We start from the raw sequence: 53768 nt of genomic DNA, 5'->3' as shown, positions 1-53768 counted from the left end.
ACAGTTTATACAAACCTATGCTCTTTGTAAGCGTTAGTTTAACAACGAAACCTATAAAATATTTATTACTGAAATCGGCCAGGTCGTTTGAAGCCGTACTGTTAACAGCTTCGTAAATAAGTAGCACCCATTCCACGACAATAGAAGCGGCTGGCATCAATAAATCACACAAGTTAATGATTCGCCTAAAATCACACTAATAACTGGATTCATCGGCCTGGCTATTCAATGATAACCAGGGCTTTAGGTTGGAATAACGGTCATCTTTTGTGAACTTATAAGTCTAGTTGGTTGCTAACAAAATAACAATTTTTTAGCCAATGGAAATTTATTAAATTGCAAGCTAAATATTAAATTTACAACTTATAATAAAACTGCTAGGTGAATATTACATTTTTAATGTGAATCTAAATACTTCTGTTAAAATATCCAAATTGCTTTAACAGTATCGGAATTGACAGCAAATTAACGATGTACAAACAGTTAATCAATGAAATCAAAATACCAGACCTACTAGTTTTTTACAAATTAAAATCCCACCAAATTTTAACTATGGGCGCCTTTCAATAAGACTTTTCTGCCATAAAAATACAGCTCTCAGGACAATTTGTGTCGTGAAGTAACACAATACATTCCAATTATTCAAATCTTAGACCCTGATACTACGTCCATGTATACACACATATATATATATATATAACTGCGTTACGGATCATTAAACCTTTTTATTGCAAATGTCTATATATAAGTTTTTCACTTGCTTCTTTTGTCAAGTCTTTGATTGTAGTGCTGAGTAAATTTCGTCTGACTTTTATTGAACCAGATTCATGATCTCTCGGTAAATATTCGCTTTTGATCTTACAGCCTTAAACAGTTTACAACAAGACTTATAACATCGTGAATTGCCGAGTGTACGATGCTGTTCTTATCTTACAACGCGTGATGTACCGCAAATATTATCACAATACTGGTGCCTTTAGGAAAGCTACTATACACAAAATCAGTCGGCCTTGACGGTTAAACATAATGTAACAATGGTTCAAGGTAATAATAACATAAATATGGAATGCTGTAACTTTGCCAGCTCGATAAAACAACTATAGTAACTTCTGGTATTTGTAACTTCAAATGTAACTCGTTTCATTGTACAGCTTTCAACTGATAACTACCGAAATATGAAATCAATTACACTTTACTGTATTCACGATATTCAGTAACAGCCAGTATTCCACACCTACTGCTAAGTGCTGGTATGGGGCACACCGCTAAATAACCTTTCAGCCTGTATTTGCTTTGTCGGAAAGGCGCAACGCTTGTGGGTAAACTCCATCACAAAACGTGGACATGGTTTGAACGCCTTTATTTGCCCAAGTTCGGCGCGGGGCAATTTCTGTTCAACTAGTAGGGTTAAGAGCAGATTTGGTACAGTATATGCCTGTTTTGTACGCGGAAATCGGTGCAGGGCTTTTCCGAATTTTGAAGAACTGTACCGGGTTTACCTGTTTGAGTATATATACTCGGAAAAATGGTACAAAATTTTATCGCGCAAACTGGTTGAAAAGCCAGCCCAGTGTTGTAATGAATTAAGTTAATGTTTTCAAATAACCTAACTTAACTTAAGTATTTCGAGCAAAATGGCTTTCGAGCAAAATGGCTATAAAATGATTTTTATTTAACATTTTTGCTTAAAAATTAGGTTATTTTTCTCCATTTGTGAACGTAAAATATTAACTTACAATATATTCAACGTTTTCGTTATTTACAACATAAATCGTACAAGTTAGCCAATTATAATAAATTTACGGTTTAACTGTAAATTGTGTCAAGGACTCGACTTGGAACTGTTATTTAGTCAAAATATTGTTGGAGTTAGGTTGTTTTTAAATGACTAGTTAACAACAGTCTTAAAAGAAACAAAAAAATATTACCTTCGGAAAAACATTCTTCCTGAAAATTTTCTGTTTTTACAAGCTTGTTAAATTCCAACAAAAAGATTCCGGTGTTTCAGTTTATTTCGTTGAACAAAAACAGTTTCTTTTTTCCTAAAATTGCACCGAGCTAACGCGAGAAGAAAAAAATTCACCAGAGAGATGTGGCCTTTGCCAACAAGACGAGAGAAAATAAAAAAGGGCTCTGTAGCAATGTTAAAAACAAATGGCAAATAAAGTTGAATAAAGTCGCAAGAAAAGATGTGGAAAATAAAAGTTATACTAACCTGAAAAGTTGAAAATTTGCAGAATATGTGTGGAATATATTGGTTATACTGTACTAACCTTAAAAGTTTAAAATTTGCAAAAACTGTTTGCAGTATAAAAGTTATATTAACCTTAAAATTTAAAAGTTTGCAAAAATGTGTGATGTATAAGTTATACTAACCTTAGCGTCAAAATTATGCCTTTTAGCGTTTGAATACAAACTAATCACGCTCTAGCTACACACAAACAAACGAACAACCATAGCGAAACGGCTACACTTCTAAAAAAACATTTCTAAAGATGGTTTTAAGCGAAAACTGGTGAAAAACGTCCGATAGATTGCATGTTGTTTCACGCTATAAGATGAGAGTATGTATGTATGTACACTTGAAACGTTGACTGGTAGCATTTATGGCGATAAGACGCGTGTTACTAATTATTTCGCACGGCAAGGGGCATATTTACTAGTTAAGTGACCCTGAAAAATTCGATTTTTGACACTGTATTGTAGCAAAAGTGAAGACACTGGGGATATATATATATATATGGAGCAGTTTGAAATAAAAGCAAGACGAAGATGTATATATGCGGACCGCTTATTAATATTAACATTGATACAAAACGCAAATCACAGTTGTCATTTATCGCCTGTTTTCTGTATACTGGGAAATAATACCATTCGCTAAAGATAAAACCCGTAAGAAGTTGAGTAAAACATCCGTAGAGTCATTGTATTGTGAGAACAATGCACGTCCAGCTTGAAAGTCCAGGCGAATAAAGGCTTTTGTCAAAAAAGGGTGCGATGGTCTAGAATCTTACCACATTTTCGTGAGGAGGTTTATATTGCTAACATTATTTGGTTTACACTGTAAAATTTGCACCTTGGGATGGAAATTTGTAAAAAAAAATGCTGGTAAATTTCAACATCATGTGGAAAAAGTTGGGAATTAAAACTCCTAAGCGTGTAAATTGCTACCGATAGCATGAGATTTAAGGGATGAAAGTATCCGTAGGGGGCGCGTATGGGGTTGGGTTGGTCAAGTATTATTATCATATTTATTCACCCATATTTATTTTCTTTTAATTTTTATTTTGACAAGTCGTTTCGTTGCTGTAAAAAAGGTACGATTCTAGACCAGCGTCAAAAAAGTGTGTACTATGAAATAGCGTGCAAAACGGTCTAAGACCCGTCGAGGGCCAAATTACAGAATAAAAATATAAATCAATGACGTCAGACGCGCTTTATGATGTCATAACTGTCACAGTGAGGTGTTTTTTTTTTTATCGTGGTGGGGGACAAAATAATAAATAGTAATAAAATAGGTGCGCAGCCGTTTTATCGTTGCTTAGTATATATATATATATCGTTTCACAGTGGGGTTTTTGCAGGTCAAATAAGAAAAATTAAAACTAAATCTCGACGCTATAGTTAAGCTTTAAGTGAATAGTTTTTTTTTAGCCGTTTTGCGCAAAGAGTACGCTTGTAGAAAATGGATAAAAGGCGTTTTCTTGGGGCGCTTGATATATAAGCCAGAGTTTCTTAACCAATTGGTTGCCGACTGCAGTAGTTCGCAAGGTTAGATGTACTCAAAATAGTTCTGAGCAAGATTTGTCCAAAACTGGAAAAAAATGTGAAAGGAATGCGAAGACATGGCTAATATTGAATAAATTGCAACATGTTAATTTTAATGTCTTATGCTTGGTTTGCTTACAAAAGTTTAGCGGAAAGTAATTGGGTCGCCAGAGAATCGCTGTTATATACTTACGCTTAGCATTTAGGTCATACAAAGTTTAGGAACACTGGTGTAAGACAGCAACTCTATGTCTAACATAGGTTTAACATTCTGACGTACTTGAACACAAGTTGAAAATACTATAAGCACGCAGTTTTAGCTTTAAACCGTATGCCTTACTACTTTCCTTCAACGTGAAACCATTATACGCCTGTTAACGTGATATTTTCAGGCGTATTATAGTTAATCGCCTTTTGAAGTGGTTTATTTTATCAAGGCGCTTTAAACTTTAGGAAAAGGTCTGAACAAGGTAGAGTTTAATAAAAATTACATAGTGGGGATTTTAAAAAAACGCATGTACAACAGGATACGCTGTTTTGAATATAAAAGGGGTAAAACGGTTGTAAAATTAAACAAAAACGTTGGCCTTTATCGTCTGGACAACTGGACGCGCACTGTTACGTCACAATAGAAAAGGTGTTTGACGTCATAGAAGGCGTGGAAGAAATGCAAAAAAAGAAGTGTTTGATCTTTCAAGATTGATATGAAAATAAAACTGCGTGAAGGGGGATTGCAACAGATTAGGGAAACAAGTGTAAATAAATATGACAGAGATTGCGCGTCAGTGTTAATAAATCAAACTTGTCTTTCATTTGATCTACACCTTCAATCGTCCAAAAAAATCTTTTTTTTTCTTTGAAATTTTTTTTTCTTGAATTCGCCGAGTATAAGAATTTTTGCGCTTCATATTTACAAACGAGCCAAGATAATCGGTGTTTTTTTCTGCGCAAAACAATTTTTCTACTTTTATCAATTGCGATAGTTGCGGTGTGCGTGCTTTTGACAATTTTGGGGAGGCGTTAACACTGATAAGAAAAAAAGAGAATAATTAATTTACTTGAATGCAAAACTGGTGGATACCGAACGTTAAAATAGGGATAGAAAGAAATATGTGGGCGACGTAGTTATGCAAGCTAATTTTAAACTATAAAAACAGCAAAACTGTATATACAAGAAAAAATTAGTATTACTTGGCTTTAACGGCGAGTACAATAACTAAACGTTAACCTTGATATAATTAAAAGCAAGTTTTTGTTAATTGACGACCGACAGATTGTTTTTGCATATAACTTGGGTTGACGACATTGAGACGACACGAAATTTTACAGAGCGGAATTTTTTTGACGCTTAAATATTTTGCACCAGAAATATTTCGGTTGCCAAAGCGTGCTTTCAATTGCGAACAGGATACTAGAGAGTTTGCTCAATAAGGACATTTTTGTGCGCTACGTAATTTCGAAGTTTAAACTTGGGATGTCCGATACTCATTTATCCCGATACCGATACCCGATATTTTCACGCAAATTATCGCGATCCGATACCAAATGACGTCACTACTATAACCAAACAAGCGGAAAAGGCAATTTTAGACAGGGGTTCTAAAACTGGGGTCCGTGGAATCTTTGCGGCTATGTAGACTAGTTTTAGGGGGCCCATTAACGCCCAATAGAAGTATTGGTGTGAAATTTGAAAAACAAAAAATAATTTATTAAAATAAAATATTTATATTCAAAACAACGCTTTGCCTTGAATGGACTTAAACTCCATTACAGTTTTTAATTTATTAGACTTAATACAGTAAGTTACTGAAGTATACTTGTTTCATGACGCAAATTTATGACGTCATCTCGTAAAAATTCCATGTCGACCCTGGTCCACCCAAACTAGAAAAACATTTTAAGGGTCCGCGTCAAAAAACGTTTAAGAACTATTGCTCTGAAAACTAAGTTTCCCGAATCTATCCGACAGTAAATGACGCCATTACACACTATGCCCAAATAAGCAAGATAGACGAAATTAAAACGCTTAACAGATTTTATATGTTTTGGACCGAAATTGGAGTTAGGGTTTGGGGGTTTAGCTACACCTCAAGTAATTACCTTGAAATGTTTTTTGATAAATTTACCTTTCAACGAAAAATTCGTTGGAACGCAAATCATGCCGGAAATTTGCTTATTAATTTGATATCGGATCGGCACCGATACCAGCCTAGTATCGGACGAGTAGCGATACCAGCACTTAACATCGGGTAACTGAAATTATGGGACACCCCTAGTTTTATTTTGTGTATTTCAAGTATTTCATTTACAAGATTGCCCTGCTGTTTAAAATATTATTTGATAAATTTAGACGTCAAGGTAGAATCGGTGCGTTGGAATACTGATCATGGTTAAAATTCCCTATTTTAATTTTAATTTCCCTATTTTACACCCTAGTAATGTAAAAAGTTTTTTCGTGAAAGAATTTTCATTTGCAAGATTGCACTGCTGTTTGATCAAAGGGGCAGTTCTGGCGAAAAAAAATCAGTGATGAGATGCATATGAATAGGAACACGGACTTTTGGGGGCTACACTTTAGGAGCGCCCTTTAAAAATCGAGGTATGAATTTTTTAAAACGGAAAAGTTAGAACTGCGAACTGAGATATGCGGAAGGCACGATTTTTTTTCGTTTCAAATTTGCGCGAGAAGTTTTGCGGTAAGAAGAAAAATAATGCCGGTGTTGAGGTCCACAGTGTCATTTATGAGGAAATAAAGGAGCCTTATATAGTGTCTTGGTAAAAAGAAATAGTGTCTTTATTTGACAGATTTTAAAACAGCCTTTGTTGTACCAGGGCTGCGGAGTCGGACTTGGGTAAGACGAGGTAAGACTGCCAAAGTCCCGAGTACGACGTGCGCATGCGCAGTACCAGATTTTTTAAGACGTGCGCATGCGCAATACTAGATTTTAGGCCACAAACTGTTGGAAAGGCGGAATAGCATGTTCTTACATATTTTCTAACCATGTATTATGGGTGGATGAGTTGTATGACACCCTTGAGTGTATTGCGGAATATCCACCTTATTTTAGGTATGTAAATGTGTGGTGTACCGGCTGTTAGGGTGAAATCTGGACTCTGGAGTCAGACTCTAACCGACTCCGCAGCCCTGGTTTATACCCCGCGTTTGTAAACCTTTGTAACAGCGAGAAAACTGCTAAAAAAGTCGGCTGTTTTAAAGCGACCAAGCTAAATCGCTTAAGGAGTGAATATGGTCAAAAAAGAGGCTCTAAACTTTTATAAATGATTTTTAACCGACCTTTTGTGACTTAGTGCATAGAAGAGGATGATTTTCAGTCGGCGGCTCGATTTTTTTCTCATAGCTAAAACAACAGTTTAAAAGATTAACTTAAATAGGGGCAAAACAACAATATTGTCTGACAAAGATTTAAAAACGAAAAAGGCGGTGCATTATTTGTTGATAACGCCGGAAACGGTTAGAGGTAATGATGCATGACAATTACGTCATCGCTTAGTGACGTAACCAGAAAAAAATCGGAAGAATTTCGTCGCTTAGGTATGTTTTTTAAAATGAGACCGCGGTTATTTCACCAAGCCTAAAGGACTATGTACATAAAACGGGGCGACGTATTTACAGAAAAACTGGGCAAAAAATCCTTTATTCTCGGCACTTTCGTAGCTTTAGCGGCTAGTTGTGATTCCGAATCCTTCTGGGTTTTAACAAATCCGAGTTCTTGAGCAGAAAAATCCCGAAAAAACGGGGTTTTCTTCTTTCTTTTTATGCGTAGCTTTTGAGAGCTGACGGAGGGCAGGTGTTTGTGGGCGGGGCCGCCCGGTTTGGGGCGTGGCGGCTGCTTTTGTTGTGTATATACGCTAGGATACTCACGCACAAGACACACACGACATTAGAAGAACTGCTTATATGTACAAGGAATGAGACTCCTGCGAAAAACAAAAACAAAAAAACGCTGTCAATTTCTTGAAACATACTGTATTAAGGTTTGAAGCACAATGGCTGGAGGTTGTAGTAAGACGTAGTAGGAATATCAAATCCCATACAGAAGTGCGTTGTATTTTTGAATGTTTTAAATAATATTAGTTGGATGTTGTAGTTAGACGTAGAATAAATATCGAAGACCATACACAAGTATAGGTGGCATTTTATAAACATTTCGAATAAATTTTAACATAATAATGGTTGGAGGTTGTAGTTAGACGTAGTAGGAATTTTAAAGCTCATATAATGGTATAGGTAACGTTTTTACCATATCTTTATTTATTTTTGCCATTGGTGAAATAAATAGGTGTGCTAACCAACTTCAATTTGCCCTTTTCCTGAAAACCTTATCAACTAACAAATCGGCCGTAGAATGAATATCAAAGCCCATGCACAAGTAGGTAACATTTTTTAATGTTTTGACTAATCTTAGGGTAATAGTTGGAGGTTGTCGCTAAACGCAGTAAAAATATTAAAGCCCATATAAAAGTATAGGTTTGTTACATTGTGAAAGTTTCTATTATATCTTTATTCATTTTTGCGATAGGTGAAATACATAGGTATGCTAACCCAATTAAAGTTGCCCTTTTTTCTAAAAACCTTATCAACCAACTTAAAATCGGACAACAAACATTCAAAATAACAAAGCCTGTACAAAAGTAGGTAGCATTTTTGAACGGAACTCTCTTTATTTAGTTTCAACGTAAAGATATATTTGAAACGTTTACTAACTGCTACCTACTTGTGTATGGCCTTTGATATTCTAGCAATTCGTGAACGTTTTGAATAAATATTAAGATAATGGCTGGATGTTGTAGTCCATACAATAGTAAGTAGCAGTATGTATGGGCTTTGATATTCATTCTACGTCCACCTACAAACTCCAGCCATTATCTTAAGATTTATTCAAAACGTGCAAAATACTACCGACTTTTGTATGGGTATTGATATTCATCCCACGTCTAACTACAACTTCCAGTCATTGTCTTAAGATTTATTAACGGTGGAGCGACAAGCAAAATTAAATTTATTTTCTCAAGAGTTGGGTTCAAGTTCATGTTTTTTAACCTTTTTTTTCGACCGTCCCGGTTTTAACTATCCATAACTGACCTGGCTAATCGTCCGAGTCCACCCAGCCACCAAACAATCCGTTCGAGTCCATCGAGAAGTTGTCGTCATCCTCTGACGTCATCGAATCGTCACCGAGCAGATAAATGAGGTCAAACAGGTCCATGTCGTCCTGCAGAAGGCTGAGCAATGTTTCCGGGTCGGCAACGTCACCGTCTCTCTCGTCTATGAACTCCCAGATTGTGCTCGGGTCGATCGACTGTGCAACGGATTAAGGGAAGATTAAGTGTTGTGATGACTTAAATTGAGTCCACTTCAGTCACTGTTAATAAATAGATGGACATTTAGCTCAAATCATTTCAACAAAGGTCTAATATGAGTGCACTTAAGAAATTGTTATTAAATGGGTAAATTCAACAAAGGACTTATATAAGTGCACTTAGGATATTGTTATTAAATGGGTAAACTTGAATTGGCTTAAGTCATTGAACGAATGACTTACTTGAGTGCACTTAAGTCAATGTGAGGAAGTTTTGACTCTTGAGCAATAGATTTGATTTGAGTGCACTTAAGCAATTGTTACTGAATGAATAGAGTTAATCTGGCTAAGTCATTTGAACGACTTTACTGGATAGGACTTAAGTTACTGTTATTAAATGGGTAAACTTGTAGTTTTTTTTAACCTGATGACTTGACTTGAGTGCACTTATGTCAATGTTATTAGGTTTTGACTTTTGAGCAATGGATTTGATTTGAGTGCACTTCAGCCTCGGGTAAAGTATTTTAAACGGATGACTTGACTGGAGTGAACTTTTTTGTTTTTGTTGTTAAATGGGTAGACTTAACTCGGATTTAAGTCATTTGAACAAATATCTTAGTTAAGTGCACTTAAGTCAATGTTATTACAGAAAGAGATTTAACTTGGGTTTAGTCATCAAACGACTTACTTACGAGCATTTAAGTCACTGTTATAAGTGACTTAACGTGACTTTTGAACAAATGATTTGATTTGAGTGCATTTGAGTCACTGTTATTAAAACGATAGATTTAAGTAATTTAAACAAACGACTTACTTTAACGGTTTAGTGCATTTAAGTCAAAAAAAAATAGGAAGATAAGCATGTTGCTAAAATTTCTCTCATTTAAAATATTGGCCCAGGACAACGAACTGTGTCCAACAATCGCAACTTTAAGTATTGAAATAAAGTTGTATTTTAAATTAACAATTTTTAGCTTTTTTTTCCGAGAAGCTGTATAGTTTGTTACCGTTGTTTTAAACTGTTTTCAAAACTAAAATGTGCTTGATTCAAGATGTCCCGTCATCACAGTGTTTTTATTTGTACGCCTTTTTTCACTTTCAATCAGTGTTGGAAAAAAGATATGTTTAAATATGCTTTCAAAAATAAAATCAACGGAATAACAAACTAGGTTTTCTATTGAGGCATATAACTTCACATTTGAACAGTTGTGCACACTATTGCACTGATTTGAGATATATAACCCTTTCCTCTAATTGTTTATTGTAAATAACCGGTGTTTAACCTCGAACAGCTGCCACCAATCATTACATAGGAAGTGCTAGAAGTAATAGCTATTCAGGGCAATACGTGTGCATAGAACGTGCAATCGCATTTAACAACTGTCGTTTCTATTAAATGTTTGTTTCATATATCCTGCCACTATGAGAAATGGTGAACTATTTTTTGGCAAAAGGGTGTAAGGAAGTGTTGTTGTAATGACTTGAATGCACTTAAGTAACTGTTTTCAAATGAATTGACATAAAGTCTGTTAGATAAATGACTTTGGTTGAAATTAGGTGTTTTCATTAGGCATTTTTTCCCTAAAATTGGGATTTATCCTAGTTTTTTACATAAAACACTTTTCTTGATGTATATTGTGTTTTTGGTATATATTAATCAGTCATTGCTCATAATCGCATGCATTTTTTAATAGCTTAATGTGTAATTTAGTGAAAAAAAGTCTTTATGCCAAGAACTTGACTTGAAATTGACTGGCTTTCGTGTTATTTTACATATGGCTTGGCTGGCACTTAATTAGGTCATTTCAAAATGACTTGTTTTTTTTTGCTAATATAATTTGAAAAAGAGTAAAAAAATGTGTTTTCTTAATGGCACTTACCTAACACATAACTTAAAGCTGCACACAAAATAAATTCAAACACTATTTAAAGACCCCTGTACGACTGAACGCACATAACAAAAGGTTTGATGAATTGTATAAGGACTTTTTGAGCTGTGCCAATGTATTGCACAGCTGAGAAGCAATGCCTAATTTATTACTGTTAACAATGCCATGCTTCGTAACAGTTTAATTCGGTGAATAAAATGTTAGAAATAAAGGTTTTTCTGCATACATATTATAAGTTCAAATAACAACATTTTTGTTTAAAATGTGAACCATAATCAGTTGGAAAAAAAAAACTGTATTTACCTTATTTAACTGTATTCATATTACTAAAAGAAGAAAAACAAAAAAGCAATGTCCTGTAAGTTCGCCAAAATCAATTTCATGGAGCAAAAAATTCAAAAGGTAATTATAATTTTTTTTAAGTTTGAGTAAACTTACCCTGGATCTACCATTGCTTCCAGTTACAGTGCGTGTCTTAATTTTACTTCTGTCCTGTTTGGTGCCATCCTGGTAAGCGTGCAAGTAGAAGCAATTGGCGCCGAACGGACATTTTCCGCGACCCTTGTCGAAGTACTTGCAAGCCTTTACACTGAACACAATAAAAATGTAGAATATTAGGATTTTTTTCACTAAATTTTAAATATTTATCTGTTAAAAATCCTGAAACAAAACAGTTAAATAAAAGTTGTTTTGTTATGCACTTGTATTATCATCATTTGTTAATGCAGCCAGTTCACATTGACTTGTGATGACACAAGCGTTTACGGACAGGTTTTTTTAATATGGTGTTTATTCACACGACCGGCGTATTTGGCTTTGACATTTTTTTAGAAAGAAAAACTTAAGAATTAATGTTTATTCACTAAAACTAAATACACTTTTATATTAAATCTAAAATAATTTTCATCCATAGGATGAAACTAAAAATAAAAATATCAAAAAGTAGACCACTAGATTTGAAAAAATGAGATTAGGTTAATTGTACAATATGTCTAAATGATTAAAAAATACTTCACACATATGGAGTAAATTATTTTTTTAACTTCTAAAACAGATTGCACTCTTGCATGTATAAACAAGGTCCTTAAAAATCAGAATTTAACATAAAGTTTAACCCCAAACTTTTCCAAGTAATAAACACCTAAATTGCTATGGTACATATTAAGGTGAATTTTTAAAAGAAGTTGATTCGCAGGTTTGATAAATATGTGACAAGGGCAATAAGAAATACCTGTAAACTGTAAACATCAAAGGAGCCTTGTAGTACAATTTTGTGGTTTCTCTCACTTGATTATCACCAAGCAGACATAGAATTACTAGGTTGGCAGTCAGTTACTAACATATGTAATTAGGCTAAGAACAGCATGGCAGAATACATTAGGTGGACCAAAGAATCGGCCAAAAAACTGAAGAAATTGGTTCAAAAAAAAAAAACGTTGAAAATTTTTAAATAGGTATATTTGTTCTTTTGAGTATAATGGTTATATGTTGTAGTAAGACCTTGTGAAAATATCAAAGCCCATGCAGAAGTAGGTATCATTATGTTGAAAATAAATAAAGATTATTCAAAACGTTCAAAATGATACCTACTTCTGTATGGGATTTTATATTCTTACTATATATTTTATCCATTTTAAACCTTTAAAAAAATTGATTTAGACTTTTGCAAAACAAGTTATAAACAAATGTGTTTGTTTTTGTACATTGTCAATCTCATATCTTGTATAAGACTATATTATTCTTGTTATTATTCAAATGTTTGACTTATAGATGACTATATTGCTTGATAACCCCATTATTCATCGCCTAAGCATGGCAAGGTTTACATTTATCATGCAAACAAAGCATTTAAAAAGAGTGGTGTAAAAAATATAATAATTTGAGCCGAAAATGCTTGTCACCAGAAGGCTGGCAAGATTCAACAACACATTGTATGTGGCCTAGTTTTAATGCGAACAGTCATTGCTTTACCTTAACTTATAAATAGTGCATAGTCTACTCAACAGGAAATACATGCAAGCCACCTACAATACAAAGGTGTGTTACAATAACTTTGCGACCAACTTCTCACTGCCGCTAAACGGAAATGTTGCATGATGTCACTGTGTGTTGAATGCAAACATGCGACCTGGACATTGTGACTCAGCATTTTAGTTTGCCGGACAAATTGCATCATAATACAAATTGTATTAAAATCTTGACAAGCTTTTGCATAACTGTGCCTAATCAGGTCGAAGTAGGCTTTTTTTCTTCAAATAGTGCCACCTGATTATCCTAATTAGAATTAGACAAACACGGCCCTTTAAATAGATTAATAAGAAGCAAAAGACAAAAAGCAACTTATTTTTTGTCGAAAAGTGTTATTCGATCCAATTCTATAGGAACTTTTTTCTTTTGAAATATATTAATGTACTAGAGAAACTAGCAATTCTACTTAAAAATCACTTCCAGTAACACATAGTAAGAATATCAAAGCCCATACACACATCTGAAAATCTTACATATGAATTAAGATTTATTCAAAACTTTTGAAGTGCTCCCCACTTCTGTATGGGCGTTGATATTCTTGTGTCTTACTACAACCTTTAACCATTATGCTACAAACTTCCAGTAATCCAATTCAATTTAATAAAACAATGGATAAGCTTTAGCCCTCTTAATAAATATTAATGCAGGGCTGAAGTAATAGTCTTACATTGCAATAGGATAACTATAATCTGGTATTATATCTTGAGGTAAGTAGAATGGCATGATTCACATTTGTAAACATTATTATGGATGTTTTTTATTACATATGGCACAGCCTAGATTAGTGCTTTACTAAAATAAACTTACGAATTAAAAATGTATTTAAAAATACCACAGATATTTTCAGAAGTAGCTACCTACTTCTGTATGGGCTTTGATTTTGATATTTCTATTACGTCTTACTACAACCTCCAATCGTCATGCTCCAAAAAGGTATTTGTTTTAAATAAAAAATAAGTGCTTACTTTTGTATGTATATTCACTTTACATAATTAACAGTTAATCCAGACTAATAAGACAATATCTATTTTTAATGTTATAATTGCATTTACTTTTTTATAAATTGTTTATAAACATCAACTAAACATGTATTTGATGGATCACTTTGAATATGAGTTTGAAATTTAGAAATCACTATAAACATTGAAAACCAAAATATTAAAAGACAAAATTTTGTGAATCAGAAAAAGGTATGACCGAGCTGTAAGTTTGAACCTCAAAGGCTAGTTGTTTTTCTAGTCTGATCTCGCTTACAATCCTAATTAGGTTGACTGATTTTGGTAAGCCTTTCTGAAGGCATCTTGTACAACATACAATGTGTACAGTTAACATTGGCCATAACAACTCCAGAAGGGCTTCATCTCAAAATAATATGCATTGTGTATATGTATGTTTCAGTTACAGAGGGACATGTCTGGCCAGGCGAAATGACTTTTTTGCATTGCCGGTTTTAAAATAGCGAAACAGTCTTACAAATTTCTCCAACCACTTCTGTAAGCTAGTAGCTCTGTTTTTTTACATGCTATGATTAAATTGTTGGTGTCCGACAGACCCAAACCCAATCTTATGAAATATGAAAAAAAATCACCTTAAATGGTCCTTGTATCCCTTGATAAGATTCTGTTTTTCATCTTGGTCTTCAATCCAGGTTTCACTTGGTGTTACGAATGACGACGACACTCGACATTGAGGACAAGCTCTGCGTGTTAAAATGAACATTGAAAGTAGAGTAGTGGCGTAAAGCAGGATATAATGCTGTGCAACATTTCAATGCTCTTGGGCATAGAGAGACTTAGGTATATGATGCATTCGAAGTGAGGATATTATTAGCACTAGGGATGTCTAATAATATCGGATCAAAGCTGATACCCAATGTCAAGTGTAAGTATTGCCACTTGCCAGATATCAAGGTGTTATCAGTGCCGATCCAACACTAAATTAATATAGTGATTTTTCGGTTACATTTCCTCAAACCACAGAAAATATTGACCTATTAAGCTACGAAAAATTATCCTTCAAACTATTCTGTTTGTTTAGGCATAGTTATGACACCATTGGTATCAGTTTAAGTTGTAAGTGTTGGATATCACTAAATAGGACTGTAGAAAATAGTGTTGTTGGTAAGTAAAGTCCCAGTCAATGTTATCAATTGCCCAATAAATTGTTTATTAGGACTGGTCAACCTAAGCCAAGATACTGACTTTAAACAGAAAACGTAACTATTAAAATTGATGAACTCATTCCTATTATGAAAAGTATATCAACTAAAAAACAAAAATTCAACATATGGCAGGCAAATCATTATTATGAGCAAAAGGAGAGATAAATAACCAAAAATTATTACCAAAACTATTCTATAAAAACACCTATTTTAAACTGATGTTATTTGACATTATTACTTAAGTCCAAGTCAAGTCCTTGTCCAAAAAAAAATAAAAATCGGTAAAGAAACCTTGATTAACGGAATTCTAGGTCAAAACATACAATGTGTTTGAAACTCAAGTTTTATTTGTATTTTTTTTCTTTTACTGGGGGACAATGTAGGTTTGCTTTTTGTCATTGAAAATTAACTCTTTGTGGAATCTACTTTCTCTGGTATATATCGTAAACAAAATGTTGATTTAGGTCATAAATCTACAAAACAAATTTGACACAGTTTTTCAAGTAAGTGAAACCAGAGAACATCTAAAAAATCTATTGTGTACGCAGGCCATTAAATTTAACAGTGGTCAATTAATCACTTTAAATAGATTTTTGATAGATTGATAGTTTCAGGAAATCGGGCAAGCTAGCAATATTGAAGGCAGTTATGTAATGGTTTGTTGGCAAATTACTATAACTAAATGGCTATAACAGCATAATACTTAGCAAAGCTAGCAATTCAGTTCAAACACTATTAAAAGACCTTGAAAGATATATTCGAATAGAATATACTGAAAGTTATTTTGCTGGCGAAATATATATACATATAAATAACTTTTTTTATACATATAAATAACTTTTTTTTGTTCTAATATTGTCTTACCTGGATTGCTAGCATTGCAAGAGTGTTCTGCTTTACTTATTCCGAACTAAGGTATAAGGTATTTTTATATCTTGCAAGAGACATTTATCTTACAAGGGTCAATGTTATTTCCAAGTTCATACATCATAAATCGATAACTATATTTCTTTGAATAAAATTTCAATTACTGTTGCCGTATGTTAGACTTCCTGCTTGCAGAAAATAGAAATGAAAGTCAAATATAAGAAAATGAAAGGGAATGGAAGCAATTTCAATGGATAGTTGTCTGGTAAAAGAAACTATTTAATTCAACCTTTGAGCCAATGCATTTTATATAGGATTTGAAACCAGTGTGAAAACACTATAAAGATTGCTCGACTTTGACATAAAAAAAATAAATAAAGGGTTGATATGGACAGCTTTAAGAAAGTATTGACCAAGTCTTATGACCATATTTTTTTATTCATTAAAATGTATGCTACACAGCCGAATAGACCACTTATATTTAACTTGTTTAAGTGGACCACTGTTCCTAATAAAACAACCCTATTATATACTGAATTTAATGTAAAAATAAAAATTTCTCTATATGTTAAACCAGTGATAAAATAAATTTAGATTGGTGTTCACGTAAAAGAAGTTTGCAGTTACGCCTTGCCGGTAAAAAAATGTTATTTTTCCAATAGATTTAATACCATAGATTAAAGGGTGTAATAACATGGTTGCCACATAATTTCATAAAATAAATTCTAAGAATTTTTCAAAGGTATTTAAAGACTAAATTAGGTTCACTCACCACGCTTTGAGTATAATTAAAAAAAAACAACAGTATAATTCACATGTTCAACACAATAACAAATAGTTTGAAAAGTTGTTTTACTGCTTCTAAACATGTAACCTAAGCTAGATATAAAATAATTTCAATGCCTATTCAAAAACTTATAAAGTTTTTTAAAAATTTTTCAATTTCGGTACACAAATCAATTTAAAGGACTAGGACTTGACTTGTTATTTAAAAAAAATTGACTTTATGTTATTTCACGAATGATTTAACAGGATTTCAAAATGACCTGTTTATAACACAGCAAATAACTAAAGAGTATTACAAAAACCCCAGTTAAAAGTAACGATTGCCCTACAAGTTGTATAAAACTTACTTTACGACCGTGTTGTTGAATGCTTTGGCACTTCTCCACCTTCGAATACAGTCCAGGCAAAACGTGTGGCAACAATTTTCCAGGATTCCGAACTTGCGGTCCTTCTTTTCCGTCTTTTCCCAAACCTAAAATCATTATTTACATTTTTACATTTTTTTCTTTGGCATTCTAGCTTTTTATTCCTCTAGCTGATTTGCAGTATCTAGGATCAATATTTAGTTGTGAAAAAATAAAGGATAAAGCTCTAAACGATTATCAACTCAGAATAATTAGAATTGCGTTTAACCTTTTATAAGTGAGGTTTGGATATATTTCAGTCACACTAACTGATAATAATACAAATGTGCATTGAAACAGCTTAATCAAGATAATGTTGATTTACTCGACCTTTAGGCTTTGACATTCATTGTTAAGCTACAGAAAGAAAAAAAATTTTGACAGTTAAGTGAGCAATTCATCTCCAGACAATCAACCCATGAAATGTTCTATCAATTTAACAGCAAAACAAACAGATTTATGTAGCATATTTTAGATTTTACCACCGCACTAAGACTTTTCTATATTTTATGATTAACAAAAAATGCCATAATTCAACATGATAATGAAATAGTAAAAGATATGTAAGACATTTATTGTAAACTAACAGATTTATACCCCACTTTGGAAAAGTGTCGCTGATAGTAAATGTTAAAGTAACAACCAAAACATTCTCAATTTGACAGTGATTAGGGTTTTTTAGTATCATGGTCCCAATATTTCAGTTTTATGCTAGTAATTTTTTAGTTTGTTTCTTTTAAATATCATAACGTTTAAATTTTGTTTTAGGCTAGTTATATTTGAGTTTTATGATGCTTAAATTAGTTTTAATATTGAACGAAAAGAAAAGAACCAACATCGAATGAATAATATGTAAAATTATTATTTGCCATAATATACAAGATTAAAGTACATAAAAGACAAAGGTTAAGGTTGAATGTGTACAAGTTTTTTTTTGTAAACTAACAGATGTATACACTCTGTTGAAAAATCTTACCAATAACAATATTAGTTGAAGTAATAACTAAAAATTGGTAAATTAACAAGATTAGGTTTTTTTTTAATAATGCGTAAATTCCATTTTGAGCTAGCTATACTTGAGTTTTATGATGCTAAAATTAGTATTATTATTGGACGAAAAGTAAAGATCACCAACAAATGTTTCAACTAACCACTTCCATGTTTCATAACGCGTAAATTCCATTTTGAGCTAGCTATACTTGAGTTTTATGATGCTAAAATTAGTATTATTATTGGACGAAAAGTAAAGATCACCAACAAACGTTTCAACTAACCACTTCCATGCATATTCCACAGACCAGTTTGCTGCTTTTGGCGATCTTGAATGATTCCTTCATATCTTCCTCGTGGTATTGAAAGCATTCCTTGAAAGACAAAGGTTTTTCGTTTCAGGTCATGCAATACATATCAAACAACAGAATAGAGGTGTTATGTTACAAGACCTTACACAACCGTGTTTAAAACGTAGAATGTATAGCAAGCCCATACAGAAGTTGGTAGAATTTTTTTTAATTTTTAATAAAGATGGTTGGAGGTTGTAGATAGAGGTAAAAGAAATATTAAAGCCCTATAGAAGAAAGTAGCATTCTATGGCTATTACAACAAACCTTTGTTAATTTTCAACATCTGTTGAACTATTCTAATTGTTTACAAAATGTCTCCTACTTCTGTATGGGCTTTGATATTCATTCTACGTTAGGGTGGAGTGAAAAAAATAAAAATCACGAATTCAAAAAAAGTCCCCTCTCAATAGTTGCCTTTGGTCCTAAAACTAAGTTTAAAAATGTTTTTTGGAAGTTGCCTTGAAAACTCTGGTGACAACCCTGACGCAAAGGTCATGTAGGGGTCAAATCCCATAAAAATGCCATAACTCTTTAACCTGTGGTGCTAGAGAGTTAGTTTTGATGCCAAAAGAAGCAGAACGTGCACTTTCCTATCTGTCCTTAAATAACTATTTGTCCTAATTTCATTAGATCTATGGTTATTTTCATAAAATGTCATTTTTGGTTCAAATATGAATAAGACATAGGATTATGCACCGTTTTACATCACAATAACATAATCACAACACAATAAATCAGATAATGAGTATAAAATATCTCTAACCAATGAAACACACATTTGAGAGGTTTCAGATGAAGCACCAGCACAGGATGGTAACAGCAAACAAATATAAAATTGGGTTTCATAATATTAAAATAGCGTAGACCAGGGGTGTTCAAATGATTTCTGCCATGATCCAACACAGCCAAACCTGACAACATGATGTTCCACCAAATACGAATAGTAAACATATTGCACACGCTTTAATTTTTATGGTGCTTTATTTATGTAAACGCGATAACTTTAATACTTGATCTCGTTTAGTGTTTGTTAACCTTTCTAAGTCAGGGCGAGCGAAGCGAGCGCGATTTTTTTTTAGGTATACCTGCATTTCTTTTAAATTGTTTTTATTGCATTGCCAGAAATACAAAATGTTAAAAAATACATATGTCCAATATTTTTGAATAAGTTTTCCATTAACGGTAACGAAGCGCTGATCTAGTTCAAAAGACCGCATCAAAACGAAAACAAGCCGGGCGTAGACTCGTAGAGAGATGATTCGCGCGAAGCTGGAAATTTTTTCGCACTTACGTAGTTAAAATAGTCAAAAAGTATTTGAAATGGACTCGTATCTAGTTTGTCAAAGAGGCGGCGGGTCGAATGAATTCAATTGTTCATTTAATTTTTGTACTCACTACTGCAGTCGACGACTTAGCCGTATTAGATGGCCAGGCAGTTTTGTGGCGTTTCTAAAGACTTACTTTCCAAAACACTCGAACTTGCACCCAAGGTTATTTATATGCTGCACATATAGGTCGTATTTGACCTAAGAACACCTTGTAACCGAATCTTAATTAGCAATAGCTGGCTTCGAAAGACGTGAAGGCCTGACCAGGCTAAAGATTCGGTCACGAAAACTGATGAAGCGATACAATCAGGGCTGGTGAGCCGGAGCTGGAGCTCGGAGCTAAGCATTTTCTCTGGAGCCAGAGCCATTTTTATTACATTTGTGGAACTGGAGCCGGAGCCATTTTTATTATTTTTGTGGAGCTGGAGCTGGACCCGGAGCCCTTTTTATTATTTTTGTGGAGCTGAAGCCATTTTTCAATTTGTGGTGCTAAAGCTAAGAAATTATATTTTGTTCGATCTCCAACATTAGTTAGCCAAAAGCAATTTTTAAAACTTGTCATTGAATAAGTGACTGGTGGCACCGGATATGGAGCCGGAGCTGGAGCCAAAGGATATGAGTTTTACTACTCCGGAGCTGGAGCCGGAGCCATTTAATAAGTGCCTGATGGCTCCGGAGCTGGAGCGGGAGCTAATGCTATTTTACGGTGGCTCCCCAGCCCTGGATACAATACCAAAAATCAATTCCAATCTTAGGTCCTCGTGCTGATGCCATTTTCTCCCTGCATAAAACTGGCAGAACGTCTATGCTAATTTCATATTATGAAACCCAATTTTGTATTTGTTTGCTGTTACCATCCTGTGCTGGTGCTTCATCTAAAACCTCTCAAATGTGTGTTTCATTGGTTAGAGATATTTTATACTCATTATGCTGATTTATTGTGTTGTGATTATGTTATTGTGATGTAAAACTGTGCATAATCCTATGTCTTATTCATATTTGAACCAAAAATGACATTTTATGAAAATAACCAGATATCTAATGAAATTAGGACAAATAGTTCTTTTAGGACAGATAGGAAAGTGCACATTCTGCTTCTTTTGGCATCAAAACTAACTCTCTAGCACCACAGGTTAAAGAGTTGTGGCATTTTTATGGGATTTGACCCCTACATGACCTTTGCGTCAGGGTTGTCACCCGAGTATTCAAGGCAACTTCCAAAAAACATTTTTAAACTTAGTTTTAGGACCAAAGGCAACTATTGAGAGGGGACATGTTTTAAATTAGTGATTTTTATTTTTTTCACTCCACCCTATTCTACGTCTAACTTCAACCTTCAGTTATAATTTTAAGATTTATATAATTTAACATTCACAAAATGCTGCCATTTTTGACTTTCTGTATGGGTTTTGTTTATCATTGTGCTACAACCTTCAGCCAGCTAAAAGGTTACTAAAGCACTAGGCTAAAATAGTTAATTGAACTAAAATGTTTAAATTGATTACTTAAAATTAAAGCACTTTTTATAATATTATACAACTTTGTAAGTGTGGCTTATTAGTAGCCCTAGTTGACTCAGTAAAGAATCCTTTCAAAATTTGGTTATCAGTCAGTAAAATTATTTTTATTTTTTATTTTTGGCAAATATATATCTACATATTATTTTGGTGTCAAAAGGTTGAAAACAACTGCTGTAAATAATTTGTCGTTTTACAAACCACTTTGTGTTTTTCTTGTTGTAGCACATCGGTTGGGTGCAGAATATTCAAGCCGCACATATCACACAGTAATCCATGAACAAATGCACAGTTTTCACCATTGCTGAAAAGCAATAAAAAAAAAGTTTATACCGTTGAGTTCAAAAAAAAGGAAAATTAAAAAAACAAAATTTTTAAAACTTAAAAAAAAAACAAACAAACAAATGAGTAAAAAAAATACTGTTAAATCTGGTCAAAATGTTGCTTTTATTTACCAACATTAGCCAGCCTAAAAGACGCAAGCTAATATCAATATATAAAAAAATTAAAAAAACAACAACAAAAAAAAACAAATGTATAAAAGACTGTAAATATGTTGAAATGTTGCTTTCATTTACCAACATTAGTCAGCCTAATAGACGCAAGATAATATCAATATTTTGAAAACCTGGATTACCTTTGAAACCTTTAACTTAGCAAACCTTACCTGCAGTCACCATTAAGAGCATAGGGACATATTTCATTGATTTTTCCAGAAACGGTCGAAGGGCTTTCTTGGGGCTCAATTCCAGTTTTTAAAGCACTGCAATATGTGCTTTCATCTGTTTAAAAATGATACAGCATTAACAATAACGACATCACGATAAATTTGAAGCACTTCGAAGAACAGCAAACTGAAAATTTTAGGCTGTGACCCATAACCGTTTTAATATGACCAAACCTCGTTCATATTTAGGAAAAAGAGGTCTATATGATTGTAATGGTAGAATACACTCTAAGTTTTGCCTACTTGAAAATGGAAAAAACTATTATCAACGAAGACATTGACGACATCGTAGGGTGTTATACTGCTCCGTTCAAACTTACAATTATCAGTTAAAAATTGTATTAACACACACTAAAAAAAATATTGTACAGAAAAAGGCTAAATATATATTTCTGTAAAATTTAAAGACACGATTTTATGTTTTATACCTGTTTTTCAGGCTTAACATCATACTAAAAGGTTTAGGAAAAATTGGTTGTCTAAAATTTAAATTTTTAAGTGGCCCTACTGCAACATCAATCTATGTTATATTTTTTAATTTTTGGTAAAAAAGAAAAACAAATTTAACCTACGTCTCATTGAATATTGCTTTCCAGGGACAAATTCTGAAGCATTGACCCAATCAACGTCATTTGTTTTGCTTTCCAGCACTGCGGGACTGTTGAAATATGTCACTGATTAATCAACAGTAAATCAAATCAAACAAAATTTAATTTAACACCACTATACAGTGGCAATATCTGAATATTTGAAATGTAATGTACAAAAAAAAATTGTGCACTATGACATTGTAATAATGAGACATTGGCTGTACAGTTTACAGAGTAAAAAGGTATAACTGTTACTGAAATCGTTATTTATTACATAACACACCTCTCATATATATTACTGACAATTACATGCTTTTATAATACATTATTTTCTTAATTATGTCAAACTCAAAAAGGTCAAGTAAATTTATTGACATCACCTTGAAAAAGACATTAACTGATGATGAAGTGTTTATCAAAACGTCAGGTTGATGTTAATTTCTCAACATTTTGGCTTTTACTTTTATTATTAAGCTGCATTACGGATCCGTGCATACTCTACCCAAGTAGATTTATTTCTTTTAAGTAGCGAGCTTACCTTGTATTTGGTTCTGGGAGTGGTTTTGAGGGTTTATCCAGCTTAATGTGATCATACCTAAAAAATATAAAAGTATTTAAATCATACTGTAACCCCATAATGACTTGACATGCTAAAATTACATTTATGTGACAACTTTACATTTAAAACCGACTGTTGTGCTTGTCAAAATATAAGGACCTAGTTTTTTCACAGTTTTAGTATTTGCATATATCAGTGCTGTTTAACCCTTTTGCTGAAGTGGAACCCTATGGACACATTCCACTAGCTCGAGGAACCCCAGTGTAATAAACACACCTCAATTAGCTAAACAATTTAGAAATTCCACAACCCCTGGACTCTACTAGCGGAACCCTGGTTGAAAACCACTGGCATATAAAATCAAATTATTGAGTAAAATATTTCTAAATATTGGGGGGGCATGCAAGATTGCGACCTTGGCAAATTTAAAATTTTATTCCAATTATTCCATATTAAGGTTCTAAGCCAGTGCTCTTCTACTGGGGCACACGGTGCACTTTTCGAAACATATGCTTTTGAACCATTGATCCACAAATAATTTTCAGAGATTATCTTAGATTTATCTTCTGCTCATTGTAAAGAGCAGTGCAGGAAATGTGTTATTAAATAAATTGCTTAAGGGTTACTAAACCTATTAAAATTACAACTCCTGAATTACATCTAATCAAAGACAAAATAATTGAGAATATGTGGAATAGATTGTGGACACTTTGTCTAAATAATATTCTGAAAAGGTATTTAATGCATAATTTTGCTTTACCCATTCTCTATACCAGTGTTTAGTTAGAATATCAAAGCCCATACTAAAAGTGGGTATCGTTTTATATGTGAATAAAGAGTTATTCGATATTTACTTCTGTATTGGATTTGATAATTTTAATAATAAAAAATTCAGCTTCAGTTGCGCAGTTGGTTTTGCCAAACATTAACTGAGCAAATGCAATATTTTTTTCTATTTTTTTTTGCTTTGTTAGCATGTTTAAGCCCTATTTGGGAAGTCTGTTTGGCCTAAAGCGTCAAAAGCAGTTCACAGCACTCTAGCCTTGGAATTTACTCCAACTTAAAGACATGTTGTTGGGTAATCCATTTATTCCAAAAGATTTTTGGATGGTTGGTATAGGAATACAATAAGGTCCATGAAATGTTTTTGTATTTCATCAGTCTCCCAGTGTCAATATATGCAATACCAGATTCCGATTTTTTATATGCCTTAAAAATGTTTACAACTTAATATCATTGAAAATAAAAAAATAAAAAAGAACGTTTTAGTTTATACCTTAATTGATTAGTATTAAACTAATATTTTGCACATTATCTTGGCGTGATGCTAAAACCCAAATTTTTTTGATCAAAAAATAGGTAAGTTGTTTGTTGTACAGGAAAAATTATATCATACTTTCGTACTAAAATATTGGCCTACATTTACTGATACCGATATATCAGTAGAAGCCAAATGTCGGCCGATATTATCTCTAATAAAAACATTTATATGTTACCTGCATTTGTCGCCATAAACACAGTTTCCACTTTGGTAATATCGGCAAACCATGTCTAGCGGATCTTTCCGGTCGTGCGAGTATTTGCACGACGAACCAAACTTGCACATTCCGTGAAGATGATATCTGAACAAAAACAGGGTTGTGCAAAAACAAAACTCTATAAATTGATGCTACTGTGGCACTGCCGTATATAGGTATACGTATATAAAATGATTCTTTTTATTTCAAAATTTGTTATTTGAGTTAAAAACAATAAATGGATGTGTTCTATGATGCACTAAAAGTTAATGAATAAGGTTTGTCATTTTCAAAAAAGTTTACTTACACTGTTAAAAATATTTGGATATATACATGATACAAGTTGATCCACATTAAAACTATAGTCTTATTTAAGATCAATCACAACAAACTATTAATAATTTCTATAAACTTTAAAGCAAAAAAATAACAATTTAATACTAAAAAAACTCAAGATGCCTGTTAAACTAGATAACAACTCACAATGAAAATGATAGCATATTGACTTATGAATAAATTAAATAAAATACACAAATTCAAAAATTTTGGGCACTGGTCTAGAATCATGGGGGTTTATATTGCAAACAATATTTGTATTTGGGTGGGTCAAGTTTTATTATTATTCTACCACAGTGTGGTCCAACTGCACTTGTGCCCGCGAGTTTCGCTTTTTTGGCAAGCAAACTGATAGTCAGTCTTGCTTCAATCTAGCAATATCATTTCAATTTTTGTTTCTTTGTTATTGTAATTGATAAAACATTTGTGAAATGGTTGTGATGCATAACAATACCACTTTGTTCAACAATATTTCTTTGTTGTTAGTTACACACCTAGCCTAAAACTTAACCAGTTTCGCAAAACCTAAGGTTCAAGGTAATGAAGTTGCAAAATTTTGGTGTTGAAATAATTTTACAACTAACGTGGCTGAACAAAGGTGTACATTTTAGTATATATGTCATAGGCCATATTTGCCAGCAATAAGCCTAAGAATGCCTATTTAAAAACATTGGACCGCGATGAAAAGAAGTTGGACCACGCTGTTTTACCATATTTATTTCTCCCTTGCAATTTAATTTTTAACAACTCATTTAAATACAATAAATAAAATTTGGTAGATAGAAAGTAACGCAATAAAACAGTCTACAAATACTGCATACTGCAACGCATGTTATTTTGGTGTCGGTTTTGTATGTTAGCGTTGAGGTGTGTTTTTTTTTTTGAAGTATGATTATATTTGTTATTAATCATAAGGCTTGACTCACCCTAACCCAAATATGTGCATTGCAAATGACTTTTTTTTGCATTTTGACTGTTTTATTTATAGACAGTTTGTTTCCATTACGTTCTACGTATCAAATCGATGCAGCGCCCTGAAAAGCGATAGGAGTCTCTAGACCAGCGCCAAATTGGATTATTCACACCTAGTTTGAATTTTTTACATTAAATAAACAAATTCCAATTGACTACAAAATCACAACTCTGCCAAATAGATCACAACATACCTGCAAAGAATCTTTTGGGTCCACGGTTCACTGTTGGGCCTGGCAGTCTGTTGTGACGCCATTTTCACGGTGAATTATGCTTTTTTCCAGCTGTCACGGGAAAGTCGAAGCAAAATAACGCCGAACAGCAAAGGCACAGAAAAACGGCCGCAAACGAACTTTTCGTTTTTAACGGGTTTTCTATCTTTTGTGGGTTTGTAGAAGAAAAAACAGCAGAAAACTAGACTAGATAATGGTAATCCACGTTTACGTAAAATCTACACGTTAAAAACATAAAAATAAAGATTTAAATCTAGCCTTAACTCGAACTTTAAACGTACAAGCTACGATTACACGACAGAAAACAACAACATCTAACTAACAGCTGACACACTTCACTGACCAAACTGATCACAACCTTTATGCCGTCATAATCCGGAAAAGAGGCCACGCATGAATAATCTGATGACGCAACGCATGACAACATCGCAACATCAGTTATTATCATTTCATTATTATTATTATAAACAAAACCAAAGAGTAAACTCTTTGAACAAAACACTGTCAGCGCTTTCAAACGTGGTTTGAAAATTCTTATGTTGGCTAATGTAATGCTAAGTCCAATACCCATTAAAGGTATACAAAGATGAAAATCAAAGCCCATGTAGAAGTACATAATTTTGAAAAAGAATAGAGATATTCCAAGCGTTCAAAATGTTACCTACTTCTGTATGGGCTTTGATATTTCTACGGAGTCCAACTAAAATCAACAACCATTATGTATTGTAACCTATGAAATTAACAAATAGTGCAAAAATAAAATGCCATATAAAAGTATCAGTAGGCTATCTTTTTATTCGGATACCTTTAGAATTATTCGGGTGTTTAAAAGGTACCCTATTTCTATATGGGCTTTAATATTCCTGCCAATTCTAACTTAAACCTCCAACCATTATGCTCTAAAGATTTACAAACAGTTTTAAAGTTCGACGCAGACATTGTTCTCAAGGCTTTGTTTTAAAAACGATTAGTTTTTGAACTGTGTTCAGCTAGCCTTTTTTTCCTTTCTTAAATAGGCCTTTAACCTTGTGGGTCATCTGACACGGGGGCATCCTTTTCAAGATAACAAATCCCACCTTTTTTCCTCGCGCCAATGCTATCGTAGAACATGTGCGACGGTGCAGAAGTTATCACCTACGATTTACGACTGCACTTCTGCCATACAGAACTGTTGGAGTTAATCCGTTTCCAGTTGTGCCTCAAACTGGCAATATATTTGCCAAGTTGCAATTTCTGGGTCGACGCCCTGACGGAAAATCGTTTGCAACGCTGGCCAAATTACAACGTAATCGATCAATTTAATAATTTGTTTCGAAGAACGTAATTGGATCTAAAAGTAGCAAGGTAATTTTAAATGTTGGAGGTTTTAGTTAGACGTAGTAGGAATATCACGACCTCCGGTCAAGCCGGGACCGTCGCTCTACCAACTGAGCTATGCAGGCCAGTTGTTTTTCTGGCTTGCTCTGCTTGCATCATAGATCGACAGATTCGGCGAGTCTGCGATGGCTTTTCGGTGTACTATTGATACGGAAGCCGTAATCGTTGGTCATAAAGCAACTTCCGAGGGGCTAGATCACAGATGTTATTAAACACATATGTTTGTGTGTGTCTTTCATTCATTCATAGTAGGAATATCTAAGTCAATATAGAAGGAGGTAGATTTTTGAACGTTCGAATATCTTTTTAGCAATTTTTTCAACCTTGTCAAATGTTACCTACTTCTATAGGCCTTTGGTATTCTTTCTAGGTCTATCTACAACCTCCAGCCATTATGCTCATATAGGCCTATTCTAAATTACTTTGCTGTACTAACATTCCCCCCTTTATTCATTTCCAACATCATTTTAAATAAATATTACTTTAAAGGTAGATCACGCTATCTTAAACTTTGAACAAAGCGTTGCTGTATTTCGACTTGCTATTCAACCCATCTTCTTAAATTTGCACAAACAATAATACAATATCGACAAAATTCTTGTAATACGAAAGAAAACAAGTATACAACATCAGAAAATGCAATGGAAAACATAAAAAAACAGGTATGGCATTTGTGTGTAATGGTAGCTCCCCTAATAGCCACATTGCGCTTTTATTAACTGACAATTAAGTCGCAAATACTTCTACGATCCGCTAATCACTTCAGTTGTTTTTATACTGCTTTTTAAACACCAGTTATGCCGCTGCCCATTGGTAGTAAACTCAGTTCAAGGTTCCGGGTAATGTGACGGAAAGTTCTTGCTCTTAGGTACATAGTTGTATAGCTCAAGTTGATTTCACTTAATTCTGTGTTAGGAATTTTCAGAAAATTACACGGAAATCCTTCTTATGTTTATTTCTAAATATTCCAGCTGCAGAACATAGCGAAACAGCAGCCGTAAGTACAAAGCATGCGGTCGACCAACCCACTTTAACCACCAACACCAAATCATTCATTAACAAGCCTCAAATAATTTTAATCAACATAAGCAGCAGTTCTTCTTGGGATGTCCGATACTTGACTTTTTATTCCGATACCGATAAGTATCGTGTTCCGATCCGATACCAATGACGTCACCACTATGACAAGCAAAAATAAACTTCCGCAGGAAATTTTTATTTGCTTATTTTGCAAAAAATTGTTTCAGAGTTAACAAGTTTAGTTACCTCCAGTTGCTAACTCACATATGTTTGAAACGGTTACTTTCACATTATAGGCTAATCGCTGTGTTAAATCGTGAATCAAAGCTTAAATGTCTACATTACTTTGGTATCGGATCGGCACCGATACCGCTCTAGTATCGGACAAGTACCGATACTACCGCACTTGACATCAAATATCGGTACCGTTTCTACGTCATAAAGCGATGGCGCTTTTCAAGCAATCAAGTTCACTTTCGCTCAGAGAATCTGAAAGCACAAAAAACGCAAAAGCCACATTACAAACACCAGAGATTAAATACAAAAGTTGCCTTTATTTTGGGCTGTTTTTTGTTTAATTAAAGTTGATTTTTTGTGGGCTTCTGGGGTTGTATGCCGTAACTGTATATCTTGCATATTTTAACTACGTAGATGCAAAATTTTAGTTTGTCTTAGTTCCTGGAAGCATTTAAAGGGGATAAGCGAAATCAGTTTATCAATTAAGGATTTCGTGCAAGCAGAGTAAGGCCAGAAACACAACTAGCCAAGGGTGAGGTTCAAACCCATGACCTCCGCTCAACAGGGACCGTCGCTGTACCAGCTGAGCTACACAGGCTTAGGTATATTACCGTGAACGTATTCACCGTAATATATTATTTCGCAGTGCTATTTTTTGACAATCATGTAGGTTGTTCGTGGCGCACACGAATCGCTATGAAATAGGCGCAAAACATATTTTGAGTTGGTGTAGTTTATTTCCGCCGATGTAATGTACTTTTTTTTATAAGTTTTAATATAAATTAGACATACAATACCTTTATTGGTGGATAAATCTAAGGAAACGATACTTTTGTGACCGTCGTAAACTTGCTTCATGTCTGCCATTATCTAAACACAAAACAAAATAATAACATGAGGGATTAAGTCCGTTGAAAAAAAAAAGATCAGTAAATTCATATTTTGATATATACATATATCACTGAAGGTAAATATTTAGGTAAAATTATGTTTTTCATATATACAATAAACTGTGTTTTAAACGTTGGTAATTTTAACACGCAATTAACTCGATTGGGGAAAAAATTAGATCAGTAAATTTACATTATACTTTTTGTACAGAAACTGATAATGCCTTTTCATAGGGCGAAATATATATATTTCTGTTAAATTTTAGGAAATTATTTTATGTTTTATACCTGTTTTTTTCCAAACAGTCTAATTTTTTTTTTTTTAATTTTATTGTTTGCGGGAGTTTTTTTTTACTTTCGAAAGTGTTGCAGCTGGTGTATGTGTACATTCAAGTTGATAATCCTAATGCACGTCATTCACCTGTAAATAAATTTCCATTTGTCTTTCGAAACTGGAGATGGTCAATCCAAGGGTGCCTAGTTTTGGGGCAGTTCTCGTGCAGTAAGGTTCCAGGTTGTTCGCGAAGGTTTGCAAGAAAGAGGTCTGAAGCTGCTCAAGATCTCCGCACATCAACGTCAACGAGCACATCAGTTTGTTGAGAAGCGACTTGTCGTCAGGTTTAGCGTCCGCATATTCGTACTGAAACGCAACGTTTTTGTTATTTTTATAAGTAGTGTTGCCACTCACTGTTTTTAAATTGGTTGAAACGAAGTGTTTCATTGGGCTTTTTTTTGTAAAATTGGGATATTTATTCCAATTTTTGCACATAAAAATATTGCTTGCTATTTTCTTGTTTTGTTCGTACTGGAATGCAATGTACACCGTCAGGTCTTTAACAGACTAAGACAGTGGTTCTCAACCGGGGTGCCACTTCTAATGCCGAAAAGTACCGAGAGATATTTGAGAATCTTTAAGAATCTGAATTTTGTTTAACTTGTACAAATTTTTGCGTAAGATTAGAGTGGAATAGATCATTTATACCTTCGTACGTTGTGTAGAGTTGATGTGTGTTGTTTCAGTTCTGTTTATTGTGACATTCTAGTGAATTACTCACGGAAAATCTTGTAGGTATGCCGCAATCTATTTATAATTATTTCTGAGGGGTGTCGCTAGCCATAAAAGGTTTGGAAACACTGGACTAACCAAATAAGTCAATCAATTAAGGATATTCACGCCAACAAGGCCAGGCTAGAAAAAACAACTAGCCTGCGGTGCGTCTCGAACTCACAACCTCCGGCCATACCGCGACCGTCGCTCTACCGACTGAGCTACAAAGGCTCAGAGGGAAGCAAGTCAAGAAACAACCGTAGCACCGTTGTCTGCTGCATCCTGTTTATAAAACTAGTCTGTGGTGAGGTTCGAACTCACGACCTCTAGTTAAACCGGGATCGGCGCTCTACCAACTGAGCCACGCAGGCTCAGAGGGGAGCTAGTTAAGAAACAAACATAGCACCTTTGCCTGCTGCATCCTGTTTATAAAACTAGTCTGTGATGAGGTTTGAACTCACGACCTCGGGCCATACCGGGACCGGCGCTCTACCAACTGAGCTACGCAGGCTCAGAGGGGAGCGAGTTAAGAAACAAACATAGCACCTTTGCCTGCTGCATCCTGTTTATAAAACTAGTCTGTGGTGAGGTTCGAACTCACGACCTCGGGCCAAACCGGGACCGTCGCTCTACCGACTGAGCTACGCAGGCTCAGAGGGCAAAGTTTTTGTTATTTTTATAAGCAGTGTTGCCTTTTGAGTCTTCCATGCAAATAACTTGAATTCACTTAAGTCGTTTTTCAGACATATTACTTGGGTTGAAATGAAGTGTTTTCATTAAGCATTTTTTTCAAAAATTGGGAAATTTATTCTAATTTTTGTACATAAAATAATTTGCTTGCTGCATATTCCCCGTAACTAGTTTACCCATTTTTAATGGCTTAACATTTAATTTTTATGACAAGTTACTTGAATTTTTTCTATGAATTTTAATTATATATTACAATATCCCTGTTGTATAAAAAAACGGTATCGGGCATCAGCCAGAAAAAAGTGAAATCGTTTGATCTCTCTAACATTAACATATAATATTTTTGTATAATAAAATATCAGAAAAAATATCTGTTCAAAATTTGCCAATACTGATATATCGGTATGTTCGAAATATTGGTTGGTATTATTGGTAAACCAATATAATATAGGTCTATTTCTGACATGATTACATAGTACTGTTTTTAATACAAAAGAAAAGTTAAAAAATCAAGTCCTAGAATAGTTGCTACACTGTTTGTCGCAAACAAATCATTACTACAATTATGTTTAAGCCACTTTCTTGTAATTTGAAGTAAATTTAAAAAAAAAATGCAATTAAAACAAATAAGATCACAGAAAACCCACAGTGCTTTTCAGTTGAGAGAGTTTTTCTTTCTTGAGGTCCAAAACCTTTTGAAGATCGCTTAATCTGTTCTCAGCATCCAATGGAGACATTACAGATGCTAGTCTAAAAAAGGAATAATTTTCAAAACATTGTAGAATGAAAAGAGTTTAGGTCAATTAAGATTTTTTTATGCAAAATATATGCTGCCCTAATATATTAACTGAGCTAGCAAGGAATTTGCTTAAATATATTTGAAAATAAATCATCATTTTTAGTACACCAATAAAGTGCTTACAAAGTAATACCAACCAACCCTACTGCATTTCGTAATTTGTGGCCAAAATTTTGGGCCTGAAATTTTACGCCAAATTAGGCTGACATATCCCAAAAAATTTGAAATTTACTAATACGGCAACATTTCACGTCAATGATCTTTGCAGGAAAGCCAATGGAATGCGATCGGGCAAATGAAAAACAGAGAACTTAATGTTGGGTTACTAAATGTAGCAAAAATTTAGGATTTTTGTATGTTAATTTTGCTGAAAGTAGCACCTGTAACAATAGCAAGACATTACAGACAATGCTATTGGTAAAAGGGGACAAACAAATGCAAACATTTTCGAAAGCTTGTTAACTAACTGCTATAACACACATGGCAGCTAACTGCTATAATAACACACATGACATTGTTGTCTTGTTTAAATGTTTTAATTTTAATTTTGGTGTGTAACATTCAAAATAAATCTGGTTGAGCAAAAATACAGTATCTGTGCATGTCATAAACAAGCGTTTTTTGTAGTTATATATTTACTTATTTTTGCCCATGTGTAAGGTCGCTGACTGGTTGGCCACCCCTGACCATATAAAGCCTACTAAAACTACTTATTCTCACTTGGCTTTCAGTATCAGTTTTTGTGAAATCTGTAGCTCTTTAAACAAAGAAGGTGGCAGTATTGAGCATGCGTCTTGTATCATTGAAGATATGTCAAACTTCTTTAACATATGTTCCAGCATCGCGAGAATGCTATTTGTTTTAGATTCAGTGTTAGACATGCTTGAGTGCTTCGATATTATCAACAATTTTCGCCAGAATTCGATGTGTTGTTTCTGGGGACAATTTCCCTGTAAAAAAACAAAAAATTGACATGGAAGGCAACAGCTATATTATGACATTCTTTGAAAAAAATGATTTTTTTAAAAGCACAATAAAGAAATATGATATCTTTTACATCTAGTTTAAACTAATTTATTTCTATATATATATAGTATAAATAATACTAGGGATGACTGATACTTGACATTTTATATCGATACCAAAAATAGTTTAAACATTAAACATAACCCCATTGAATAACAAATAGTTGAAATTAAAACTTTCGTAGGCAATTTTTTAGTGATCAGGGGAATATTGGTTTATAGCTAAGAAATTTAATTACCTTAAACTGCTAATAAAGTGCTTTTCGAGAAGTACCTTTTAACCATAGAAATCACTGTGTTGAATTGAAATTTAAGACTCAAATAGCTTTATTAATTTGGATTAGGATCAGTCGCAACACAACATCACAAATCTGAGCCGATATTACCGAAAATCCAAAATAAGAACTGTTTTACATTTATATTAAATAAATACCCTTATCAATTCAACGTCATCCTGAGAACATAAGAGTAAGTTGGAAGCAATATTTGCCAATAAATAAATCAAGCCGTCCCCCTCGAAATTCGATGCATAATTTCCATGAACCTTTCTGTGAGACTCAATTGTTTTCTCTACATCATCATCAATGCTGTAAATTAAAAAATGCTGTATTTAAAGTTATAAATTTGCTTCTATAACTACTGCAAAATAAATAGGATTTCATTATACAAAATCAATATAGCTGATCTTCTTTATTGGCAACATAAATAAAACTGTTTGATCTTATATAAACATTAAAAAGTATTACATCTAATTTTTGTAAAATAGAAACAAAAAAAAAGAATACCATTCAAACTATATTTGAGACTTAAATTTTTTACATTGTTGGTTTAAACAAAGAACTTGCCTTAATACAACAGCAATTTTTTGTGTACATGGAGATGTAACATAATAATAACTTGTATATACAAATCAGTTATACAACTCTAAATTAACGTGATGCTTAACACCCTAAAGAAACTCTACATTTTAAATCAGTCTGTCATGGAAATAAAGACAATTGACAAATTCTTAAAATTAAAATGAGATAATTTGTTAGTAAAGAAACACTACATAATAATTTCATAGCAAAATATTGGGGAAAATTTTGCCAAAAATTAACTGATACTGAATTATTATTGATAGCAGTTGAATATTGCCAGACATTATCGGCCAACGATACAAAGGTCAGTCTTAAATGTCAAGCATGTCCCCCATGGGCAATAAAAAAAATAAATGAACATTGTGTTTACCTTGATAATAACCATGTTAGCAACCGCATTCTATAAGGACTTGGCTGAAGCAACAATTCCCCAAGGTAAGTTGGGTCAACATCGCTAGTGTACGGACATTGGATAACCTGTTTGTGTAGAAAATTTGTTAGGTAACATGGTACAATCAAAACCATGTACTATTTGAATATCATGTTGGCTCAAAAGGTCCACTGTGTTGGTTTGTGCAATTGAAGACTTTGTTTTTATGAGAATACCTAAGCAAAATTTATAATTTTTGCATTAACAATTATTTTTGTTTAACAATTAGCTTGCTATACCAGCCTGCATTTCATGCCGAGATCTCAGGTGAGCAGCTCAAAATTTTGAGGTGTGCAGGTGTAGCATTTAGCCTACTTTTACGTTACTATACATGACTGTTGTTGAATGACGTGTGACCGCAGCGCCTAGCCACTTGCTTTCCACGTTTCACAATTCATTTCTACCTTATGCATCGTACTGAAATTGTCTTACATATTAGCGGCTTGAATCACCGCTCTGTTTATCGTTGTGTTTCTGAGATTTGTGAATATACTCAACGGGCAATTATCTACTGAGTGGATTGACTTTGCCTAGAGTAGAAGAAGTTAAGGACAGGTATTCTAGCAACCTGTTCCTTTGGAGTTGGATTAAGAACTTGTAAGAGACTAAGGCAGCCGTCAACTCTCGTATATAGGGTCAGTGCCTGCTTACGGGTAATACTAATCTACGGAATGATGAATGGTCGGAATGGTCGGAACGCTCACTTATTTAAGTGTTACCCCGTTGAAACAATTACTAAACCAACGCACAATATTTGAGTTAGGGTGGGGGTTAGCGTTTGGGTGAAGGTGGGTCAAGTGTTATTATATTTAATAATAATACTGTGAGCGTTCCGAATGTTCATCATTCCGTGAATTAGTGTTACCCCCTACTTACACCTAACTAAAGACTTCAATACGCTACAGCAGGGGTAATCAGGGGTAATCATGTGTTTTTGTACACCTTGTTTGAAAATCCTATATGTTGCATTTTTTTATTATTGTTAAGTTAAGGTATTGCTTATAATTGGACAAGTTTACCAACTTTAATAGTTTAATGTTTTATTTTTATGACAAGGGTTTGACTTTAACTTACTTCATTAATTACTTGACTGGGACTAAAGTCATTTACAATACTGGCAATTTGATTATTTTATATTACCGTTATTTGTTGGATTTACGGTTAAATGTTAGAAAACCAAATACTTACAGCAAAATATTCCAAAAACTCAGCAGAAGTAACAGAAGAAAGCATTTTAATAGCCAATAAAAACTTCAATTCGTTTCACGAACAACGTATTCCTATTTTAGGGGAATTAAAATGTTCAAACCTGGTTTGTATTTTGCGCCGAAATTGTCCTAAATCAAGCGGTTCAAATTAATTTTATTTCGTTATAGTATCTACTAAGCGCTTTTATTCTAGGAATTATTCACCAATTTATCTCCCTAGGCAGAAATTTTCGTCTACTAGATTGATTTAGGTTTTGATGAAACGTAAAAGTTATTTTAAAGGCAAAGTTTTCTTGTTGTAAACCACGTGATCAAAACAACGTAACGTTATTTTTGTTTGGTCGGAAATTTCGCGAAGTTTTGTAAACTTAAAGATTTAAATTTTACAATATTGGTGAGGTTTACACGACGAAATTAGTACTTTTACTGTGCGTTTTAATAATTGTGTTTTACGCAAATGCTTATATGTCAACAATGCAGTGTTGTGATGACTGGACTGTTTGTTTTTAAATCGCTTGACTTGACTCAAGTCTTTTGGACGAATGCCTTGATTGGATAAAAGGCTAGCATTTTACTTTATGAAATTGGGCTGTTTATCTTCATTTGATTGCTATATGTTGCGTTTTGTGTTATTTTTTTGTTAAAGTTACTGCTTATAATCAAACTGGTTTCGTTTTCCTAGTTTTATTACTTCAAGCAAGGACTTGACTGGAAATTGAATTGCTCCAATTATGACTTGACTTAGAGTTAAGTTCTTTCAAAAATGACTTGACTTGAACTTAAGTTATTTTACAAATGACTTGACTAGGACTTAAGTTCTTTCAAAAATGACTTGACTTGAACTTAAGTTATTTTACAAATGACTTGACTAGGACTTAAGTTCTTTCAAAAATGACTTGACTTGAACTTAAGTTATTTTACAAATGACTTGACTGGGACTTGTCATTTCAAAATAACTTGTTTACAACCCTGCGACAAATATGTTTTATTGTTTCAGACAGATAAAACATTTGTGATTTGCCATGGCAAATTTCAAAGACGACATAGATTTTAAAGCATTGGATAGGGAGGTGGCGAATGCTATTGCGAGGGATGAAAAATATCAGCGGGAAAATGATGCCAAATTCAGGGCCATCCATCAAAAGGTTCAATCCTATGAGGAATTTAGGGATATAGTTGATGCTTCCCATCTGACACCATTGGACAGAGGCGATAAATTAGGCGGAATGGCTTATCAAAGATGGAACGCACATTCTTCAAATCCATTGCCTGCTGCAGGTTTAGGCCAAAATGAAAACCCTGGGGAAAATCAAGAAGAAAACTTCAAACAACCAACTTCAAGTAATGAATTTACAAAAGCTTGGAAAAGACAGTGCACAACCTTAGCAGAAAAATATTCTTATCTCTTAAGTATTGAGCCTGAAGTTCTATTGAAGTGCTTTGCTATTGAATGTCCACTTGATGAGATGTTGCTTTGTATTAAAGAAAATCACAAGAGAGAAGATTTCAATAAACTGCTGTTTGTATTCCAAACCGTAGGAAAATGCAAACGCTTTTCGCTACTACTTGATTTTCTTTCAAAGGATGACCGCAACAATTTATCGGAAATATTTAATACTATTAGAGAATGGCTTAAAGATGAAGCACACATCAATAATCAAAGTGACTTTGAAGAGCTACTAAAAACTTACAAACTATAACAAAATATTCCTGTTTTAACAACCTAAACTGTACTAAATATTAAAATACTGTTCATTTTAATTGATTTGCCTTTTATTTTACCTTTTTCTCTAGTTTTGATTGTATGGTTGAACTGTTTGTACAGCTTAACTATTGCATATTTGTGTTTTAGCAATTTAATTTATTAAACGCTGATTTTTAGAGCATGGCTGATCCACTTTGCAAACCTCTACTTAAAAGTCCCCATGAACACTTATGCACTAAGGATGCCAACATGAGCCATGTGGTTTCTGGCCAGTACGAATACTACCATTATTGCTGTGATGGTGTGGACGATAGAGGGTGGGGTTGTGGCTACCGAACACTTCAAACTATGTGTAGTTGGGCCTGTTTTAATAAAAAATCGGTCCCTAAGTCTACATCTGTCCCATCGATTATTGAAATTCAAGAAGCACTGATTAAAATGGAGGACAAGACGAGTTCATTTCTCAATTCAAAAGATTGGATTGGCACCTTTGAAATTGCGTTGTGCATAGATTATTTTTATGACATTCCATGCAAAATACAACACTTTAGGGCTGGCGAAGACTTCACAACCGTGATAGCTGCACTGAGGGAACATTTTTCAAAATTTGGAAGCCCTGTTATGATGGGTGGTGACCGAGACGCTGCTTCAAAGTGTATTCTGGGCGTTTCAAATTCTAATGATGATCAATCCATTTTAGTTTTAGATCCACATTGCTATGAAAGGCAACTAACTTTTGAAGAGTTAATTAAAGATAAGTGGTTGGGCTGGAAAAATGTTGAGAGCTTTGACAAAGGATCTTTTTACAATTTGTGTTTGCCACAGTTTAAATCTGATCTGGGGTAAATACTTTTTTTATTAAAACTGCATTTACTTATTGGCGTTTAATTTAAAAAAACAGTGCTGGAATGCATTTTGCTCTGTTGTACAAAAGTGACAAATATGGCAATACAACTTCACGTTTTGAATTTCTAGTGAATAGATATGTGATGTAAAATCATTATAAGGGCAACCAGACAGAAACACGTAGTAGGTTTAACGCTAGGTTCATGAAATTATTTATTGGAGTTTGCGGTGTTGTAATGACTTGGATTGAAATTAAGTGTTTACATTTTACAATTTAAAAAAAAGAGCTTTATGACATTTTTTTACACACAAAACAATTAGTTTTTAAGGATTATGTTATCAGTGATTAGACTTGAAGTTGACTTAAGACTACGGCTTAAGTTATTTCCCAGATGACTTGATTGGTACCTCAGTCATTTAAAATGGCTTGTTTACAACACTTGAGTTATCATGTGTTTAACTGTAATCTTCGCCAAATTAAGGCGAACTAACTGATCATGATTATCACTAGACTGAAAGCTTTAAGAGCAATTCGTTTGGCCACGTAGTATTCAGTAATCAGCAAATTCCCTTTGGGACTAACTTAAAAAGTCAATAGAGCAAGATATTGCCTACCCGCCAGGTATTTGGTATTTCCGAGGTCTGTTGTTCGAATCTCACCGCAGGCTAGTGCACTTAAACTTAAACTCGCCTCCACAAAAAACTTCCATGCCCATTCATTTGGGATAGCTCATTTGAATGGTTCCTATGTCTAAAATGTTAGCAGTCATATAACAAAATAGTTACGTTTGTGGATAGCTAAAAGCTAAAAATCATATATTTAAGTTCTCACTCAAGCGAGAGATAAGCTCTGTTGCCGCGGATTAAGGAAATTCCAACGATGGAAACTAGGGCCGCCTGTTTAAAATAAATATCGGTGATTTTTGGTTGTTAGAGACTTGATTAAACTAGATAAATACGTACAAGAACATACAAACTCAGCTTTTAGACACGAAACATTTACAGTTTCTAAAAGCGTGCTTCATTGGCATTCAAAATTACATAAAGTTGTATTGACTTACATTTCAAAAATGCGTTAGTAAAATCGACTGATTTATTAGTTCGGTTTGGTTGCGAAATACAGAGATATAAAATGTGCACCATCAGTTACAAGTTGTGGAGAATAAAATTTCAAGCACGCCTTAAAAACTATATTGTTTGCAACTCAAAGTGTGAACCAAAAATGTTGATAATTTACAATTTAACCAGTCTTCATTATATGGCACTACATGCCCACAAACACTGCTGGAAAGTATGGCAGATCTCGACGAGATCTCGCGGGTGCACGGCCCAAAAAAAATCTGGGTGACCGGGTGCAACAAAGGGGAAAAAAGTGCACCTCGGGTGCACTTTATGATTTTCCGATGCATTCTGTATTGCATACATTGCACTGTAAACGTATTCCGCACAAGCGTTTTACATATTTCGGGTGCAGTTCAGATTTTTTTGGGTGCACTTTTAAAATCTCGCGGGTGAACTTGCCGTACTTTTCACAGTGGGCCACAAACTCTGGTGTGAAGCAAATAATTTGAGGTGTACAGGTTTGCAATAATTTTTTTTGCACACGTGGTGTTCGAAATCCTACCACAATTTTGCTGTAAAAACAAATGGATTGAAAAATAAATTTGGTATACACCTGCCAAAGAATACTATTTTATTTAAAATAGGTTCGTCTGGCATATATTTTAAATATACTATGCCTGGTAGCAACAGCATATTTATTCAAACAATACTAACTGGACATACTTTAAAAGGGTGGAAATGTCTTATCTTTTTTATCTTTTGCTGTATTTATAGGAAAAACAAACCTACAACAAAAGCCCAATAAGGTTGTTAATACAAAACAAACTATTTCCAGAGGAACCAACAACAAAATTTCCCAAAAACTATAAAAAATAGTATTGTCATAGAAACCGTTTTCCATGGCTGCACCAGACGAAACCAAACTGGTGATCAATCAGCATTATGACGAAAGCTTGGATGTGAACGACCCCGAAGAAATCGCCAGTCTCTACAGCCCCACACCCAGAAAGACCCCGACCGGTGGACTGGAACGCCTGGAGCCCCGAGGTAGACTGGACGACAAAATGACGGACCCATCGATCGAAGGGTCGGACGCGAGCATTGACACCTTTGAAGGAGCAAGACCGTCGGCACCCCAGGAACTATCGAAACAACCCCAGGGGCCACCAGGGCAAAACAACTTCAGTGAGGGTGATTCGGATGACAGCGAGTCCTCATCTGATGAGGATGATGAAGACGTTGATGCTCCGGAAGGCGCTTATGATCCCGCCGACTATGAGCACTTGAGCGTGAGCCAAGAAGTAAAGGAGCTCTTTCAGTACATCACAAGATACACTCCGCAGACGATTGAGCTTGAACACAAACTCAAGCCCTTCAATCCCGACTATATCCCCGCTGTCGGAGACATCGATGCGTTTTTGAAAGTTCCCCGGCCAGACGGCAAGCCGGTCACTTTGGGGTTGACCGTTTTGGACGAGCCCTGCGCCAAACAGTCCGATCCAACCGTCTTGGATCTGCAGTTGAGAAATATTTCCAAAACGTCAGGAATCCGGGCGATGCAGGTGCGAAGTGTTAAAGACGCAGATCGCAACCCGAAGGCTATCGACGCTTGGGTGGAAAGCATCAATGATCTTCACAGGTGATTTATGACCTTAATAAACCAAACCAAAACTTTATCCTTAGAGCAGTGTTTCTCAAACTTTCCTGGCAACCCAAATTCCAAGCGTAAGTATAACAGCGAAACGACCCAATTATCTTCAGTGAACTTTTGGGAAGAGAACAAAATTTAACACGTCTTTCTTTCAAGTGCCTATTTAACTAATACGACCAATGTCTCTGTATTTCACTCTCAATAAATCTAATAAACTGCTGCAGTCGGCGACCCAACCAAATCAAATGACCCATAAGTTGAGAAACACTGCCATAGATTGTGTTTGGATTAGTTTTCTTTAAAAGGTTTGTCATCTTTTCATGTGGGCCTACTTACTGGTCAACCCGCTATTTGTGAAGCTTTGTCATCTAGATATGTTCTGTTGCTCTTGATCTGTGATTCTGCATTGGTGGTGTAGTTCTCTGGCGAAAATGTTTTTAATAGCTTCAGTGAATAGTCAAAGCAATTCATAAATTAAAACCGTATCTCCAAAATATCATATGCCGCCTACTAACTGTAAGGCTGGATCCCCACCGGACCTCAGACACGACGCGACGAAACATGTCTGTCTGTTGACTTGTCGCGTCGTGCCTGAAAGCGACTCTGTCCAATCCCCACCGACAAAGCGCGCGAAACTTGAACTGGTCAAAGCTAGGCGATATAATTCAGTTGTGATCATTGCGGAGGCAAATAACATGTAAATTTTGGAAGAAATGTGTATTTGGAAACGTAACCAGCAGTTTATGCGACAACACAAGTAGTGGGTATACTTTGTTTGTTAAAAAAAGGTATAGAGAGTTTTCTTTCCATGTACTTTTTCACACTTTATTAAAACATAAAGATAAGTTTCAAAAGTATGCAAGGGTGTCTTCAAAATTGTTTTTTGAACTAGTCAAGCTGGTAAAATCATACATGGAAAAGAAAGATACGAATTAAAAGGCTTTTCGACCTTTCCAGGAATATAGTTTTATTGGAATTAAAAAAAATAACCGGCTTAACCTTTTAAAATAACATTCCTAATATAAAACCCACAAGAACCCGTAAAAAACTAATGGTTTCTATCAAAAAGCATCTTCAGACACGGTAAAAAAAGTGCACGCGCTATCTCGCTAAAAACGCGTTTAGTTGTGTCTGTCTGCTGTGCGTAAGATTTGCGTCAAGTCTGGTCGGTGGAGACGCGACAACAAAAGAAATAGCGTTCCATCTCATTAGTCGCGATCAGTCTGCTTTAAAGCGTTTTTGTCTAACCGGTGGGGATTCAGCCTAAGGGGTTAACCACCTTTCTATTTATCTTGACTAGAGATCGACCGATATCCATTTTTTGGACCGATACCGATTTTTTTGAATAAATTGAAAATAAAATCCAAATAATGTTTTAGTTTATATACCTTTATTAATTATTAAACTATTATTTTTCATTTTAATTTGGCGTGATGCGAAATGCAAAAACCCCAAAATTGACAAGTTGTTTGTTTCACAGGAAAATTTATATCATATTTGTGTATATCGGTCTATCTCTAATCTTGACATAATTCTAATGTTGCAACCAGGGCTGCGAGGTACGTTATTAAGCCAAGAGCGCCTTCGGTTGGGGTCTGACACGGCAGCCCTGGTTTTAACATTGTTTAGTGTCGCTTTAAACACTACCATATTAGGCATAATTGTTTCTCCTTTTCAAGTACTCAAATATTTTTACAGGTCCAAGCCACCCCCCAATGTACACTACACCAAGAGTATGCCAGACGTGGACCACCTAATGCAAGAATGGCCACCAGAGATGGAACAAATCTTGTCCAAGTTGCAACTACCCACAGCCAAGTTGGACTGCAACTTGCAAACCTATGTTGATCTGATATGTGGCATGCTGGACATCCCTGTGCACAAGAACAGAGTACAGTCCTTGCATGTTCTGTTCAGTTTGTATTCAGCTTTTAAACAGAACCAGCAGTTCCAAACAGAGCAAATGGGTGACCAAGAGGAAAATGTGGCTGGCAATGAGCCAGAAGTTCTGCAGTTTGATTGAGAAACACAGCTCTGAACTCTTTGGGAGTTAAAGTTGTTTTTAAATTATCTTGCTTTTACCAGAACCATAATAATGCTGCGTAATTATTAAGAAAGGTGAGATCAATATCAGTCCTTGATACACTTTATTAACCAGAAGTTTCGCAGTTTGATTGAGAACAAAAGTCGTAAAATTTGTTCCATTTTGAATTGCAGAAGTAGATAAATAAAGATATTCAAAAACCTTCAAAATTATACGTAATACTGTATAGGCTTTATCATACTCCTCTGAAGCTTTTGCATTCAATTTTAATATGTTAAACATCTTTGTGTGTCAACATTCTTTTAATTTCATATAAATATATATATCTTTTATTTTTTTACAACCCTGTACAGACAATTTTCATTTGTTGTTAGCTATCTGAATAAAAAAAAACTCCCAAAGTTTTGGTTTGATGGTTTTTTATTCAAGAAAAGACGAAAAGTTTATTTCTGTGCTTTTCTTTGCGCTTGGATGGTGGCCTGCATTTCTTCTCTCTTCTTCTTGGCACGAACATGGGAGCCCAACTGTAAGAAACAGAAAGTTAATCTCTAAGGCAACAAATTTATAAAACACACTGATTGTCAAATGGAGGGCCTTTTTTTTAGAAAAGTTCCTTGTTGTCTGTTAAATTTTTACGCTGACTGTTGATCAGGGGTGAACCTAGGGTTTGTTGTGATTGGATAAACTATAAACAAGGGTTTAAAATTTGGGCCATACGGCATCTTCCATAATCAGGATAAAAGGTGTAAAAAAACACAAAATTTTGGCTGAAAATATTTGCTCAAAATGCAGACGGGGATTTAAGTGTATGAAATAGCCAAAAAATAGAAGACCAATTTAGTAGTGACATTTAACCAACGTTTCATATATTTTTTATTCTGAACAAGTTGGAAGAACTCTGTTCCAACGGGTTATACTATTAAATGCCAGTGGCATTAGACAGGAGATTAGGGTCCAGCAATAAATCAGTTGAAATATAATATTTGACTGCTAATGTATCTAGGGTTTTATAAGATTCAAAAGTACCACAAAACTGAGATCCATTTTGTTTGTGGATCAATGCACTAAAATTAAATCTAAACTGCAATGCAATCAATACAAAATTCAAATACAATCTGTAACAACATAAAACACTCATTTTAAATGAAATCCTAATTTTACACGTACCCGCTTTTTGCAAAACCTGAGGGCACGCTTGTCCTTGCCGATCCTAAGCAATTCCATGCAGCGTCTTTCATACGGAGCGAAGCCACATACTTCCCGAACCAAGTCACGCACAAACTTGTTCTTTTTTGTGATTTTCTGTTGAAAAACATTAAACCAATGAAGCAAACATGAAAAGCATGTTTTCAAAACCATAAGGGTATTGAAGCGAGAAATAATAAGTTCAAAGCAAATGGAACACAAACCAGGACTTCCAATTTTTTTTCTAAAAATATACAAAGGGATATATATAGTATTCATAAGATTTTAATTTTCCCAATTGGTAAGTTTATATAGACAATTCTTTCCTGTGTATATAGTGCAAGAAACGTATGTTTCATAGTACAAGAAAAAAACACTTGGCAAAAATGTTAGTCGATTGAGGTAGACTGATTAATATCGGCCAATATTTCACTTTTTTTAATTTTAAATTCTGCTTTGCCAGCATCCAAATCATTTTAAATCGTTGCAGGACATTTAGAAATTTGTGCATCCTGTATTACACAATTGGTTTTTAATTGATTACACTTGTTTAATAAGTGTCATGTATGTTGCAAAGTAATGAAGTATTTACAACACATACTAAATCGGTTGGTAAAAAACGGTTATTGGTTTAAAAAATAATATCGGTCTATCTCTAGTTGATAGGCTTTAAAAGGGACAGCAAGCCAATATGATTGGGAACCACAGCTATACTTGCGGCAATAAAACTATACAGTCATCAATAACTTACACCACGTCTTCGGCTGTGGCGAGGTTTCTGTGGGTTCTTTGTGACCTTATGACCCTTGGTCATACCAACAACCATATCATGAATGACAGCCATGATTCTAAACAAATAGATAAATACAACTATGTTAAACAGCAGCTTGTCGACAGGCATATTTAATCAGAACTTAATCAATAAAACCAAAATTAGAACATCAGAGCAAGCAACGGTGTTATTCAAACTTGGGCGCCCAAATTTTGACACCAAAACAACGTATGGCAAGCAGGTGTTCCCCAATTATTGTATACCCACTCTAATAAGTGTTTTGTTTCACCTAGGGCTTATTCTGATGAATTTGGATTATACTGACAAATGACATATTTCGTTCTTATTTAAATGATTTTACATATTATTGTGTATTTGGCTTTATTATGTCATTGGTCTTGGTAACATGGTATTATAGATTCCAGTGTGACACGCACAGCTTACACAGTCCAAAAATATAATAGTCTTATTTTTTTTATTTGGTAAACAATTGAGGGTTAAGTCATAGGTGTTTATGGCCCTATGGGTAAAAGTACAAACAAGCATTGATAATTTTGCTAATTAAAATCCCTGTCCAAAACTTAGAAATGATTTAATAATTTTGGTATAGGACACTTGGAATCAAAACGATATCTAGAATGGGTTAAATTTAGGTCTTAATGTTAGAGGGATTTAAAAGGCTATATTTACACAAAAAGCACAACTATCGACTAAACAAAAACTACCACATAGTATAGGTTCTATTCGCGTTGTATTTTACCAAAAATCCACAGGTTATTAATGAAAATAAACGATTTTTAACGTATTAAATTTACTTACATGTTTTACAGCTATTCTTTACCGAAAGGAACTCTGGGTAATTTCTACGCATGGACGTTCTTCTATTTATTCATGCGTGAATAATTGTTTTAAGAACTGGGGTAAATAGTTAAATAGTTTTATGCCATTTTACTTCTACATATCTATATCACAGTTAACTAAGAATGCCAAAATTTTCTATTTAAATTACATTTGGAATAACACCACACCCAAAAAATGTGTTTTTACAATCAGCCCACGTGTTTGAATTCGTAAACATTGAAATCGTTAACTTTCCGGCTTGAAACTTGAAATTGAACTTGTTTTGCCGAAATTCAGGCCGCAGCGGGACGCCATGTTGTCGACGTTACGTCACGATGTCTCCGACAGCTCGGCTATTATGCAGTGAAAGCAAACAGGTCTCCCACAGCGAGAGAAAATTTAGGTGCGGCGCAGACACACGTCTTGAAATCAAACGAATACTGTATGTCAACATTGCTTGGTAAACGCATTCTCGTATTTATTTGGAGACACGTTTACCATAACCGTATAAGAGAGATATTCGATCACGCTAACTATATACGCGCTCAGCAGTTATTTTAGCCAGTCAGCGAAATTATCTACACATAAGATCATTCGGCATAGCTGAAATTTCGCCTAGGCTTGAAAGCGCATCTGGTGTGTTGATCGCATGGTTGCGTCCTGTATGCTGTGTACTTTGGTCCTTTAGGTTTTTAAACTAGCGTTGCTTGTAAATTAGCTGTGAATTTTTACGCAAGCAAGTGCATAGCGGTTGCCCAGGAGACAGCTTGTATCTACGGAAGCGTTTTTATTTCCCATGTGAATTTGGTGCAAACTGTTCTAATGTGTCACAGTCTGAATCACTCAAGTGCCTCTTAGGAATTGTAATTAACTGCGGAGGGGCCCTCCATAAAAACGCTAGTGAGGGAGTTTTTAATGATGCTTACACAGACTAAATGATAGTTAAGATTTAAAAGTTGATAGTTCGTTTAAGAATTTCGTAGTTTTGACTTTGAAAAGATATGATCTGCCATTGTATTGAATGCATAAAATTTACATTTTTGGAATATGTATTTAAAACCTATTGGATTTTTTGCTTACACAGATTAAATGTATGTTAATTTTGAACGTTTATGGTTTGTCTAAAAAAGAATAAGAATTTTGTAAGAATTTTGTAGTTTTGACTTCAGATATGATCTGTAATGTAAACCTAAAGGTTTAAAACGTTTATAGTTTGCCTGAGAATTTTGTAGTCATTGTACTAAATTACATGAAAATCTTGTTTTGATGAGCTATTTAAAACCTTTTAGATTTTTCGAAATTGAGATGGTTCGTAAAAAGTTCATAGTTTATAGTTCTGACTGGGTTAAAATATAATCTCTGGAATACCACTGTATTAAATTACATGCAAATCATATTTTTCACTATTAAATTTAAAACTTTAGATTTTTCTGTAATGAAGTAGATTTTTAACTAATAACGATGGTACATTTAAATAGCAATAATGGTACATTTAAATAACAGTCAGTATGATGAAAAAATATTAAGCAAAGTAAATGTAATTTATTCATTTGCTGAGTATCACTTTCAAGGCGTGTCTAAAATTAACCTTTCTATCCATAGACCATGTACTACTTTGTATGGGCGGACAATGCCTTTCGAAAGCTTTGAAATTTCCTGGTCGTTTGCAATGCTCGGTGAAATTGCGTCACATCCCATGTCTGCGCACTTAATTCAATCATTCAGGAAACTATACTGAGTTTTTGACATGGCGCTCATGACAGCGGATGCTTATGAAGGGTGCTGAGCTGTCACGAAATACAGCAAGTCATTTTCAGGGAAGTCGGTAAACAGACTGCCAGCTGTGCCATTACTATTATGGTAGTGAGAATGTTGTGTACAATTTTGGCAGGTTGTCATTTTAAACTGGAAGTTAACAAGAATTTGTAAGCTGTATTTTCGTAGAATCACCAAGACACTTTTTATAGTTAAGGAACAAGTGTTATTTTTAATTGACACTTTTTACCAAATTATTTTTCTTATGTCTTTAAAGATTAACAGTGTACAAAATACACAACCTAAAATGTTAAAATCATGTAAACCCTTTATATATTGGTGAGGAAAAGATTTTAATTTTAATGAAAAGCTTAATTTTTAAATCATGTTTTTTAAGGTTAATTATTTTTCTTCAGCCTTTGAAGATTAACAGTGTACACAATAAAATTCAACCTTAACTCTTAAAGTCACGTGTTTTCTTTTTGATTTAGGTATTTGTCAAGCAAGCTCAAAATAGTTGAACATTTAAGTAAATTTCTATCTTTGAAGATTGACAATTTACAAAATAAAACTGAACATAAAATCTTATTGTTTTTTATTTTGATTTAGGTATTTGCCAAGCAAGCTTAGCTCAACACAATTATAACATTTCAATAAATTTTCTCGCTAATTTGTTTAAATTCACACAAAACCAAAATGGACACATCATGGTTGGATCAAGAACTGGAAGAATTAGATCAGGCCGAGAAATTCATCCAAGAAACAATGTCAAACTTCGTCCCTACTCCTAACAAGTACAATACAGGTAAGCGTGTGTAGAAGTGGATTATTTATTAACCTTCAATTAAATGGGATTAAAGTTATTAGGCCTACTAATGCAAACATTAAACATAAGTGTATCTGCCCTATAAATCAACAAGAGGTTTGTGGGATACTATAATTTCGATTTTAAATTGTGCAACAAAGAAATCTACTTGCCTTTTAATGCACATGTCTTTCTTGTAAATGAAAAAGCTGTTTGTATGATACTATAATTTCGATTTTAACTTATGCAATGAAAACATAACTAAACAAAGGTATTTATTTGATTTTTTAGGCTATTACATAAAGTTTTTTTTTATGAATTTTAAATTGTACAAAAATAATGTCACGTTAAATTCTCCATAAAAATTGTGCAAAATCAGTTTGTTTTAAAAATGGTCCAACCCAGAAAAACAAATTGAAGCAGAAGCAATATCGAAAAACACGTATATAAAATGCCAGTGCCTTTTAGTGATACAGTATCGCAGCGCCGTAGCCGATTTAACGGCCTTATTAAGCCTTAAATCACTTGACAGCTTTAGCCTCTGGCTATCAAGGCAAAGTTACGTACAAAAAAGTTTCTCAAACCTCGCGGAGGCTGGTTTTAATACCTCGGCGCATTTATCGTGCTGCCGAAACGCAACCGCTCATTATTTAGGCGGCGCCGCAGTTTTAGCGTAGATAATTCGCCATGCATGTCGAAAAAAACGCGCAGGCTTTTTGAGTGGCAGTTCCAAGTGGTTAGGTTTGCGTCGAACATCAGCGAAAAAAGGCGCGGTTCATCGGCTAAAGCGATGTAATCACGCAGTGTTTACAGCTTGAATTCCAAAGTTTTATCGCGAGTTTTTATTTACCGCGAGATGTCGCTCAGGATTACGTTTCGAATACCGATTTTGGCGTTTATCGCTCGCAAAGTGTTTCAGCTTATAGTTCAGTTTAACTTTTAAGGCACACATAATTTTTCCCAGCTTTAAATTTTGTCGATAGTTTGCGTCAAAGCTAGCCGTTCCTCGTTTGTGTACAAATTGCCATAATGGGCATCACAATCTCAGTTTGGTTTGCAAAACTGTTCAGCTTTACAGATCAGTTTAAGTTTAAAGCGAACATAATTTTTTGCAGCTTAAAATTTTGTCGTTGTTTTGCGTCAGAACTAGCCGCCAGTTTGTGACGTAATTGCCATAATCGGCATGGTAATCTCAGTTTGGTTTGCAAAGCCCCAAGTAAGGTCACGAATCTAGCTGGATTGTTGTGCTAATTTACAGGATGTGATGTGACGTTAGTAATGTTGTGGTTTAGAAATGCTCGCCAAGTTGCCTAAAAAACGTGTTGAAAGCATTGGTTTTAGACAAAAAAATTTATGACTAGGATAAAAACATTAAAGCCCAGATGGAAGGAAGAAGCACAATTTTTTAAATAAGATTGCAAAAAACACTTGTTTAAGACGTACGATTTTATTCATATTAGCAATAGGAAATAAATAATATATAACTGTTATTTTTGCAATATGATAACACTAATAAATGGATTTAAAACTGAAGCCCACACGGAAGTAGGAAGCACATTTGTTTTAAATAAAATTTTCCAAAACACTTGTTTAAGACGTAGGATTTTATAATTACCACTACTAGCAATATGAAATAAACCCCGTTTAGAACAGTTGTTTTACAAAACGATAGCATTTAATAAATGGAGTTAAAAAATTAAATCCCAAACAGAAGAAGTATTTTTAAGCGTTTTGAAATAAATCTTAATTTTGGATTTCTTCAAAATGTTCACAAATGATACCTACCTTTGTATGGGGTTTGATATTATTTCACATCTAACTACAAGCCCCAACCATTGTGTTTACAAGAACTAAAACAGATTGAGCAAAATTCGTCTTAGGTGAAGTTTAAGAAAATTAAATAACGAAAAAATTTTACTCTAAAAATGCATTTTATTTGATAGTTAACAACATCGGTGGGTGTAAACAAAATTGCCAGAAAACTGAATGTAATATAGCTTAATAATGAATGTCAAGGCCAAAAACGTCGAGTAAATCAACATCATCTCGACTAAGACGTTTCGATACGAACTTGTATCATCTTCAGTTAATGTCGTTAATTAAAGACGATGCATTGAAACAAGTTCATATCGAAACGCCTTAAACAAGATAATGTCGATTTGCTCGACCTTTTTGGCCTTGACATTCATTATTAAGCTATATTACAGATCCGTGCATAGTGCACCTACGGACTGCATTGCTTTCGAACTCGCGCTTTACGACAACAACATTCAATATTGAGGTCAACCGCAATTAAGTCTTATACGTGTGACGTAGAAAGACGGTAGGGCGGTGATTTATTTCGATTATACGTGACACCGGCATTCATTCTTCGTTATGACGTCACAATGAACGTCTGTCACGTCTTAGCATCCGACGAAATGCGACAGCCATAAATGGTTTAACCGACAGGTCTTTCCGCATTTTTTCGTCCGGAGACGTTTAGCTCGAATATTTGCACCCCCAAAAATATTTTTGAACACCATAAATATCAGTTTTCGAAGCGACCCTATTTGGACCAAAATTGCGAGCGAAATTTGGACTAAGATTCTCGAATCGTCACAATTGAACCATTGGGAGGTTTAGCGTTACTTGACCAGTGCCCTTTTGGCAGACAAACCGATATAATTTGGATCTGAATGATTTAATGTCTGCGTCGTGACCGTTAATGATGATCTGCAGTGACACGATTAGGAGCAAATGGGCACTGGCGAGTTTTATTCCTCTTTGGAGCGTAGTAGTTGGAGATTGTAGTAAGAATATCAAAGCCTATACAGAAGTAGGTATCATTTTGAACGTTTCAAATAACTCTTAAGATAATGATCGGAGGTTGTAGTAAGACGTATAGTTGGAATATTAAAGCCCATACAGAAGTAGGTAGTATTTTGAAAGTTTCGATTAAATCTTTGTTCATTTTCAACATCAAATTGAATGTAGAGTTATTCGAAACGTTCAAAATTCTACCTACTTCTGTATGGACTTATTTTTTTGGTGAATTTGTGGATTGTGGACAAACAAAGTAGTCTGATTGATTTTGATTGAAAGCGTGTTTTTTCACCGCGATAAACCTGTACGCGATTGCTTTTTTTTAAGTTTACTGGCGGTATATTAAAACTGTTGCGTAAAGCTCTCTTTATGACGCGACAGCTAGGGCTTGAAATTGATCGCAATAACGCCTGACAGACATTTTGTAAGACTAAAAAATAATCAAGTCATTTTTTGGGGTTCGTTTTTGTTTTCAAAGTATAAGACCAACGACGTGAGATAGGATAAACTTTATTACTACTGTACTGTTCATCTGAGTAAAATTCACATCTTCGAAACATTTTAAAATGGTGTTTTTCCTTCGGTATGAGTTTCGCCTTGAAAAGCTTTATAGCAGCGGTTTCCAAACTGGGGTCCGTACAGCAGTTTCAGAGGGTCCGCTAGAAGAATTAGTCTTAAACTTTTTCAACATTGGTCTTTAGCCAATGTTTTTAAACATTATGTGTCATCATTATTGTCTTTAGTTATGCTTTAATATTCGATCATATAGCGTGTTTTTGATGTCTTTATGTTGTACAAACTGCTATCAGCGAATCGTTCGCATTAGTTAGAAAGTTGTTACATTAGAAAGAATCGTTAGTGCACTAGTGTACTACAAGAAACATGGGCCAACTGACCCTCAAGTTTCCATAGGGCCGCGAAATAGCAAAATAATTACAACGGGTCCACCAGGCAATTTTTTCAGAAAAGTTTGGGAACCGCTTCTCTATAAAATAGAGAAATCCAGAGTTTGGTTTACAAGTGCCGTGCAGAGTGAAGAGAGTTGGTGTTATTACTTCGGAGGGAGTTTGGTCGTTTTATGAGCTGCCGCCTGCTCGCTTCACTGACCCCAAGTAATTTAATAGCAGAGGCGATATTTTCAATTCCCCGGCAGTGCTTGATTCGAAACATAATGGCTGGAAGTTGTAGTTGGACGGCGGACGTAGAACAAATGCCACAGCTCATACAGAATAGGTAGCATTTTGTGAACGTTTCGAGTAAATCTCAAAATAATGGCTTGCGGTTATACTTAGACGTATAATGAAAATTCAGCCCATAAAGAAGTAGGTGGCATTTTAAACGTTTCGAATAAATCTTTCCGGTGCTCTCATTCAGATGTTTCCTGTTTTATAGTTTTAGTCAAAATGCTATTATTTTATAAGCCAGTGCTTTTCAACCTTTACAATTTCCATCCGCACTTTTTTATTTCGGAAAATTTTCAACCGCACAGTAAGTTTGTAACCTTCAGTTTATTTTCAATGAAAGGGTTTGTGCTGGAGGTTTTAGTAAGATGTAGAATAAATATAAAGCTCATACAGATGTATAGGTAGCATTTTGTAATCGTTTCTTATAAATTTTAAGATAATTGCTGGAGGTTGTAGTAAGACGTATCATGGATATCAAAGCTAATACAGAAGTAGCTTTGTCTAAATGCAAGGTTTATTCAAGTTTATTGAACTTACCAGACTGTATTTATTTAATGCATGCATTCAACACAAAGGTAATTAATACAGTGATTTTAATCCATATTATTACAATTTTATTTACTTCCGTCGGCCATTGTAGACAGGTGGTAAGCTCAAAGGGTACAAGCGTTAAAAAGGTCAAAAATCCCTGGTCTAGAGTCTTGGTTGTTTTGATGCTTGCGCCATTTGAGAAAGGCACTTTTAGAAAGAGAGTGCGCTTTGCAACTGGCGAGCGACATTTTTAGTTTTGACTTTTGACCGACGATAGTTCGCCTTCAGTGGCCTAATAAAAGCGTCTCGAGTGGGAAATTGCGCGACCCACGCTATTGTGGGGCGACATGTTACCTGGCCTGGCGTGAAAAGGAGTCGAGAAAAGATAAACATGTTTGGATTGACGATTTCGGCTTTGTGTGCTCTCGCCGAAGATTCGCGACGGTTTGTCGAAAATACAGTGGTTGGACTGGAAACAGTGTTTGTACCCTCTATATAGAGATTCTTGTACTAGGCAGATGTTTGTTTTAGCAGTGTTGTAATGACTTAAGTCTCAATGAGTTGACTTAAGTGCACTTGAGTCACTGTTTTTAAATGACTCGACTTGACTTAAGTCATTTAGGCAAAATGATTCGACTTGACTCAAGTCTTTT

General features: G+C 34.4%; 6 protein-coding genes across 6 annotated transcripts; 3 read left to right on the top strand and 3 right to left on the bottom strand.

Moving 5' to 3' along the window:
* Nucleotides 1–6217: 6217 nt before the first annotated feature.
* On the bottom strand, nt 6218–26559 carry LOC146141568 (putative E3 ubiquitin-protein ligase makorin-1). The gene is made up of 12 exons (XM_083389512.1): nt 26308–26559; nt 24785–24910; nt 23268–23324; nt 22712–22797; nt 22080–22194; nt 21614–21716; nt 18499–18588; nt 17168–17292; nt 14595–14705; nt 11417–11567; nt 8873–9089; nt 6218–7707 (listed from the first exon to the last, which is right to left on the bottom strand). Exons 1-11 carry the CDS (start codon nt 26367–26369, stop codon nt 8877–8879), a joined length of 1239 nt encoding a protein of 412 aa, XP_083245638.1. The 5' UTR covers nt 26370–26559; the 3' UTR covers nt 6218–7707; nt 8873–8876.
* A 2344-nt stretch (nt 26560–28903) lies between these two features.
* Nucleotides 28904–36042, bottom strand: LOC146141567 (HAUS augmin-like complex subunit 7). The gene is made up of 8 exons (XM_083390270.1): nt 35911–36042; nt 34663–34769; nt 33866–34019; nt 33128–33357; nt 32256–32358; nt 30292–30510; nt 29778–29850; nt 28904–29232 (listed from the first exon to the last, which is right to left on the bottom strand). Exons 1-8 carry the CDS (start codon nt 35953–35955, stop codon nt 29180–29182), a joined length of 984 nt encoding a protein of 327 aa, XP_083246396.1. The 5' UTR covers nt 35956–36042; the 3' UTR covers nt 28904–29179.
* Nucleotides 36043–36875: 833 nt separating this feature from the next.
* Nucleotides 36876–37632, top strand: LOC146141566 (dynein axonemal assembly factor 19-like). The gene has a single exon (XM_083389837.1). The coding sequence runs from the start codon at nt 36953–36955 to the stop codon at nt 37628–37630; it is 678 nt and encodes a 225-aa protein (XP_083245963.1). The 5' UTR covers nt 36876–36952; the 3' UTR covers nt 37631–37632.
* Nucleotides 37633–37815: 183 nt separating this feature from the next.
* LOC146141565 (ufm1-specific protease 1-like) lies at nt 37816–38501 on the top strand. Its single transcript, XM_083389838.1, has one exon. It carries the CDS (start codon nt 37816–37818, stop codon nt 38479–38481), a length of 666 nt encoding a protein of 221 aa, XP_083245964.1. The 3' UTR covers nt 38482–38501.
* Nucleotides 38502–40322: 1821 nt separating this feature from the next.
* Nucleotides 40323–43569, top strand: LOC146141564 (intraflagellar transport protein 46 homolog). Its single transcript, XM_083389918.1, has 2 exons — nt 40323–41182; nt 42893–43569. The coding sequence occupies exons 1-2, from the start codon at nt 40443–40445 to the stop codon at nt 43215–43217; spliced, it is 1065 nt and encodes a 354-aa protein (XP_083246044.1). The 5' UTR covers nt 40323–40442; the 3' UTR covers nt 43218–43569.
* A 71-nt stretch (nt 43570–43640) lies between these two features.
* LOC146141563 (large ribosomal subunit protein eL36-like) lies at nt 43641–46050 on the bottom strand. Its single transcript, XM_083389748.1, has 4 exons — nt 46015–46050; nt 45175–45271; nt 44406–44540; nt 43641–43762 (listed from the first exon to the last, which is right to left on the bottom strand). Exons 2-4 carry the CDS (start codon nt 45265–45267, stop codon nt 43682–43684), a joined length of 309 nt encoding a protein of 102 aa, XP_083245874.1. The 5' UTR covers nt 45268–45271; nt 46015–46050; the 3' UTR covers nt 43641–43681.
* Between the last annotated feature and the right edge of the window lie 7718 nt (nt 46051–53768).

Source organism: Ascidiella aspersa, chromosome 5 (genome assembly GCF_963924565.1).
Source record: "Ascidiella aspersa chromosome 5, kaAscAspe10.2, whole genome shotgun sequence".
NCBI classification, from domain to species: Eukaryota; Metazoa; Chordata; class Ascidiacea; order Phlebobranchia; family Ascidiidae; genus Ascidiella; species Ascidiella aspersa.
Note: the sequence above shows the minus strand (reverse complement) of the source record. Positions and strands in the feature narration are given on the sequence as shown.

What these genes read in the sequence shown, in the direction of transcription:
- LOC146141568 (XM_083389512.1), bottom strand. Translation starts at nt 26,369, where the DNA reads ATGGCGTCACAACAGACTGCCAGGCCCAACAGTGAACCGTGGACCCAA. An exon ending in ACCCAAAAGATTCTTTGCAG is followed by an intron (nt 24,911 to 26,307) that starts GTATGTTGTGAT and finishes GTTTTTGTTCAG; the next exon opens with ATATCATCTTCACGGAATGT. An exon ending in GGATACAAGGACCATTTAAG is followed by an intron (nt 11,568 to 14,594) that starts GTGATTTTTTTT and finishes TATTGTGTTCAG; the next exon opens with TGTAAAGGCTTGCAAGTACT.
- LOC146141567 (XM_083390270.1), bottom strand. Translation starts at nt 35,955, where the DNA reads ATGCTTTCTTCTGTTACTTCTGCTGAGTTTTTGGAATATTTTGCT. An exon ending in CTAACATGGTTATTATCAAG is followed by an intron (nt 34,020 to 34,662) that starts GTAAACACAATG and finishes TTTAATTTACAG; the next exon opens with CATTGATGATGATGTAGAGA. An exon ending in AGATTTATCCACCAATAAAG is followed by an intron (nt 29,233 to 29,777) that starts GTATTGTATGTC and finishes TTGTGCTTTCAG; the next exon opens with ATTCTCTGAGCGAAAGTGAA.
- LOC146141566 (XM_083389837.1), top strand. Translation starts at nt 36,953, where the DNA reads ATGGCAAATTTCAAAGACGACATAGATTTTAAAGCATTGGATAGGGAG.
- LOC146141565 (XM_083389838.1), top strand. Translation starts at nt 37,816, where the DNA reads ATGGCTGATCCACTTTGCAAACCTCTACTTAAAAGTCCCCATGAACAC.
- LOC146141564 (XM_083389918.1), top strand. Translation starts at nt 40,443, where the DNA reads ATGGCTGCACCAGACGAAACCAAACTGGTGATCAATCAGCATTATGAC. An exon ending in AGCATCAATGATCTTCACAG is followed by an intron (nt 41,183 to 42,892) that starts GTGATTTATGAC and finishes ATATTTTTACAG; the next exon opens with GTCCAAGCCACCCCCCAATG.
- LOC146141563 (XM_083389748.1), bottom strand. Translation starts at nt 45,267, where the DNA reads ATGGCTGTCATTCATGATATGGTTGTTGGTATGACCAAGGGTCATAAG. An exon ending in GCCACAGCCGAAGACGTGGT is followed by an intron (nt 44,541 to 45,174) that starts GTAAGTTATTGA and finishes GTTTTTCAACAG; the next exon opens with AAAATCACAAAAAAGAACAA. An exon ending in TCAGGTTTTGCAAAAAGCGG is followed by an intron (nt 43,763 to 44,405) that starts GTACGTGTAAAA and finishes TGTTTCTTACAG; the next exon opens with TTGGGCTCCCATGTTCGTGC.